At 43.9% G+C, this 72,089-nt stretch overlaps 1 long non-coding RNA gene across 2 annotated transcripts; it reads left to right on the plus strand.

The window, feature by feature from the left end:
• Positions 1-3,056: 3,056 nt before the first annotated feature.
• LOC126546308 (uncharacterized) lies at positions 3,057-55,575 on the plus strand. Of its 2 annotated transcripts, none has more exons than XR_008608544.2 (3): positions 3,057-3,488; positions 54,691-54,797; positions 55,374-55,575. It is a non-coding gene; the product is annotated as an uncharacterized lncRNA (long non-coding RNA). The 2 variants fall into 2 exon arrangements; XR_008608545.2 differs by lacking the exon at positions 3,057-3,488 and adding an exon at positions 46,603-46,950.
• Positions 55,576-72,089: the final 16,514 nt, after the last annotated feature.

Below are 72,089 nucleotides of genomic sequence, written 5' to 3' on the forward strand. Positions count from 1 at the left end.
TCGGGGGAGCGTCATGGAACGAGACAGAGAGAGATATGTTATTGATAGGAAAGACAAAGTCGTCGACATGAGCTAGTGCGCTCTAGTTTGCTACGCTGCACTAGTTACTGTACGTATATGCTAACTATGCAGTAACTCTAGGATGAGAGAGGAGGACCGATGTTCTTTCACAAGAGTCCCGGCGGCTACGGTGTCCTGTTGATCGGCGACGTCCGCTCCCCGATTGGAGACACCGGATGTAACTCCAGCGCGGCTCACAATAAAACGTACGGTTCACAAACCCCATTCTCATCCCGAACTCGCCAAGGAAGACATTGTCTTTCATCGACTTGGAACTAGAGGTGGAATCGCCTTCAAACTTTCCTTTTTTTTTTTTTCCTCGCAACTTTAACCAGGTAAGAACTGCAGCAGTGAGCCACAGATTTTCTACAGCGCAAGCCTATATACTAGGGATTTCGATGCGGCGCGGGAACTTCGCTCAAAGGTGGGTATGCGTTACCGGCGTACACCTCTGCGCTGTGCCGACGCTCGTGCAACGTTTGTGAACCCGCTGCGATGGCTCAGTGCCTGTGTGGAGCGCTGCTGCGGTTGAGCACAACGTCGCGGGATTCCTGACCGCGGTGACCGCTTTCCGCATACTGTTCTTTGTGTTGCCCATCAATAAAACTGAAGTGTGTAAACGATGTTGCATTATTCGTTGCAAATTAGCATGCTATCGGCCATTCTACCTAAATGCCATGGCAAGGACCACGCTTCTTGGCCTAGCTACAGTGAAGTGACGTCGTATGAGTGCACACCTCGGAAAGTTGCCTGGCGTGGGCAACGACATTTGTATGGGAAGGGCTGCCTACATGTGAGCTGATTTGGCAACGAAAACGAGGAGCAAAAGAACGCCGTTACTGACTCCGCGTGATCGATCCTACCGATTAAGGTTCCTACCGATACCTGATCGTTGTTATAATTAGTTGGCGGATGCCCGACAGGTATTTGTGGAAGTATCGGCATTAATAATCATGTCTCGATCTCGCACAAAGCTCTCGGTAGTGACCATTGCACAGACTAGGTTTTTGCTGTGACTTCGTCATGGGGCTGTCATCTTGTAAAGTCCTGCTATCCGACGATCCAACATTGACTAGTGACACACAGATTTCCATTTTTATTTCATACATATATAGCATACAGAAATCGGCAGTTTATTCCAAGCTGTCGCAAAATTATTAGTAACCTGGAATTGTTGTCGAAACAGGTGGGTGGGGGGGGGGGGGGGGTGCAGAAGTGCAACGCGTATACGGAGCTTTGTATGTCAACCAGAAAGCACAGAAACAAAACGGCTGCTCATTCTCAGCAGCAAGGAAGCCATCTAAAACAATAAAATTCTAACAAAAGTTGATGAACATTGCCGTTACAACAATCGAGACGTATTATTCAGCTTGGTAAACGCGTACGAACGCATCCTTTGCCTTTCTACAACTAAAGACAACCACGAAGCTAACACGTAGCAACGAATAATTCGGCCTGGCTGGGCAGCTGCCATTGCGATCTAGGCAATGGAAAAGCGTCGCAGACTGCGTTCGCACCCCACCGTGGTTCGCACGGAAGCAAGAGGAGCCCCACTGAGCATGCAGCGCAGTATGCTCGCAAACAACAAAGAGCAAATTATGACACGAGCAAATGTAGTCTAGTCGCATCCATCGCACCATTCTGTTCTATGAAGGAGCTTGACTGTGTTCCGCCACAAGTAAACACCACTCTCTCTGCACATTTCCATTGGGAATGCCACATGCTCACCAAATCAACAGGCCACTAAAATTTAAACGTTTCTGAAAGCGCCGTCTGCAAATCCCCGTATAAGTAACTAAAACATTTAAGCCATTTTTTAGCGCTACCGCTACATAAACAAAACTGATGCGATATAGTAATCACCCAAGTCATCCTTTATTGGTTTGAACAAAACGCTGCAACTTCATCCGCGTAAGCAAGAATATGGACTTCAGAACAGTGTGCGCAAACTGTGCGCGAACAGAAATGCGCAAACTGTGCTACGTCTTTGGGCACTTGGACACATTTAAAGGGGCAGTATAAACGCTCAAAAAGACTGGCGATATCGCGACACATTTCTGCGTCCTCTAAGGCTACTAAATGCTCTTCAAGCAACAGATTTGCGAAAACGGGCTCGTGATGACCGTGGCGTCTGCTGCGTCGTCTGCTACAGCGTCACATGATGCACATATTAAATAAGAGAAGGAACGTTTGGTAACACGCACAGGTACATAACTTGCTTTCTAAATATTTTAGCCAACGCTTTATAGCGCATATAACTGAGTTAGTCATGAAAATGTAAGGTGACATGACATGATATAAATGTCATACATGGCTTGGATTTCAGTTTGACAGGAACTTAGATGCGTTCATAAATGTGAACAGACACGCTTTCATTGTTTGCCAAATTATTGAGGATGACTAGTTTATCTGACTGGCTGTTTTTCAAATTGTATGTTGCCTGTATGCTGTAACGTAAGTGAGAAACTGCGGTCAATGAGAATGTTTTCAAAACGGGCCGCTTATTGGTAATGGTCAAGTTTTGCTACATTAATATATCTAACAATCGTATAGAAACGTTTGTTTTTTGTTTCCACAAGGAATAAAGCGCAGAATATGCCGCATTTTATTGAATATATTACCATTGATACCAGAATTTCACAAAAACACATAGTTGCCGTACTTTTGTGCTTACCTACTTTACAATTTTGCACAGCTTCAAATTTTAATAACTGCGAACTAATTAATATTGTTTACCAAGTGATAATAAAATACAATAATTACAAATTAATTTGTTTTAATTTTAAAATACCCAATGTAGCCAGTGTTTTGCATTTACTAATGGTGCATGTTGCTAGACTTTTATGTTTTTTATTACAATTTCTGAATTTTTTGTTAGTGTTATTTTGTGCAGATAACACACTTTTCTGGCCTACAATCTTCTATTTAATTACATTCGCTCACTTTTTTCAACGCAATGACATTGCCAGTTGCAATATCAACCGGCCGGTTTTCAGTGAAGCTACGTGGACTTCAACGTAATCTAAAAACGTTGGTGGACGTGAAGAGGCAGCTTTTTCGCGCAATAATTTAAGAATTACTGGAGATCACGCTGTGTAAGAAAAGAATTATGACGTGTCTAGCTAGCTCAACTGTAATGAATTCATTTCAAATTATAAAGGTGGCGCAGGCGTCGAACAAGGCGGCGAAGCGTTGACGAAGCCAGGAAAACAACATGAAATGTTGTTTCTGTTACATTTCAATCGGCAACGAGTGCTACGACTCCTAGTTAAACTGTTGAACGTTCTTCGGTTCTGCAATCCAGTACAGGAGAAGATCAAACGCCGTTGGTGTGTTCGCAATGTGCGTGTGACGGATCGTATGTGACCATACAAACCGCCTAGCCAAAGTCCGGATCGCAGTGAATGTATACGCGCCCTCGAATCGGGGTAAGCAAACCTAGGACCGATGTTGTTTCACAAATGGCCCAGCGGCTATGGTGTGTCCTGTTGATGGCGAAGTCGCAGCGTCCGCTTTGCGAGTGGAGAGGCGCGACGCAAAAACGCCCGTGCACCGCGAGCTTTTACTTACGCACTAAAGAAGCCGAAGTGGTCATGATTAGGCCAAAGCCCCTCTACTACGACGTCCCTCAACTCAACGTCGTAGTGTTAGGATGTGAAACCCCCCGGCAAGGGTTTCGTATGCGGTTGCATAATAATTTATTCCTTATAATCAGTTTCGCCACAGTACAGCGATGCCATGCGGTGAAGAATACACGATGTACTGCGGTAAAACAAATCGCCCTACAGTAATGCACAAGACCGGAACGGGGGCGATATCACGGTGCTTAGTACGTTTTCCTTAAATATACACGCGGTCACGGTACGAGCACAGAGATGTTCTTGACATGCCTTCAGAGCTATTACCTGCCGTGAGTGTGGCTATTTTGTTTGAACCGCCTTTGCGTTGCCCGTATATGAGATCAAAACAAGGAATATTACGCGTTCCTTGATTAATACATCACCGAAAGCGTTGTTTCAATATTATGAGCTGCCACATTCGGAATGGTAAAAGCTGTTGGCAGGAAATGAAACGCCGTCTAGTGAGAAATGGTCAAAAAGTCCCGGAAGCGAGTCGAAGCTCACGTGTATTCAATACCGCTCGATTAACGGATGTAAACGGTAGCATCGTCCGAACCTGCGACTCCTCTAAACCAATTCACTGTGGAACCTCGTATGAAGACTTCATTTCCGTTAGCTTGCTGTAAATAAGGATGCTGTCTTTAATGATGTCATTTAATGCTTAGACAGTTAGCACGTGCGGAGTTCTATAAGATACATATTTCAACGACGATACATATCTCCACGTCGACTCTCTTGATCTTGGAAGAGAACTACGAACGCCTTTTCTTTTTTTTCTAGTTAGAAAGAGACACCACAGATATAAAATGATGACACACAGTTTGAGAGATTGCTTTATTATCTAGCGTCAGAACACGCATTTCCACGAATCTAAAGTAAGCCGGTGTTCTGAGACCTTTATGTAAAGTTTTGCGGCTATTATAGCAAAATCTTTGTCCTTACGGATTCATAAAATGATTTTCTTCTTCCTTTCTTCTTCTTTATTATTATTATTATTGTTTTCTTGCACTACTGCAAGTTGCTTCTTAGTCAACGCGCATCAAGCATGAGCCCTCCTACCAAGCCACGACACTGATATGCACGAGGCGCAACGGCTTTCTTTTTTTTTTTTTTTTTTTTTTTTGCATTTTAAGAACCTGCGTAGCTCCATGTCATTACCTTTTCATGCTGTCAAGCTTAATTTCATTTGTCTTACTCTAAGGCTTACACGATGGCCGCGGCGGCCGCATTTCAACGGGGGCGAAATGCAAGAAGACGAGCTATAGCGTACCGTACATTGGATGCACGTTCAAGAAACGAAGGTGGTCAAGATTGCTCCGTAGTCCCCCTCTATAGCAAGCCTCAGAACCGTATCGTAGCTTTGGTACTTAATCCCCAGAATAAAATGTTTTAACACGATGCAAGTATAATAGACGATTTTACAACAAGAATCGATTCATTTCCTTAATATTTATAGGTGACTGGTTTACAGAATCGTTTTCATCGCCTCAGAGCAGACTCGCATATTGGGGTGTAAGAAACACCGAAGTAGAAGGCTGTGGACTACGTTACCCTACATCTTTTACTAAACTGAGTACTGAAGTGACTATGCGTTCGCATCCATTCGAATGCGGCCTCCGCGGTAGCGAGTCGAACACGCGAAATCGTGTTCAGCAGGAGTACGCCATGTCCACTGAGCTACAGTAACTATAGTGACGCCTTTGCATGTCTCATAAAAGGCACCTGTGTTCCTTCTGCAGCAACAGAGTATATGGCACAAACCATACGCGTATATACCGAGGGGGGGGGGGAAGGGGCACTTGCCTCCCCCCCCCCATTCAGTGTCGAAAGCGTGGGGCCAAGTTATGTAATCCGCGCCTCCATTTTTGAAAGTATATATAGCCACTTCCGGCGGCATGCTGAAAAGTGCAACAAAAGTACAGCTGAAGCTGAATTTTCTTTTTTAATGTAAATACTTCTCTATAGAGAGAACTAATAAGGGAACGGCACAGTCACCACATAAGTAATGCTTTTCTTTACTACGCATCCTCTGCTTGAACAGCGAGGACGACGGACAGCGGACGACGCGCGGGATTCACCATACACGCTCGCGTTGCGGATAACGCCCGACGCTGGGCAGTTCCCACCGTAACAAATGTCAGCTTGCGCGATTTTCATCATGCCCAGATTTTTGGGACCGCCACATCCGTATGCGAATGAGCTTGCTACATTTAACCTGCGGACCAAGGGGAGGTTCAGATAAAGTATTATAATCGGCCGCACCCAATGATTGTGTGCCTTACGGCATGAAATCATTGGATTATCAAATGCTGGAACTTTTTTATCTCTGTCCAGAGATAGCCTATATAGCGTTGTTGTCTGAGTATCTTATCATCATCAAAAATCTAATCAACTTGCAGGTATAACTGTCGAGTTTCATTGTGTTATCACGACTTATCGTAGATGTACTCGTGAGAATGACCTTGGTCAAACGTGAAGGGTCATTTCAATACCAATAGAACCAGGCACGTACCCAGGATTTTTTTTCGGGGGGGGCACCACCTCCATCATAATCATCATCATCATCATCATCAGCCTGTTTTATGTGCACTGCAGGACGAACGCCTCTCCCTGCGATCTCCAATTACCCCTGTCCTGCGCCAACTGATTCCAACTAGCGCCCGCAAATTTCCTAATTTCATCGCTCGACCTAGTGTTTTGCCGTGCTCGATTGAGTTTCCCTTCTCTTGGAACCCATTCTGTAACCCTAATTGTCCAACGGTTATCTAACCGGCGCATTACATGACCTGCCCAGCTACATTTTTTCCTCTTGATTTCAATTTGAATATCCTCTATACCCGTTCGCTCTCTGATCCAAACCGCTATCTTTCTCTCTCTTAACGTTGTGCCTAGCAATCTTCGTTCGATCGCTCTTTGCGCTGTCCTTAACTTGCTCTCAAGTCACTGCCCCATATGTCAGCACTGGCAAAATGCACTGATTGCACACCTTACTTTTTAATAATAATGGTAAGTTTCCAGTCAGGAGCTGGCAATGTCTGCCGTATGCGATCCAACCTATTTTTATTCTTCTGTGAATTTCCTTCTCATGATCAGGGTTCCCTGTGATTGATTGACCTAGGTAAACGTACTCCTTCACAGTCTCTAGTGGCCGACTGGAGATCCTGATCTCTTGTTCTTTTGCCCGGCTATTTATCATTATCTTCATCTTCTGCATATTAATATTCAACCCCACTCTTACACTCTGTCTGTTAAGGTCTCCAATCATTTGCTGTAACTCGTCTGCATTGTTGTTGAATAGAACAATGTCATCGGCAAACCGAAGGTTGCTGAGATATTTGCCGTCAATCTTTATTCCTAAGCCTTCCCAGTTTAATAGCTTGAATTCTTCTAAGCACGCAGTGAATAGCTTTGGAGAAATTGTGTCTCCCTGTCTGACCCCTTTCTCTATAGGTATCTCCCCTGCTTTTCTTGTATAGAATTAAGGTAGCTGTAGAACCTCTGTAGATATTCTTCCGCGAAGGATGAGTCAGTAAGACGAGAAACTATTTACAGATTATATTTACAACAACGGTTGCAGCGCTGACCGGTTAGATTCACAGCGCGAGCCCAGTTCGTTCTTCCTCCTCTTTTCTGGAGTGATGGCGCCCACGCGCATCGTTCAAACAAACAAATACCACACTCATGTAGCAATACTTTCCAAGCTTTTTACGTAAGCGTTCTGTACTCCTTGATTACGTAGTGCCTCTATCACTGCTGGTATCTCTACTAAATCAAATGCATTTTCGTAATCTATATAAGCCACATAGAGAGGCTTATTGTACTCTGCAGATTTCGCGATAACCTGATTCATGACGTGGATGTGATCCATTGTAAAGTATCTCTTCCTGAAGCCACCCTGTTCCCTTGGTTGATAAAATCCAGTGTTGCCCTTATTTTAGTGGATATTATTTTGGTAAATACTTTATATAATACTGGGAGCAAGCTAATGGTCCTATAATTTTTCAATTCTTTAACGTCTCCTTTTTTGTGGATTAGTATGCCTGCATTCTTCCAGTTTTCTGGGACCCTTGCAGTCGATAGACACTTCGTATAAAGAGCCGCCAGTTCTCAAAGCATTATGTCTCCTCCATCTTTGATTAAATTGACTGTTATTCCACCTTTTCCTCCTGCTCTTCATCATTTCATGTCTTGCAGGGCCCTTCTGACCTCATGGTTAGTTATAGGAGAGTTTCTCTATCCTGGTCATTACTGTTTCTAAGTGAGGTATCGTGACTCCTCTGGGTACTGTATACAGGTCAGCTTAGAATATTTCCGCTGCTTTTACTATATCTTCGAGATTGCTGATGATATTACCCTTCTTATCTTTTAGTGCATACATCATGGTTTGTCCTATGCCAGGTTTCTTTTTTACTGATTTCAGGCTGCGTTCATTTTTTACGGCTTCTTCAGTCTTTCTCATGTTATAGTTTAGAATATCAGTTATTTTCGCCTTGTTGATCAGTTTTGACAGTTCCGCGAATGGCGTAACGCTGTGCGGCCACCAGTCCCATACAACCGCGTAGAGCGCAGGACTCTGCGATTCTAGACGTACTGCGCTCACCGCGATAGGTTAGAAAAACAACCACATAAGCACAGCAGAGAAGTGCCTACGTGAGGCGGTTCGACCAATAACTGTGGAAGCGTCATTCAAAACAAGTAGTTGTTTTCCACTTCTGGCGGCCTTTTCTCTACTTCCTTTTTAAATAAAAAGAAGTTGATGCATAAATATTCTCATAAACAACGGTGAACTTTTTTTATTATTCGCTTTTGCTTGCAGTTTGGTTGTTGCCTTGGCTCTCTCCCTTAGTAGATCGCTTAATTTCTCAACTCCTTGCGATTTTTTGTTTACAGTTGCCAATTTTGCACGAAAAGTGCTATACAATTAGGGAAAAACAGACGAGGTAACGGGCGACAGTCATCTTGCTTATGGGTTTAAGGGTTATTGCAGGGTCTCATGATGGACGCTCTCGCACATTATTTTATTTCCCACCTTATCTAACCCATATCACGTGTATATGGTTCCGGGCATCTGCCAGCGTCGCGGCGAGCCGTAAACTCGAGGAAATAATGAAGCAAATGGAAAAGTCAAACGCAATTGGCATTTTCCCCGGCCGCAACTCGTTCCATGAGAGTACAGACCAGCTGAGTAACAGCCGTATCCCTCTCCTGGTCCCAGGATCTGCCTAAACTGAGAAGGTTGAACTAACAAAAGCAACAGCTATGCGCGTGACGGTTGAATAGATGGTGACAACTGAACGCATCTCGAGTTAATCGCACGGGTGCGGAATCTATGAGAAAACTGTCCTTCACATTACAAGAGATGCCGATAACTACCGCAATCTAAAAGGAGTGAAAAAGGCAGCATAATGCTGACAGATGAACAGCTGCCAAGTATCAACATTGATCTGGCGGCACATTAGGAATGTGTGAGGAGTGGTGGCGTGGATGGGGAGGGGGGGGGGGGGGGGGGGGGGTATGCCACTTGATTTCGGGGGGGGCCCGGGCCCCCCCGGGCCCCCCCCTGGGTACGTGCCTGAATAGAACACTGACTTGAATTTTTTATAATGACACGTAACACTTCTGACTTTTAGCGATTTCATTTTCAAGCTGTTTCTAATTAAGAGCTACACTGTTACGTGTTTCCTGGCAGGAGGAAAAAACGGCACATACTTTGTATTTTGAAAAAAAAAAAATGGCCTCTTTTGGGTGACGTGTACCGAAAATTTCCACTGTGTAGGTTGTTTATGTGCTCTGCAAACATTTACTGAATCGTCGCTTTCAACCAATTTTTATGCGTTACAAATGCCATTTAGTTTTCTCCCCCGGTATCCACGGTAAACTAGCGGGGCACGGTGTCTATATTTATTTGAAGTATATGAAGCAATGTTCCGAGTGGCCAGCGAGCTATGTTTATTTTGTGTAGGTTCATTACAGCCTTTGTTACGTTCTAGGTTGTCATAGAAATGTTTCCCAGACTCCTAAAACAACAGCATGAGAGACGGTTGAATTCCCGTGAAAATAGAAAGTATTTTAAGCACAATGCATTGCGAAACTTTTCCTTTCCTACTTTAAATGCAAGTGTTGCAGATAATTGCTAAACCCCCAGTTTTTCCATGTGCTTTCGTGCATTGTACGAGATACGCAGTTTGTTTATCCAGTGTTCTCGGTCAGCTAAAGAAGGCATATCTTATACATATGTGTGGAAAATCAGGGATAAGGTTCCAAATGGGTAGGTGAAACAAGTTCCAAATAGGTAGGTAGGCAACAAGTTCCAAATGGGTGGGTGAAATGCGCATTTTCTAGCAGAATACGTATGCAAGTGGCCCATAGCGTTATTAGCCTGTTTTACGAGTGGTGTAAAACTTAGACGGCTGCGCTGGCATAATTACAACTACATGTGAGGTCACATTTTGCGAACATGAGGCGAACAATACGCCAAGTTTATGTGCAATGGTAAATATGTTTTGATCAAATACAGCGTTAAAAAGAAACTGTAAGCAAGGGTTAGAAAGTATCACGCTACTGCTGTTAGCTAGGTCTCCCGATATCCCATAAGAAGTCTGCATTTCAGATATTTATACTTGGAAAGAATAGCCAGCATTTTAAATACAATATGTCGCGTAGTATTAGCGTTTCTGACTCATTTATAAGTGACACAAATAAGGATTGAACCTTAATCTTCTTTTTTTTTTTTTTTCCATGCGTGATACATTAGTTTCGTCTGGTGTCCGCACTCGACTAAATGAGGCCGCTTCGTTATGTTTGGTGACTGCAAGGACAAATTAATGGGTGATGTTCAGGTGAGGTTCAAAACAGATGCGTAACTGGGGCTCGCGATAAATTACGCATGCAAACACTCCAGAGTGTTATGAGCGTGTCTAACGAGCCGGGAAGCCCGCTGCCCCGAAATATAAAAATCAACAAGACAAAATTTACCGGAAATTGGTGGTACGCTCTCTTCTGTGCTCTCTGTGCGAAGTTAAACGATGTTGGATCAAACACAGCCGTTGTAAAAAAAAAATCTTATTCAAGTGTTAGAGCGTGTGATATTACCGTGTGATCAGCTACGTTACCGAAAGTGCCGACATAGATATTGGGTACAACATCTTTATTTAAAAAATGGATGGGGGACAGGGTAACTGCAATGTGTGAAAAAAAAATTGTGTTTCTGGTCCTCTAAGAAGCGTTGCAAATAATTACTAAGCCGTCGTTTTTCTTTCGATATATTCAGGCGTCATAATGCGTTCAAACTTGGTTTCAGCGATATCCTCGTTCAACTAAACATAGTATTTTGTTTATATTTGGCGAAAATAAAGGGCGCTTTGTGAGCAATATGGAGGTAAACTTCAAAGACAGGGGACTAATTATGACGTTTGCAATAAATTAAGCATGCAACGATGCGGTGGCGATGAGGTGCAGCGATAGCGTAAAAGTAGAGCATCCGCCGCACGTGCAAAAGGACTGTGGTTCAAATCCCCGTGCTGCGCAATTTTCCACGGGATAAAAAAAAATCCGCGTGTTTTAATATTGCTTAAACAGGCCTGCCATGGCCTGACCCCGGTGACCAGAACCGGTAACGCACTCCCTCACCAGAGCAGGACTGGCCACCTTGGTGCAGTACCTGGCCACAACCTCCTCTATGAATACAGCAATCAAACCCCGGCCCTCAGTCCTCAGCAGCTGCAAAGCAATTGACCTTAACCGTACAGCTAGAATAGGACTGGCAGAACTTTCCAAGTTAATCAACAAGCGTAAGATAGCCGACACAGGGAAGTAGAATATGGATAGAATTGAGCATGTTCTCAGGAACGGAGGAAGCCTAAAAGCTGTGAAGAAGAGAGAAACTAGGAATATGCGAGAATCAGATGTATGTGCTAAGAGACAAATCGCTGTTTCGCCCGAAATCGCTGCTTCGCCTTTCGGGCGAAACCGTGACATTTTGCAATAGCGATTCTATATATATATATATATATATATATATACGAGAGCGAGGCCAGATCGTTTGCGGTTTGCCCCTCGCCCCCTCGAAACAGTTGGTACGCCACTGGCACAAACGGAAGCAATCGATAAACGTGACCCTTGCACGGCACGACATAATAGTCTTTAGAAGGCAGGCCTTGGGGCGCCGAATCCGTAGCCTATACCTCAAAATTGCTTTCTTTTTCACACAGAACAAAATAATGCAGCACGCATTTTGCATATAACAGATTACCAATGAGGAGAGACAATCATGAGGACATTTGTGCGATAAAAAAAGGAGGCCAGGTCAACTTCACGCGCAGAAATGTTTTCGAGGCATTAATAACAAATATCAATAAATGAAATTAATAAGAGAGGCATGTAGGAAAGACAAATACAGATTTCTGCGCGTTTAGCTTGTAGCAAGGAATGAACGGGGAAAAAAAAATTCGAGAGAAACTCGCCATAACAAGGCACGTTAAAAAATTAAAAAAAAGATCCATTTTCTAAGACTTGTTCAAAAACCACGTTTGTCTTTATTTATTTGTGTTGAGGGCTCGCGCATAATTTTGAGTTTATTTTATACGCATTACCAAAGTTCTGTAAAGTAGGTAAAAAAAGCATGAAAATAAATAGCTTTATTAACATTTCTTATTCTCTCAAAGTCGGAACGTCGTGCAGTTGCGTAAGCCGCAGTTTTCCCCTTGTCTCAGTTGGTATTTTTTATGCTGAAACAAAGGCAATAGTGAACTTCGAGCAGCTGTGAAGTAATGTCTGCTTAGCAGAAGTCCTGACACTAGCACCACTAGAGATATCCGCACTTGTGTGCTACGCAGTGCGTTGGCATTTCTTTGTTTCCAAAAATAATTTTTCAAGTAGATTGATTGATTGATTGATTGATTGATTGATTGATTGATTGATTGATTGATAGCAGTGGGATAAGAGCTTAACTTGAACGCCGACGCACTCTTTTAGCTTATTTCGGAGACAGATACATCTGAATGTGGGGCTTAGCAGGCATGACTTCGCTAGTGTTCGGCTTGAATTCCGCAATCGCACCATATACCTAAAAAAACTAATTCAGAAAGTCACTTAGTCAATATATTTCATTGCCAATCTCTGTCGGCCTCGTTCCGCAGCGGAAAACGGGTCTTTTGATGCGATTTGTATCGTCCAGGGCTGCGGTCTAGCGAGGTATACAGGAATACGAAGGTATTCCTTTTGTGTGGGTGTCTGCACGGGCCCAGCTGAACTGGAACATCGCCCACGTGTTCCACGTCGTGCTAGCCAACGGCATTTTATAGGATTGAGAAGTCGTAACCGATCCACCGTGTAGGCCTGCTCTTCCAATGGACACAGAACGAAAGCGGAACTCACCTGCATGTGAAGACAATGCTTGAAGACTCGAGTCGCGGTCTGCGATGGAAAATGAAAGAATTATACGTCAGTATATATATCTATCTCTAATATGTGTATATGCTCAACAACTCTCCAGATGACTTGCAAAAGTCATCTGGAGTGTAAGTCATCAAAAGTGTAAGAGCAGAGTTGAAGGTTCATATGCAGAAGACAAAGGTAATGTTAAATAACATGGCAAGAGAACAAAAATTCATGATACCCAGTCAGCCTCCGGTCTGCGCAAGGAGTACGTTTATCTAGGTCAATTGCTCACAATGGACCCTGATCACGGGAAGGAAATATACAGATGGATAGGAATGTCTGGCAGCGCATTACCCCAGGCATTACCAAATCATTACCGGCAACTTATCGCTATCCGTGAAAAGAAAAGTGTACAATCATTACGTTCTACCGGTACTAACGTATGGGCCAGGAACTTTGAGGTTAACAAAGAGGCTTGAGAAAAAAAGTTAAGGACTGCGCAAGCGTAACGAACGATGGAACGAAAAATTTTAGTGATAATGTTGTTGATTAGAGAGCAAACGGGGGTAGCCGATTTTCTAGTTGACATTAAGAGGAAGAAATGCAGATGGGTGCCAAGAGAAGGCAAGCACAATCGAGGACGGCAGATAATCAGGTGGTCTGATCAGCACATGTCCTGTGTTCTTTCGCAAAGAATATTCAGACCGCTCTAACTACGCCCATTTACTGCTATTATTATTATTATTATTATTATTATTATTATTATTATTATTATTATTATTATTATTATTATTATTGTTGTTGTCGTTGTTGTTGTTGTTGTTGTTGTTGTTGTTGTCGTCGTCGTCGTCGTTGTTGTATTTGGGCGCCAGCATTATTATGACAGCAAAGTCCCTTCACACATCGGAACCGAGCCTATTTTTTCAGCGGATGCCTTTGTTTCAGCACGAAAAAAACGTAAACTCTAACAAATTGTAAACAGCTACTTACGCAGTTGCGCGATTTTCCGACTTTGAGAGAGCTAGTGTACAAAAGTTACTAAATTTCTTATGCTCTCACACGTTTTATAGCTACCAAAGGCAAATTTGTAAAATTCACTCTATCTTTTTTTTTTTTTTTTAACGGGAACGCATAGCACAACGAAAAAATGGCCGACTTGGCTTTTGAATAAGAGACAGAAAAGTCGGCCACTCTTTACATTTTTAATGTTTTCTTGCGAGTTTCTTCCTGTCCACACTTTGGCCACATATTAAACCAGCAGGAAAATGTATTTACTCTGTTTTTCGTACTAGTATATTTAATTTTGGCGGCAAAATATGAAGAATCGCAAAAGGTCGACAATTTGACAGTGCTCGCGCGCGAATTAAGAAAAACACGCTTCCCCATTTCGATCAAATTTTCCTCGGTCATCTACTGTCATTGGTTATCTGTTGTATGCAAAAATACATGCAATCCTTTTAGTCTTAGTACAAAATAAAGCAATGAACGTTGCTGTACAGGCTGATGTGTTCTGCGCCCCCATGACTTGTCCTTTAAAATGTTGCACCGTGAAAACGTCAACTTTAACTATGGCTCCCCTTTGTGCTCCGAATAAATAAGCAATCTAATTACGGTGGCTCAATGGACATGGCGTTTTTCTGATCACGATGTCGCGGGTTCAGCTCCCTGCCGCGCTGGCCGTAGTCTAACGGAAACGAACGCAAGGACAACCCAGTACTTTAATTTATGTAAACGTGAAGAAGGACGAGTGGTATAATATAAGCCACCACCTTCTACTGCGGCGTCTCTCATAGCCGTGCTGATGTGATTGAGGCAAAGAAAACGTCCCATCAACCTAACAATTAACCATAGACATTATATAAATCAATCGTATTTTCCTGAATTTGCAAAAAAGTGTATTATACTTGCATCGTGCATACCGAACCATGATATAACAATAATTAGCCTTTACAGAATGAAAAGAGAAAGGCGGAGGGTGGCGTAGGTCCACAAAAAACGCAAAACGTTGTTGCGTCTCGCGTACAGCGTCGTGTTTTGTGATGGCGCCTGCCTGATGCATTCCCTAAGAAGGGTGCAACTTGCAGCGATGCAACAAAGAAGGAAGGATGTACAAGAATATTCAAATGTAAAATTCAGGCTAATATACGCGCGAAACTTTACCTCAAACGTCTAACAACACCGGCTGACTTCAGACGTTTTACCTCAAACATTTAAAAACAACAGCTGACTTGAGACGCCTGGAAATACGTGTTGATCGTTACACCACCAAATTTGACGCTACATGAAAAAGAAAAACTCCTAAGTATATTTACAGCTCATATTTATAAGCAGGACGCACGCACGCACGCACGCACGCACGCACGCACGCACGCACGCACGCACGCACACACGCACACACGCACACACACACACACACACACACACACACACACACACACACACACACAAACACACACACACACAAACACACACACACACACACACACACAAGAATAGACATGCCAAGTTCGACAAACTCTTGGATCGTCTTCGTCTAGATGTGGCGCAGACACCCAGTTTTTTTACGTCGCATATGGAAAAGACCAACTTCAAAATGTGTACACCACGGAAGCCTCTGTAGAACATATCCTCATAGAATATCCACAATTCGACCAACATTTTTAAGGTTCACTTTAGGGCCAAGTGCGTATCGTTACGTTGTAGAGAGGGTTCAGAAACGGCCGATCCAAGTTTGGTGGCAATGTACAGGCTGCATGGTGATTTTTTCCGGCGTTTAAAGAAAGCCTATGAAATATGATACAAAATCAAATGACTGCGCTCATAAGTAATGACCGCCTCTTCAGGTAGACAAGGTCATGAGAATTGTAATATCTGCCACAGGCAATTTTTAAAACCTTTTGAGAGTGTTCGCTGAAACACCCGGTTAACATACAGACAGACAAATTCACGAGCATACAGGATAAATTAAACGCACAAGTAGAAATACACAACCCCTTCCGTTAGTGCTAAAACAATATAATATTATCGAGACAGGTAACAGTGCCATAGCAAAAGCGGTAACAGGGAAATTGTTCAAACTTCGGCCTTTTTAATAATTTGATTTTCCTTATGCGGAATCAATATTCGTTTTTGTAGAAGAAGAAAAACTTCATCTGTTTTTCTATTTTCTTTGCAAAGGTATACGAACAGCCAGCTCTTTGCTGATGTCAGTTCAGTTTGGCACGGAATGCTTTGGACCATGCAATGCATAACGTTCGCGTGTGTTCGAAGGCCCGACTTTGGCCCTTCAATGAGCGGGCCCGAATCCGACCCGCACCCGTGGCTTTAAGGCTGTGCCCGGCCTAGGCTTTCGGGTAGGCCCGGGCTCGGGCCCGTGGAGTGCTCTACCTGGAAGCACCGGGCTCGCAGCGTTAAGAAAGGAAATGCGGGCAAGGTAGATGACGATTATCGCTGTGGGGAAAAAAAAAAAAACACCCAAGGGGTGCAAAGAGCGTAGGAGTTTCCGTTTCCCCTTAACGACTACGATTAGCAACATCTAGGTGTTGTTGGTATTAGTAGCGGTAGTAGTGGTTTGACCACAACGCTTGAAACGAGATGGCAGACCATTGCGCAACACTACGAAGCATATACAGACGGACTACTGAGGCGGACTTTGCAGTGGCAATTCGTTTCGCTTATGCAGACTACAGGATTTCCCTCTCAAATTAATCCAAACGCGAGCCGATTTATTCCACTCGCCAATTACTTTAATCAAAGCAGAACGTCCTTCAAGAACCTTCGAATTCCGAGGCAACCAAAATTTTGTGAATATGCTAAGAGTTCAAATCCTTTGTTCAAAATAAATGAGCAAGACGCAGCACCAATGGCTTTCTTTCCATGTGACTTGCGACAACGTTAGGAGGTATTTTTTTCTTCGTTTATTTTGCGAGGGTGACACAGACAGAAGATGTCAATTCTAGAAAATTATTGCCAGAAAATGCTAGCATGAGATTGTTAAGAGAGCGAATGACGCACGCCAGATGTCGTCGTTGCCCTTAACCTATACATCTTAGAGTGATTCAATGATCACTAGGCACCGGTAGGCTTCGGTCACTAGCAAACAGAAATACCTTTCTACTAGGCTAACAGTAGCCTCCAATCGAAAACGTAGTCATGAAACCCAATCAGTAACCCCACTGTGAATGAACGAGCAAATAACTAAGCAACTACACCTTACAGGTAGCTAATAGGACTAAGGTCACTAGTGACCACTAGTTACTAAAATAATATGCTAAGTTCTTCCTAGTTTACTCACTATAATGGCGTGGATATCAAATGAAATGTCATAAAACGAGTAATTCAACTATGCTTACTCTGAACTCGTATGATCAAATCAAGAGTGATAATGAATCATTTATTTCACTGGTAGAGTGGTAGCTTTCTTTCGCGCAAATCGTCATTGATATCAATCAAAAAGTCATTAAGTGAGTATCTATTTGGTTACCCCTGCTGACTGATTACGCCCGGTCCTTAGTGATCGCTAATGATAAGCCAAATTCCATGTTCTTCCATTTTCTTGTAGCTTAGCGTCATGAATATTAAATGAAAGGACACACAAACGATGATTAATATAATAGCGAGGATATGGTAATATAGAATCACTATATAGTGACAATAAGGAAAGGCAGGGAAAGGCAGGGAGGTTAACCAGACTGAGTCCAGTTTGCTACCCTACACGCGGGGAGGGGAATGGAGAGAGAGAGATGAGTCTATACCGCACATTCACATGCACTAAGTTAGGTGTAGGATGTCTGTAGTCGGGCACTCGCGTCTGTTTCCTTCAGGTAGTGATAAAGCGCTCGAACTGCTTTCTGGGCTAATTAACTGTGAGGCCAGGCGCCCAAGATCAAGCATCACAGAGGGGATGGCGTTCTTGATGCGGATGAATGCCTCACTGACAAAGAGTGCCGGTTAGCCACAACTGATCTGGAGAACGCTGCCTTGGGTCTTTTCTCAGACTCTGGATATATGGCGAACATGCGCCCGGAGGGCGTCTATAGCTATATAGGTCATGATTGGGTGGTCTCTCGCGGTGGCATTTGTTGCTGCGGTTGAAGCATTTCGAGGTAGCCCCAGACATGTTCAAAGGGCTTGGCCTTGAATGCTCTGTGGGTCATGGATGTTAGTTTTCTCAGCATTGGACAGCACTGGTGCGCTATATCGCAAATATCCTAGGCAGAGCGGTCCTGCATAGCTCAAGCATAGTGCGCTATATCGCAAATATCCTAGGCAGAGCGGTCCTGCATAGCTCAAGCATAGATGCCACGAGTGTGCCCCACGTTTTACCGGCAAGAAACCTTAGTATATAGGCGATAGATATAAGCTTCTTCTTCAAGTATGAGAGATGTGGGGGCTCCATGAAAGGTCTCTGTCGATAATAACGCCTTGAAATCGGTGAGATTTTGCGTAAGAAATGGGTTGGTTGTCAATAGAAATGGGGTACCAGATCATGGGCTTGTGGGTAAAAGCGACTAAGGCGCACTTCTTGGTCGAAATGCTGAGGCCTTGAGCACGCAGGTACGGTGATGTTAGGGTCACTGCTTTTTGAAGCCGCGCACGCACCTGGAGACGTGTAACTGCCGAGGCCCATATGCATATGCCGTCAGCATATACGGAAAGGTTTACTGTATGTGATAGAACGTCGGCAAGTCCAAGGATTGCAAGGTTGAACAAAGTGGGGCTACGAACCCCACCCTGCGGGACGCCTCGGCAAGTGTAATGGTCAGCGGTTCGGCCATCTGCATTGTGCACAAAGAAGGATCTTTTGAATAGATACCTCCGAATCCACCGAAATATGCATCCACCAATTCCATTATTCTCCAGGGAATCAAGGATGGCTTCACACATAAACAGTGATTGAATTATAATTATGAGGTGGTAGGATTGAGTCACTAGCGATCACGAACATCGTTGTTTAGTATCACAGTGGTAGCCTTCATTCGTGCACGTCGTCTTCGTATCAATCATGCAATCATTAAACGAGTTTTCTGGTTGGAATCGCGAATTGATGATGGCGAGTCACTGGCAATCATTAATGGTACGTTCAGTTCTATGTGCTCATACTTTTATACAGCATAACATCATAAATATCAAATCAAAAGCAATAAATATGGTTGTTCAAATATGATAACTAGAAGATGGTAGAATTGATTTACTAAAGATCACGAATCGCTTTGTTTTCATTCACTGATTGTCACTTCTATGATTGAGTGTCATAATAAAGCTTCTTTTTCTGGCTTTATGGCAGACAGGGTCGAAATAATCGCAATCACTATTAATTATGTTCATTTTAGTGTTTCAGACTATTTACAAATCTAAACATTACGGATATCAAGTGAAAGGATTCCTAAATTGTAATTAAGTTATAATAACTAGGAACTGAAAAAACCGAGTCGTTAGTGTTTAAAGATGTGAAGCGTGTAGAATGAGCTTAGCGTGAATAAATGCTCCGTTATTATGAAGATAAGCAACAAGGCATGCCCAAAAATTTTGAACATGGCCCTGACGGCTATCTGTTGAACCTCCCCGCGCTACACCAGCGTAACTCAAAGGGCAGCATTTGTAAACATTCTATTTTGAAATGCCGCCTGAATTCCGAAAGCTTCAGTTAGCAACGCCAAAAGGGTATGCCCTTCTAATAACACATGCGTATATACGGTTCTTATTAGTAACCTTTCTGCTACGTTGAAGCAGTGTTGTAATCCTGACCAAAACGCTGCTATATATCAGCACAGGCCGCAACATGCCCACGTTAGGAAAGGCCTGCAGAGGTGCCGACATGCAAAGTTTTCTCAGCCAGCTGCAGCTGCGAGCGTGGCGAGCTTGCCCGAAGAGACCATGGAAGCCTTCAACACCTGCCGCTGTGACTCGTTTCGTAGGGACCACGATGTGCCGCGTCAACACCCCCACGGCGCCGCTATGACTAAACGCGATCGGCGGACCAAATATTGTTAGTGAAATCGCCAACACCTTTACGGTTCGACTGAAGCAAGGGGATTTCCTTGAAGGAGATGCCTTGCGGTGCCTTCTCATGGGCCTTTGAAGACGCCAGACAATGGACAGCGGCGGCCTCTGTGCGAGGTGCGCTCGGGGATTAAGAGGTGTCTGCTCGGGGCAAGACAGGTGTCAGCGAGAACCCGCTCTCCTTGGCGTAGAAGTGAAAGCTGTGCGAAATGTGTGCGTGCAATCCTCCTCCAAAAAGGCGGGTCGACTACGATGGCGTTGGACGCTACGAATCGGCGGTGAACGGCCGTTTTCCCTGACCTAGGGATCTAGGGAGGACAGAGTGTTTATAAGCAGTGGTTGTGCGGCTGCTGTGTGTGCTCGTGAGCTGGTGCTCGTTTGCTGTATGCTTCGTCATGCGTGCTCCATTTGGGAGTCACGCTAGACTGTCGAATGTATCTCTTCGTTTAATGTAAATATCTGTAAATAAATGCCGTACGCGTAGTTCTTCCCAAGTTCCTCCCTACGACTGCCAACTCCGACAACTGGATGGCAGCGCCGAGATCGACCTCCAAATCCTACACCCAGAAGACTCAATACGGCAATCACCACCGGAACGTTCAGCACTTGGCTCGAAGTCTCGTTCTGCTGTGGTCTGCAGATCACCGTGTCCGCCTGTCCGAGAAATCGTTCTTATGCTACGTCGACTCCGCAAGGTGTTAGGAAAGCTTAGCGATGTTAATTACGAAATCGCCCTCGTCGACACTATATGCCAAGTCGCATTCCTAGTTACAAAGTGATGCCAATCACGGACCTCGTCTGGCAGGGTATTATTCGGCTACTTGATTCACATTGTAACAAGTACTGGGACGGTGCTTCCGCCACCCAAATGGTCACGTTACGGAGCCAGTTGAGGAAGACGCCTGTGCATGGAAAAGCATAAGAGTTGAAGTTCTCGTGAGCTTTCAGCGTACTACCTTGTCTGTCTGCAACTGCGCCTATGTCGAGTGTTTCTACGAATAAGTTTTGTAATATTTAAAAATAACTGTTCTGAAACAAAAGCACGGTTCCTTCAGAGACATGGTGACCACGGTGTGACAGTCGATTCGAGGAAACTAGTCATTGTTTAACAAAACTAACAAATCATTCATAAACATTTAATTTCACCGGGCTCATTGAACTGGAACATTAAGGCCAACTCTACTTTGAAGCAGAGGGTTAATGGCAAGCAGAGGGTTAATGGCAAAAAGGCGTCGAATTAGAAATAATTATTTTTGTTTTGTTCGGCTGAATCATGCATAATCAGTGCGTACTCGTCATTACAGAATGGGAGTTATCCCGGTTTTCGTGACGTGGCATGACAGACGCGAAGTGGGGGTGGTCCGGAAAAGCTTTTGACTAATCGAGGCGGCCTGATTTCAGAGTTAGAATAGAAAATTTTGGAATAGCTTTACGTTATAGCGCCCAAGTTTACAAAGTCGGTGGCAATACGGCAGGAAGACGATAGAACCGACGAATCAACTAATGGATAATTGAAATCACCCAGAAGGCAAACAATATCTGCGTTAGAAAGTTCAATGGCTCAAGCTATATGATCGTGTAGGTCACGGACATATGACGAAGCGGTATCAGGTGGCTGATAGCATGCTTGTAACAACAATCTTACGGAGGAAACATCACATGTGAGCCAAACAATCTCAACGTTAGCGCAAGCATTGATTGAAAAGGAAGGTAAAGAATTGACCGCTAAAAGGACACCGCCCCCTCTGTTTCCTACTCGGTGACTACGCTAAGCATACAGCTACAGTTATCGGAGAGTATTTCTGCGTTCGCGACATCGGAATGAAGCCATGTTTCAGTTAATATCAAAATATGCGGTCTACTATCATCTAGGTACGCGCACAAGTAATCACGTTTCGGCAACACACTTCGAATGTTAGTAGATGATACAGATAACGATGGCGCAGTGAACGCTGGCCGTGTTATCACTGTTGCATGCACGATTATATTCTGCAGCTATGTGGTAGATAGAACGCCATCAGTCACATGATCAAACAAGTAGGTCTTATTAACCATGCGCATTTTATGCAGTGATAACATGAAAGGTTCTTAGGTTAGTCTTAGCAAATTCGATTAGTCTTTGCGTAACTTGCCACGTTGCAGGAGAAATGTCTTCACGTATCGAGAACGCGGTTCCTTTCATATTGTGCGCAGCGGACACAATACCTTGTTTGACTTTGAAAGAACTGAACTTTGCAATAAGTGGTCGACATTTTTCGCTTTGAAATCGGCCCGAACTATGAACACGTTAAAACTGTGGGATCACTGCCGTCACCCCGAGATGCTCAGAACAGAAATTCATCACTTTCTACTCTGACGCGGCCCAATCTTAACCTGGGCTATCGCCTATACCAAAAGCAGGAAGTTTTTTTGTCGGAGACGGTTTTCCCCATCGTCGCATCTCAGCGAAACAGAGAGCAGGCGGTCTCATATTTCACGTAACTGTGTGTTGGGTGCAGCAGATCCGACGGGATTCACTGAAGCGGCAGTTGTTTCCAGTGTTTGAGCTCTTTCAGTGGCTTACGGAAAGCAAGCCTAAGCTTGCTTTCCGTAGCCTCTTGTTCTTTTTAACAAGCTTCAAGAAGTATGGTAGCCTGTCCAACTTCAAGTCTGCGCATTGTTTCTAAACAGACTCAAGATGTAATCGTGACATGTTCACGCCCGGGATTCAAGGTTTTTCACCTAATAGTTCGTTTATTGTCACTTCAGCAGTATCCGTTGGCGACGCGGACGAATTACGGCTATAGCTACCACAGTAGAAATGTGATTTTCCCTGGCAATGACTCTTCGTATGGTATCCTTAAAGTTCTGGGTTACATATACTCAACAACACCAAACTTGCAAAATCCCTATCACTAGTCACTCTCGATATTTGTCATATTGTTCACCTAACTACTTTGTTATTGCACTTTTATCCTACCTAACTAGACACGGAAAATGAAGGCAACCATAGTAAAAAGTTATTGTAATCACTAGTGACTCAGACTTTTCACTTTGTAATTATCACAGGTGATTCACCTTTTAAATTGCCTTCATTTAATACCTGTATACGTAAGATTTCTAAATAGTCGAAAGCACTAAAGCGAACAAAATCACTGGTGATCACCAGTATTCGACTATGTCTGCGGTATATTAAAAGAGAAGTTTACTGAAACTGATTCATAGAAATGAAAGGATTAAATTAAATCAGAACAAAGTGATTCGTGATCACTAGTGACTCAGTCCTACCATTTCCTAGTTATATTTGAATTACCTTTTTTATCATTTTTCATTTGAGAGGTTGTGCTGCTTAAAACTACGCTGTACTGCTTAAAACTACGAGCGCATCGAACGGAACGTATCACTAGCTATAACTAATGACTCGGCATCACCAATTAACAACGGCAACCAAAAATACTCAAATAATCACTTTCTGATTGATAACAACGACCAAGTGCACGAATCAAGGTTATCACAATCATACTAAACAAAGTTATTTGCGATCACTAGTGACTCTTCCCAACCTCCTAACTATAATAGAATGATCGTTTGTATGACTTTTCAATTGATATCCATTATGCTGTAGTGTATAATACACGAGAACATCGAACGGAGTGTATCACCAGTGATCACTAATATCCGGTCATAATCGGTCAGCAGCGGTAGCCAAAGAAACAGTCATTTAATTACTTTCGAATTGCTATCAGTGATGACGTGCATGAATAAAGGCTACCACTGTCATACTAAGCAAAGTGATTCGTGACCACTAGCAACTTAGTCCTTCGACTCCTAGTTATCATAGCTGAGTCACTGTTTGAATGACGCTTCATTTCATATTCATGACACAATGCTGTACGATAGTTAAAGTCGGCGTTATCAATTAGCAATGCTAACCTAAATGCTCATTTAATTATAATGCGAATGACACCGAGGACGACATGCACGAGTCCAAACTACCATTGCACCAGTAAGATGAATGGTTCATTATCGCTACTGACTTCATAATACCAGTTTCCAGTAGGCCTGATTGTTGAATTACTCGTTTTCTGATATTTCATTTGACATTCATGACATTAATGGTGCGCAAAAACCATTATGTAAAACTTAATGTGACCGTGTAATCTTTCCTTATACGTCAGGGCACGAAATTGCATCACAGTAGCACAATCGAGTCCAGGAGTTTTAACATGATCGACGAGCCCTTTCCCGTCAATTCGACGATGGACGAACCTTTTGCCTCTGTAATGCGGCTTCGCCGCATAGTAGGCCAACAAAAGCGCCCCAGGAAAAAAAAAAACATTGCAAGCGGAATAAAACCAAACTGGTTCTCCACATAAAGGGATACCGAAAGCATATGCCACTGTATAGTGCAGTTAGCGGATGAATTCTCACTACGCTGCAGTTAGCATATTAAAATTCACCCCATGCATTTAAACGTGTCTATATTCCGTGTAATACATTAGGTGCAACGCTGTGGAGGCTAGAGATAGTTTTTTCAGTAGATGTGTTCGCGCTTAGAAATTGTTCGGTGTTTCTTGATCCGATTTTTAAGAAAATTTTCTTTATATAAGCCTATAGTTCTGAATGAAAAAAATAATTTACCCTTAGAAACAAACAAACAAACAAACAAACAAACAAACCATGCACTCATGCAGCAGCTAACACACTGTTTTCAATCAATTTGCTTTTCATTGTTTTTAATTGCAGCCCGTCGCGGCAGCCTCACGTGCATGCTCGCGCGAGAAAGCGCTGCTGGCGCGCAGCGAAGCTTAGACGGAAACGCGCGGAGTGATAGATTTGCGTGGCCGGACTTCTTGCGTAGCTTGAACAGCGTTGCACCTCATGTATGAAACGGAGTATAGAAAAATGGCTGTGGCTTAGCTAAGGTTAAGCCCAGGATGCGAAGCATACTAGCCTTTATTTTGGTTGTTGAACCACTGTTTAGCCTTGTGAACTGCTGTTGCTTGGCTATATTTGGTTCGGCTAGACGAAGAAACAACTCATGCGTTACTCTGCTTCGCCTTCAAGAGTGGAACGCGACAGCGTTCCCGTCGACCCGCCAAGGGGTGTAAGACAATGGGCTACGGCGCAGCGACTACGCGCCCCGCATTGGACGCGGTGAGCGTCGAGCAACGCAGCGTTCGGCGCGGCAACGAAATGTGCGCCTGAGCAAGCGACGCACGCCTGAGCCTTAGAAACAGCTCGTTTCTAAGGCAACACCGCATTCACTAGAGGCGCTTTTGTACCGCTTCGAAGCATCGTACTCGTGGCTCAGTGGTAGCGTCTCCGTCTCACACTCCGGAGACCCTGGTTCGATTCCCACCCAGCCCATCTTGCAAGAGTTGAGCCAAAGCCACCTAGAAAAAGCGCAGCTGCTTATATACCGCCGCGACGCCGCGAGCGACGGTGCGAGTTGGAGCCCCGTTTCTCCTCTGTCGTGACGTCACGGTGTCACGTGGTATTGAAGGCGACACCGCCGCGCCTGAGGAGCTGGGTTGAGCTCTAGTAATATGCTTCGCATAAAACTGTCAGTGGACAAAAATCTAACCAGCGGAATCAAACTACAAGGGATATAAAGCGTAAGATCGTTGTGAGGATTCAGTGCCTAGAGTGCAATTTGCGAAAATTTGAAAATTTCGGATGCTCAGCAATCGATATATAAAAATATTACACGAAGAATCTCCTGTGGGAGTTATCTAAACGATGCGCAAGCATTTGCTGCTAATCATATGCTGTTTCGTCGTCGTATGCTGCTGTGTTTGGTATGATTGCGAGAAACATCGCGAAAGAATCATGAAACGGAGAAGCGCGGTTACAGCACTCAAATCTTAACTGAGACCATCATGAGACAACGAATGACGTGTAGTAGCATTGTTCACAGGAAGTGGACGTAGGAGGAAATGACGAGAGATTTGACGAGAGACGCGTGCTGTAGTACGTGATGTAACTGAACAGTGTCACGTTTGGTAGACCTCGTACGTAGGCGTGGTCGATGACGTTGCGTCCTCTTGATGCGAACCATTATCAACCATGATCAACCGTACTCCGTCGGCGACTGGGCATGGCGTCCCTGTCTCACAAGCAATCTGCGATGATACAGAATGCGTCGAGTGCTGGTATAGCTTCGTGTGCGCTGTGTTCTCGGCGCTTAGTTCGCGTTGAAGTGAGAGGCATCACGAATGTCAATTCGCGCGCTGCTGCGCGCCCTATCTTGGAAGCGATCGTCTTACGTGACGGACAGACGGACGGGTTTCCTCGTTGGGTAGGCATTGCTTACGCATCTAAAATGCCTCCCATAGAGTTACGCCGACGGCATAGCCTCAGGGTCGGCTTCGCAAGTACTTGACTGGGGCGGGTAAGGTGAGTGGGGAGGGTGGCTGGCCTGACCGCATAGTAACACAGAAATTTCGGGGGAGGCACGTGCCCGGTGTGCCGCCCCCTGGCTACGCCACATCGATTATCCACTGTAAATTAACCTTTCTGCCGTATCACATTGTAACACCAGAAACACAAGCAACACGGACAGTGATTACTTCAGTTCTTAGAAGAAAGAATAAGACATTCAATACAACTGGAAATAAAAATATCAAATGACTTTCGTTGTCAATAAAAAGGTTCCAATTCTCTATCTTCGTTTTGTTCATAAACTCCCCCTTACCTATAAGAACATGATTGTGGCTTTGTCCTTTATGTACGAACATACTTCCTCTTGTTCAAACAGCATTGCTGCCGTAAAAATTATGTTCTGCGCTTTCTGTTTCCATTATTTCCTTTACATTTATCGCTACATTATATCTGCCTTTTCCGATACCACTTACACAACTTCTCATGGCTGCGTGGTGCACTTACTATGCGTGCAGAATACGTACTTCATTATTTGCGTGAGTGTGTACTCGGGCGTTACAGTACGGCGGTACGGTTACTGCTTTATAAACTATTTACCATTATGATTTGCTCGAGCGACTTTAACTGAAGTGCTGTCCGTACACGTACCTACACCTTCTCTCTCCCTTCTTTCTCTTCCCCTTCTCCCTTCCCCCAGTGTAGGGTAGCCAACCAGACTATTGACTGGTTAACATCCCTGCCTTCCTGTATTCTTTTCTCTCTCTCTCTCTCTACCATGAGAGACTTTAGGCACGTTCGATTCGCCTGCGCCCACTGAACCGGTTCACGAGGTGCTGCAGACTGCCATTCGTTTCAGCGTTGCAGAAACGGCGCGCTCTGAACCCCTCCATTCGTTCCAAAAAGTGCAGGAAATGTGCAGGGCTGTTTCACGATTTTGCTGCACCCTTCCTACTATCGGTGGTAACTTAATGCAGATGTACAGTTGCGAAACAGTAGCACAGCAGGCGACACAGTACACATGACCCCGCTTATGAGCGTCTGCTGTGTCTACGCAAGCGCGGGATTAAAGCCCTATAAGCCGATCATACCGACAGTTCAGGACTTTTCAAGCTTACGCACTCCGCGCACATTAGTAGGAAAAAACAAAACTCCTGCACAACGCCTGCACCTTGACATTCGTTTCGGGAGGCTTGCTGTGCCTGCACCGCATAAACCGAGCTGCACAATTTTTGAACTTGTCGTGAACCGCCGTGAACTGGTTCACAGTGGTGCAGACGAATCGAACGGACTTTTCACGAGCTTTTGATTACTGGCCCGGCAATTACTAAATGGTCCAGTAGTTAGTTAATAAACATTACCAGTTTTCAAGGTAATCGTTTACTACTCATTTACTGTTCGTATACTATTTATTAGTGTATGTTAATTGCGGGATGAGATGAATGTGTGTATAAGGTTTAAGTTTCAGCACTAATGCTTTTGACCATTGCAGTCATTGTATTTGAATAAGTGCTACGATTAATGTGTGTGATTTTATCAGCTCTTTAAAACACGCAGCGCTCCAATAAACGATGTTTTGCACTATCCACTTCTTCCATGTCATTCCATTGTCTCAGTTTATCTACTTAAGCCACGCCTGGTGTCTCTGTGACACCGACATGTGGTTATGTAGGTCACCCTTTCTCACCATTGAAGAACCTTGCACAGCCGCAAAGCTCGCGAGAAATGCTTCTTGTCCACAACCCAGCGTTACTTGGAAGGTCGACATGGTGTGCTTCAGCACACCAACAGAGCCAATCACTCTGCCGAATCTGATGGTCTGCCAAAGGTTTGTTGGTACTCACAATGGGTGTGTCTACAGTCAGTCAACAGTCCGTTTACAGAGTGACCAACACTCTGCATGTGCACAGGTTGTGTAGAACGATCTCAATATTCCCGGACCAGGACAAATTTTTTTTTCTCTGCGAGGCGTCTCTGTCTGAGAAACTCTTACGGGTTTCCTTCGTAGCTTCGTGCTACATTCGGGTCGATAATTTCCCCTTTCATCTCACAATAAAGACAATGCAGATACATATACACTAGTAGTGACAACGTTTCTAGAAGGATGAATCATTGTGTGCTTTGATTCATATTGTTTCCTGCCGATATTAATTGTCTCTCACAGCATTCGCCGAGTGAAGGACATGAATATAGTCAGCGCTTGTGTAGCATATCGTGTTTCAGTCCTTCCAGGCTATTATTTTCAAAAGGAAATACCAAGTCTCGCCTTTGTGCTTCATGGAGGGACCCATCAGCGCCAGCAAGACCAGCCTCCTAAGTCTTCCGCAAACAGCACTTCGCAAGGCTACCAATAGGTAGCCTTGCGATATAAATCGAAAATAGGAACCAACAGTCACTAGATTTTCAGTTTTTTCTTTTAAATGCAACAAACATGGTCAAAGTTAGTGCTGTGGTTGCCGAGGAATACGAATTGTCCTTTCACATGTATTTATATAGGAGCACCAGAGCTAAAGCTTCCTCCGATGTCAGGATGCTTTCTTCGGTGCATGTTCCTTCAGCGCGGTGGCCGTGGGCAAATAGCGGTCGCAGTCCGCTTGCTAATTATCTGAAATTCGTTAATTTACTTATCAGTTAGCAATTTTAGGTCGCATGTTGCAAATAGCAGCAGGGTGCAAAGAAGCAGCTAGAGCAGTTTACAAATTTTTTGAAAACGCCATCCGTTTCTTAGATATTTGTCGACGAAAATTCGAATTTTTTTTTTCGCCCAGATTTCGAGACGGGGCGCACAAACTGCGCCCGAAGAACTGCTTCGGTTGCTCGAACTGTCCTGACACATGTTGCAATTGGCAGATCACTGCGACCCCTTGCGATTAAGCAGTCGATTTTCAGTCGCGCACTTATACCGCGAGAGACGGCAGGTCGCCGAGACACGAACTTCGGGAATTTCACTTACTGTTTTTTTTTTTTTTTTTTTTTTTTTTTTTTTTTTTTTTTTTACAGAATGCTGCAGACATTTTGTTAAGGTCCAAGAAGGGCGTTTTGGGGGATCAAATACTCAAAAAAGACACGTCGATGGTTATATACGAGTAATCAAGAAAAAAGAACGTCGAGCGAACAAGCACTATAACATCAAGCCAGCAAAACACTAATAATGATGATAAATATCGAAGACATATCTAATACAAAGTTACGTTAATTCAGCTTTTTTTTAATTATTGATCTTAGGTGGCTAGAGCAAATGAGTAGCTCGGGGTCCACCCTCGATATCTGGCTGAGCGAGTAAATTTTCATTAGGCAAGCTCCCGGAATACAACTACGTACGCAAACAAATGATTCGCACTAGAAAAGACTCTCTCAAAGCGGAACTGACGCGGAAATAGAGCGCCGCGTCACGCCGGCACCGTCGCACCGTCACAAGTGGCACGGCTTCGTGAGGCGGTGCATTGTTGTTCGCCTTGCTTATGTTCTTTTCCTCGGCGACAGGGCAATGTGTTGATGCCGGCGGCGTGCTAATTCTGCGCCACCCTTCCGTGTGCATCCCTTCTGCGGAACAGCAAGTTGTCGGCGGGAAGCATTCGCCGCTATGACAGCATCTAAAGAGCCTACCATCGAAAAAGAAGTGAATAAAAATTATGGCACGATGGCCGACGATGTCACGATCACCGTCGACCTTACGGTGATTAGCACTGAAGCAATGTAGCGACACTCCATGGCCATTCGTCGAGCGCAGTCAGGTAGAACTCGAAATGGCTGGAGAGCAGCCCACCCTATAGTAGGATACAACTTAAGTCTGCAGTGAAGCCCCGCCAACGCCCTCATTAACCGCCAGCTACTCCGCGAGGCTGCAAATAATTCGAGCTTCAAACTGTCCCTGTTACATAAATAAGCCGGTAACCACAAAAATAAAGTTACTTGCGCGTAATCTTATGTTTTCACTCGTCTACTATAGTGGAACGGTGAAAGCCTAATTCTTTATTGAACTGAAATAAAACGCTTGCTTCGCTACAACTATTTATTGTCAAGTTTCGCTTCAGTTGGCAGTGAAGTTTGATGAGTAAAATGGGGTAAGCAGTGAAATGAACTGTACGGCCGACTTTTGACGAGTGAACTGCTCAGACTCCATTTACTTTGTACATGTCTGTTGCACACCTCACCGCTTCCGCCGATAAAAAGACGCTTCAAGAACATCAGACGTTCTGGAGGTATCAAGTACGACGCCATTTCGAAAATGCTCATGCCTGTAACTGCACGTCATGCATAAGTGCTGCACCTCGAATTGAACTCCAAATTCATATCATGCATCGCGTGACAAGTTATTCATGTTATATATCATGTCATGCCATACATCATGCATGCCGGCCATGACCCACATGTCAGCTCCGGACATGCATGCCATACCATACATCTCATACATGTCATGCCATGTCACGCATGCATATCCTAGAGAACGTCCGTACGTCCAGTTTGTTCCTCTACACCAGCGCTGTATTTTTCCACAAACGGGAGCATTCGGTGAGCGCATGGCCTCCATAATAGGGAGCGCGTGCGCTGTCTAAAGAGCACATCGCCGGGCTTCGGAGGCCATGATATGCGTTTCCACCGGTCCCTAGCGGGATCACATCCGTGCTGTAGGTGGAAGGTTCTTGTTTGCCAGGGCTGCAGCTTTGACGGTGCAGGAAAAAAACACAGTGCATTACTGTTGTGTTGACGACTGTCATTACAGCGATGAAATCACAAATACGCTGACATCGCCGGCGAAATCTACCGCTTCCTGAAGAACAACAGACGAGTTACCAGACTACATTTTACCCCAGCTCTCGCTTTCCCAACGCCACGGTCGCGCTGGAAGGCGAACAGTGCTAGCTTTCAGCGGGGCCGTGCCACAGCGGGGATGACGCCGCAAACGCGCAAGAACGTATCGCAAGCCACACGAACTGAAGCATGCGGCACTCACGGTTCGCCCACAGCAATAAAGCAGAAACGCGCGGTTGTGCTCGTGGCCTACGAGATCCGGCAGCGCGTGCCACCAAATCTCGGAGGCCAAAATGTGCTTAGAGTGTACGAAGGCGAAGCCCGGTGGTGCTTCTGTAATGAGTTCGGAAAGAACCAAACAGCGACGTTTCCGTGACACATTTAAACGGTCTTTAAACAATCGTTAAACAATCAAGAAATCAAAACAAAGTTACGAGTGGTCACTCCCATAGAGCCCAGAAGCCCGATTGACTGTAGCGCGCCAGGCGGCTGGAAAGCGCAATAAGTCAGAACTTCCGATTTCATGTATAGGCGCGCACAGTTTGAACGCTAATGTGCGGAACACCCTGCTAACTCGGTTGCGTTCATCGGCACTCGGCACTCTTACCGCGCGGTAATTTTGTTTTCACTGAATTAGCTCCTATTGCTCAACCGTGTGCAGCTTAGGCGCAGAGACTTTTTCATATATTTTCTAAAATGCCAAAATAACACAATTTCGAGTGCTCTTTGCAAGTCATCATCGAAGCCGTTCCCTGTCCAACGTGTAAATACATAAAATGACGCGAGACACCTTGTGAAATGAAATATTTTGCTCTCAATGCAAATGCAAAAAAAAAAAAAACAAGAGAGAGAGAGAGAGAGAAAGAAACATAGTTGCATATGTGCATTTGGCGCAGTACAAGGCTTTGCCATTTTATTAAAGCAAGAGAAACAGTCAGCAGCAAGTTTTGAGCTAGCACGACAGGCTGTTAATTACCATAACTGCGTTAATTACGCACTTTACTGCACAAATTATTCGTCATCTCGAGGCTGTCAGTCGCCTCCGGTATTTTCTGGCGCTATTGTTACTCGGATGTTGACTTAATTAACGTTAGCCTGATTCATATTTTCTTGGACATAGCAAACAAGACAGATGAAAAAAGAACAGAGACATGGGTTGCTTTTAGTTGTTTTTTAAGTCATTTCTATTTCGACGCACAATTTCCTCTTAAAATCATCCGAACTACTGCGCGCTTTCCGCTGCCCTGTGTCTGTTCAAATTTTGCCGCAAGATCGCATCTATGGGCCGGATTTTTCAATGTTACTGTTACTTGTCTGGTTTGTCAAGTTTGTCCATTTGCTTTCGCCTGCGCCACTCGTTGTGAGTGATGTTCAAAATATGGCGGCAGCGCAACTATCGGTGTTTGCAGAACTTACCTACCATGACCTAGCCACGGCCCGAAGACCAAACAACGACAACAACAAAAGACTGCTGTCTGGGATCAACATAAATAAAATACGTGTACGTGCTTCGAACGCCGCGGCCCGTGGAAACCGACGCGTCACGTCCCCTAAAGCTAACGCCGTTCGGATCAGCCAAGCGGCCCAGAATGCAACTACGGCTGAGACATTCGCTCCCACTGCAGCCTGCCTGACGTGGCAGGCCGCTGTAAGATTCGTCGGACGATCTCGCCGCTGCCACCATTTGTTAGAGTTGTCGGACGATCTACGAGCTGTAGGCCGATCTCACCGCTGCCATTCAGATGTAAGATTTGGCAGTCATTGCTGTAGGAAGGAGCTTGACTCTTCGTCGGGACTTAGGAGAGCAGGATTTATTTACATGTTATTTACAGTTGAACATGAGATACATCGACAGTCTAGCGTGGCTCCAAAATGGCGCCCGCAAGACGACGCATACAGCAATCGAGCACGCAGCTCACGAGTACATTTCGAGCACGACAACGAGCACACCTCTCGTAGCCGACAATCGCTGCTTATAAGCACTCCGCTCGACGTCATAGTTCGACGTCATTGTAGATGACCCGCCCTTTTGGAGGAGGCGGGCTCTTGACTTGGAGGAGGAGGAGGGCTCACACACACGCACACACACACGCACATAGGTGCAATGGTCCGGAGCCGACGTCTGAGGGGCTTCGTAGAACTCCGAGCCGCACCGGGTAGCGCGTCCGGGTAGCACATTGTCTTGCGCCTTGGTCGGCGCGTGGGAAGGAGCCTTCGTCGGCGTTCCCGCGGCAACTCCCCCACTCATAGCAGTAAAACACGTTGTGGGGCTAGTTGGTGCATAGCTTTCAATAGATTAAGCGCCAAAAGTGACGGCACACTTTTGGCGCTTAGCACAACAGGGCGGCGTTGTCGTGTTGCGCACAAAGCCTGCTTCGTTGAACTCGGAGCCGTCCCGGGTGGCGCGCCCGCGTAGCACATTGTCTGGTGTCTCGAAAAGCGCATGGGGAGGTTCCGCCAATTACCTCCCCTTGAGAACTCCCCTGAGCTGACCCCTCGCCACGTGGCTGCCGGTTATCCGCAGTTCTCTGTGGTGCGCCACCATCCCGGTTGGATCGGAACACATGCAGCGGGCTGAAATAGCTGCAGGCCGAGCCTAACACCGCACTATTTTAACGCGCTGTTGTCATACAGCGCGTTAGAAATTGTGCGGCCTGCCACGTTAAGGAGCCTGTGTACAGAAAAACCGGTGTCAGCGTAGGACGTCATTTCGGCAAAAAGATTTTCGAACCACACATGACAAAGGAATTCACTGAAGTAATTGAATTTCTCAAGATAAAATACGCGGAAAAATTGTAAACTACGACTTACGCACAACCTACAGACATGATAATTCTCGGAGTGTAATTTGACTATACGAGAAAACATAATTCTGTTGTGCGAAAACTTAAAGAAACGCCTTTTCCAGCGTTTCTACAATCCACAGACTGGCCGCGGCGTCGGCCATTCGCGCGCGCCGGCATGCGGGTCTTGGGGGCCACGCAGCGGCGCGCCCGGTTCCATGCAATGCCTCCAGCTGGCGCTCGCCTTCGCCGCTTCATAATAGGCAGGCGTTTAGATGATAAATTATCTGTTCTTACTCAGTGTATTGAAATATCAAATGTAGAAAGCAGGCCGATATATGTGGCCTTTTCAGACATTGCAGGAGCCAATGACAACGTAGACCGCAACATTTAGTGCGATATTCTGGAACGGGAAGGCTTAGGCGACGATTGTCTACAGCTTTGGAGAGTATACCTAGAAAATACCATTTGCGTTGAATGGAAAGGGATGAGGAGCGAGGAGAAAGTTCATATCAAAAAGGGACTGAGGCAGAGGTGCCCTTTATCCCCGCTGCTGTTTATGATGTAGATGGTGAGGATGGAGAGGGCGCTAGAAGGAAGTAATATTGGGTTTAATCTCGCATACAAACAGGCGGGAACAGTAGTAGAGCAGCAGCTCCCAGGTTTATTTTACATATATATATATATATATATATATATATATATATATATATATATATATATATATATATATTTATATATATCGTAATACAGGAAAAAACAATAACAGTGAAGTGGAAGCAAAATGCAGCCATAATGAAGCACAGAGCGCTATGGGTATACAATAGGTACGAGGTGATCCGAGGTATGTGGAAAGGTGTAATGGTTCCAGGACTTACTTTTGCAAATGCGGTTGCTTGCATTAAAATAGGGGTACAATCAGGTCTCGACGGGAACCAAAGGTCAGTGGGTCGCCTCGCATTGGGCGCTCACGGGAAGACTACAAATGAAGCTGTGCAGGGTGATAAAAGCTGGACTACTTTTGAAGCGGGGGAAGCTCGTAGTAAAATTGAGTAGGAAGAACGACTGAGCAATATGGAAGACAGTAAATTGCTGGGAGAGTGTTGATGTATTTGTAGAGGAAAAACATTGATTCACAGTGGAAGAAAAAACTAGGAAGCGTACCAGCAAGTATGCGCCCTGTAGTGTGTGCAACACAGCAACAAAGAACGTCAAGCGGAAAGTCAGAGAGGCTGAAATAATCTCATGGGTGGCGGCAATGGAAAAGAAACCTGCCATTAGTCAATACTTAAGAGGAAAAGCGAAATTAGGAAAGAAACAATCTATGATAACTCAAAGGGAAGCTCATTACTTTTCGAAGCGAGATCGGGATGCCTTAGAACACGCACCTATAAAGCGAGATATAAGAAGGAAGAAGCAGCATGCGCTTCCTGCGGTAAAGCTAGGGAAACGATGGAGCTTGTTTTATTAGAATGTGAAGACGTCTACCCAGCGGTCGATTTAGGCACCACTGGCTTCCTTGAAGCCCTTGCGTTCAACGAGAGCAGTGGAAAAGTAAACATGTCCGCAATAGGGATTATTAAGAGGCGATTGGAGGATTGGTGGAAGTAGGGAGACGACAAAAAAAAAAAAAACGGAGACGTACAAAACCACAGTTCCCCATAGGGGATCAGAAAATTTGGTTGTGGGAGTATTCATAGTGTATTTTTATTATTGTTTAACCTAGGTAGGACATTACGCAAGCGCTTGGTGGCGCAACCCACCGCCGCGTTCCAAAGGGGACGCTCATAAAATCCATTCTTCCATTCGCGGCCCAACCAAGAGGCCGCGTTTCTATCACAAAGCCCGCCTTCGTGCATAGCGTTCGCGACCAGCGTTTCCCGGTAAACATTACGGTTACATACGCTCCGGTTGCCGGGAAGCGTGAGAAGCAGTCGGGGATCTTTGAATGCGTTCCACTCTTAAAAGGAAACTTTAGCTCGGGCCCAACTCCGACGCGGCCTATTCAAATAGATGTAAAACGCAAAAACGTTTTTATGAGATAACCTCGGGACCGATTTTAATGAAATTTGTTGCATTTGAGAGAGAAAGCTAAATTCTAGTGACTGTTGGAAGCGGAATTTCAATTTAGGGCTTGAATTTTGTTAAGATTTTCAAATATTCGACCGTTGGAAAAAAAAAGAAGCACGAAGTTTACAAATTCATAGCTCTACATCAAGCACAGAAATCGCGGTTCTGTAAACGTCATCCATTAGATCATTCAAAGCGGACAAATTAGATAAGTTATTTTGCATCTTACATGAATTTGTTACGTTAACTACAAGGGTTCTGCAAAAGCTTTATTTCCATATAACAATTTTTTTTATATTCATATGTAACCTATAAATTTTGTCCGCTTTAGATGTACTATTAGATGCAATCCACAGAATTATAATTTTTCGTTGTCGAGTTACAGTTGTAAACCAGATAGTTTCGTTTTAGAAAATTTTCCATTTTTGGAAGTTTTTAATAAAATATTGACCTAACTAAAAAATTCGAAACCAACAGCTCCTAGATTTTAAGTTTTTCTTTTAAATGCAACAAACCTCGTCAAATTTGGTGAAGTGGTTGTCGAGAAAAACGAATTCTCCTTTTACATGTATTTAGATAGGAGCACCCGAGCTAAAGCTTCCTCTTAAACGCAAAGCTTAAGCGACCTGCAATTTTCTTTTAATCCAGCGGCCGTGCGCTCTTCAAAAAAATTTGCACCTTATGGGGCTTATCGTATCCCATAACGATAATCGTCATCTGCTTTACCCGCGTTTCCTTTCTTTACCGCTGCGAGCGCGGAACTTCCAAGTCACGAACGGCTTGCGCGTTATCAGTGTAACAGAGTATTCTCGACAGGAAAGTAGCGAGCGCCGAGTTTTCAATAAAGGAAACGCAAGCAAGTTATTGTTGTGGGACAAATATACACCCCAAAGGGTGCAACTGTTTTAAGAGTGTAACCTTTCGCAAGTACTCCACTGCACTGTTTCTGGTGCACATGTGATCTTGAATGTCAGTTTTACTTTGGCTTGATGTTATGCCCACCCGGCCGTGCTTAATTGTGAAGCCGTCTGCTTCTCCGAGGAAGATTTCAATTATGACTTTAGAGGTAGTATACCCGCTCGAAATAGCATTTTGTGGATTTTGTTGCAGCTTGTCATGCAGCAAATTAGGTGCAACACTCCTCACGGACAACACTTTCCATAACTCAAAAGATTTCACCAACGAGTTGCTTCATGTAAAACGATTCACATATCGCTGCTGCGTGGCACAGTCTTCAATAAGTTCCCGTCTTCAGAGTAAAGGCAAAATCACGGTCGTGAGGTTGTTCATAAGAGTCGCGCATATTTAGAAGGCAAGCACAAGAATATTCTAAGTACATTTGGTTTGAAACATGCATGAAGAGCATCCTTGCAGGCTTCCGTTGAAGTGCCTGTCAACTCTCGAGCTGCTTCTGTTGGTGAACTTCGCTTTTGCATCGCATTTCTAGCTGCGAGATATGTTCGTGAAGACCGGGAATAACCAAGTCGTGGAATCGCGCCGTAAACAAGCATATATATATATATATAATGTGTGTGTGTGTTTTCTATATCTAGAACTCTCTGCCGGCTACAAGCCGTCATTGCTTAGTGGCTATGACGTTGGGCTGCTAAGCACGAGGTCGCGTGATCAAATCCCGGCCAAGGTGGTCTCATTTCGCAGAGACGAAATGCGAAAACACTCGTGTACTTAGATTTAGGTGCACGTTAAAGAACCCCAGGTCGTCAAAATATCAGTAGTCCCCCCTGCGGCGTGCCTCATAATCAGAAAGGGGTTTTGGCAAGTAAAACCCCATAATTCAATTCTCTGCCATCGTCGTGGTGCGAAAAAAATTGTGGCCACCAGCATCACGTTGCATTTGGTCGCTCATGCAGCCGTGGTCAAAGCAGATCTGCACAGAAAACTTCACCCTGCGATGACACGCCGAAATGCTTCTGCGCGAAACATTTCGCCGGAAAAAACCGCAACACATCACACGACACCAAAAACATGACCACATTATAGTGACAGGCAAAGCAGCACCACCGAAAGGAAAACAGAAATCAAAGTAGAAGAGAAACAAGAAGTGCTACAAGTGACGAAAGACGGGATCGCAGCGCCACTAGTTCGGCCACCTCCAGAGAGGCGCTGTGAAACTGCATGTCTATAAACGTTGACATGGTCCCTACTATAGTACGGCACCGCATGGCCTTCGAAATTGGTTTTCATGCACGGGAGTGAGCATAGACGAAGGCGAATTCACGGCATTTTCTTGACAAATCAAGCAACACTTCCAAGTTTTAAATTCAACAATTCGATCGATTAAATTTTAATTTACTACAAATTTACAGCAATAAGAAAGGAGCGGTAAGCGCAAAATAGTTTTTTTTTTCTACGACTGCACTACGTCCTTGTGGTCACACGGTTATAGTGTCACCAAATCGCATCTCATGACGACTCCCTTGGTATAGTACCTAGAATATAACCATGGAGTGCTGAAAGCCAATATCGGAGGCCATGCTAGTCATGCTTTTGTCAGAAGACACGTACTTGTCGCAACGTTTTGGCACAATTTTTTTTCTGAATTCAAGAATGCAGAAAGTGCGTAATAGTTTACAGAGAAAATTTCTAGGACTATATAGATATGCTTGAAGTTCAATTTCTACATTTATTGAAACTAATGCATTTGGACATTATACGAGGTGGACAGATGAGGTGGACAATTGATGGACAGAACAGCTTACAATCAAGGACGACCCTGGACAGAACACCACACAAACACCAGTCTCGTCATATCTAGCAGCTCTCTTTGGCGATAGCAACGTCTATGGGCTAGGACCGCCCGCTGTTGCGAATTGATGCACACAAAAGCTTACAATCATGGACAACCCTGGACAGAACAGCAGACAAACACCAGCTTCGTCATATCTAAGAGCTCCCTTGGGTAATAGCAGCGTCTATGGGCTGGGACCGCCCGGTGTTGCAACTTGATGGGCAGAACAGCTTACATACACTAGCTTCATCACGTATGTATAGCAGCTCTCTTCGGTGGTAGCAGCGCCATAGGTTAGGGCCATTCGCTGTTACAAATTCATGAGCAGAACAGCTAACAATCAAGACCGCCTACTGTTGCACATTTATGCACAGAAATGTATACAAACACCAGCTTTGTCACATCTACACTCTAAATACAGTTGCACCCTTTGGGGTGTATATTTGCCACACAACAGTAATCGTCATCTGTCTTGACCACATTTTCTTTCTTTAAAGCTGCGAGCCCGGCACTTCTAAGTCACGAACAGCATGCGCGTTATCAGCATGACATAGCATTAACGACAGGAAAGTAACGAGCACAGCCTTTTTGAAAAAGGAAATACGGGCAAGACAGATGACGATTATTGTGTGCCTAATATATGCGCCAAAGGGTGTAAACTTTTCTTAAGAGTGTAGCAGCTTCATCTGGTGATAGCAACCCAACTGGTTGGGACCACCCACTGTTGCAAATTCATGCGCACAACAGCTTACAATCAAGGACGATCCTTGTGAGGCCGAGGGTCTCTCTTTGCTAATAGCAGCGCCCATGGCATGGGTGGGACCGCCCACTGTTGCACATTGAAGGACAGAACAGCACACAAACACCAGCCTCGTCACATCTAAGAGCTCCCTTAGGTAATGGCAGCACCGACGGGCTGGGACCACCCGGTGTGGCAAATTGATGGGCAGAACAGCTTACAATCAAGGGTGACCCTTGTCATGTCGAGCATGTCTTTTTGGTGATAGCAGCACCCACGGAGTGGGACTTGTTGCACATTTATGGACAGAACAGCATACAAACACCAGCTTCGTCATATCTACAGTCTAAAAAAAGCTGCACCATTTCATGTGTGTTTGCCACACAACAGTAACCGCCATCTCTCTTGTTCGCATTTCCTTTCTTTATCGCGGCGAGGCCGTACTTCCCAGTAACGAACAGCATGTGCGTTATCAGCATGACATAGCATTACCGACAGGAAAGTAGCGGGCGCGGCGTTTTCACGAAAGGAAATGCAAGCAAGCAAGATGATTATTGTTGTGTAGCAGAGATACACCCCAAAGGGTGTAAGTTTGTCTAAGAGTGTAGCAGCTCCCTCCGGAGATTGCACCGCCTACGGGCTGGGACCGCCCACTATTGCACATTGATGGACAGAACAGCTTACAATCAAGACCGCCTACTGTTGCACATTTATGCACAGAACAGTGTACAGACCAGCTTTGTCATATCTACACTCTAAAAATAGTTGCACCCTTTGGGGTGTATATTTGCTACACAACAATAATCGTCAACTGTCTTGTACGCATTTTCTCTCTTTATCGCGGCAAGCCCAGTACTTCCCAGTAACGAACAGCATGTGCGTTATCAGCATGACATAGCATTACCGACAGGAAAGTAGCGGGCGCGGCGTTTTCACGAAAGGAAATGCAAGCAAGCAAGATGATTATTGTTGTGTAGCAGAGATACACCCCAAAGGGTGTAAGTTTGTCTAAGAGTGTAGCAGCTCCTTCCGGAGATTGCACCGCCTACGGGCTGGGACCGCCCACTATTGCACATTGATGGACAGAACAGCTTACAATCAAGACCGCCTACTGTTGCACATTTATGCACAGAACAGTGTACAGACCAGCTTTGTCATATCTACACTCTAAAAATAGTTGCACCCTTTGGGGTGTATATTTGCTACACAACAATAATCGTCAACTGTCTTGTACGCATTTTCTCTCTTTATCGCGGCAAGCCCAGTACTTCCCAGTAACGAACAGCATGTGCGTTATCAGCATGACATAGCATTACCGACAGGAAAGTAGCGGGCGCGGCGTTTTCACGAAAGGAAATGCAAGCAAGCAAGATGATTATTGTTGTGTAGCAGAGATACGCCCCAAAGGGTGTAAGTTTGTCTAAGAGTGTAGCAGCTCCCTCCGGAGATTGCACCGCCTACGGGCTGGGACCGCCCACTATTGCACATTGATGGACAGAACAGCTTACAATCAAGACCGCCTACTGTTGCACATTTATGCACAGAACAGTGTACAGACCAGCTTTGTCATATCTACACTCTAAAAATAGTTGCACCCTTTGGGGTGTATATTTGCTACACAACAATAATCGTCAACTGTCTTGTACGCATTTTCTCTCTTTATCGCGGCAAGCCCAGTACTTCCCAGTAACGAACAGCATGTGCGTTATCAGCATGACATAGCATTACCGACAGGAAAGTAGCGGGCGCGGCGTTTTCACGAAAGGAAATGCAAGCAAGCAAGATGATTATTGTTGTGTAGCAGAGATACACCCCAAAGGGTGTAAGTTTGTCTAAGAGTGTAGCAGCTCCCTCCGGAGATTGCACCGCCTACGGGCTGGGACCGCCCACTATTGCACATTGATGGACAGAACAGCTTAGAATCAAGACCGCCTACTGTTGCACATTTATGCACAGAACAGTGTACAGACCAGCTTTGTCATATCTACACTCTAAAAACAGTTGCACCCTTTGGGGTGTATATTTGCGACACAACAATAATCGTCAACTGTCTTGTACGCATTTTCTCTCTTTATCGCGGCAAGCCCAGTACTTCCCAGTACTTCCCAGTAACGAACAGCATGTGCGTTATCAGCATGACATAGCATTCCCGACAGGAAAGTAGCGCGCGCGGCGTTTTCAAGAAAGGAAATGCAAGCAAGGAACATGATTATTGTTGCGTAGCAGAGATACACCCCAAAGTGTGTAAGTTTGTCTAAGAGTGTAGCAGCTCCCTCCGGAGATTGCACTGCCTACGGGCTGGGACCGCCCACTATTGCACATTGATGGACAGAACAGCTTACAATCAAGACCGCCTACTGTTGCACATGTATGCACAGAACAGTATACAAACACCAGCTTTGTCATATCTACACTCTAAAAACAGTTGCACCCTTTGGGGTGTATATTTGCCACACAACAATAATGGTCATCTGTCTTGCCCACATTTCCTTTCTGTAACGCTGCGAGCCCGGCACTTAAGTCACGAACAGCAGGCGCGTTATCAGCATGACATAGCATTAACGACAGGAAAGTAACAAGCGCAGCATTGCACACTGTTGCACATTGATGGACAGAACAGAACACAAACACCAGCCTCGTCATATCTAAGAGCTCCTGTGGGTAATAGCAGCGCCTATGGGCTGGGGCCGCCAGGTGTTGCAACTTGATGGGCAGAACTGCTTACAATCAAGACCGCCCACTGTTTCACATTGATGGACAGAACAGCTTACAATCAAGACAGCGCACTGTCGCGCATTGATGGACAGAACAGCTTAATATCATGACCGTACACTGTCGCACATTGGACAGAACAGCTTACAATCTTGATGGACAGAACAGCTTACAATCATGACAGCCACCTGTTGTACATTGATGGACAGAACAGCTTACAATCAAGGCAGCCCACTGCTGCACCTCGATGGACAGAACAGCTTACAATCTAGACAGCCCACTGCTGCACATTGTTGGACAGAACAGCTTACAATCTAGATCACCCACTTTTGTGCATTGATGGACAGAACAGCTTACAATCTAGACAGCCCGCTGTTGCACATTGATGGACAGAACAGCACACAAACACCAGCCTCGTCATGTCTAAGAGCTCCCTTGGGTAATGGCAGTGCCTACGGGCCGGGACCGCCCGGTGTTACAACTTGATGGGCAGAACAGCTTACAATCAAGGGTGACCCTTGTCATGTCGAGCATCTCTCTTCGGTGATAGCAGCGCGCACAGGGTAAGACCTGTTGCCCATTTATGGACAGAACTGCATACAAACACCAGCTTCGTCATATCTACACTCTAAAAACAGTTGCACCCTTTGGGGTGTGTATTTGCCACACAACAATAATCGTCATCTGTCTTGCCTGTATTTCCTTTGACGCTGTGAGTCCGGCAGTTCTAAGTCACAAACGGTATGCGCGCCATTAGCATGACAGAGCATTCTCGACAGGAAAGTAACGAGTGCAGCCTTGCACACTGTTGCACATTGATGGACAGAACAGCACACAAACACCAGCTCCATCATATCTAAGAGCTCCCTTGAGTAATAGCACCACCTATGGCCTGGGACCACTCGCTGTTGCAAATTGATGGGCAGAACAGCATACAATGAAGGACGACTTGTGAGGTTGAGGATCTCTCTTTGGTAATAGCAGCGCCCATGTGGTGGGACGGCCCACTGTTGCACATTGATGGAAAGAACAGCACACAAACACCGTCATATTTAGCAGCTCTCTTTGGTGATAGCGGCGCCCACGGGGTGGGATAGCCCCCCGTTACAATTTGACGGGCAGAACAGCGTACAAACACCAGCTTCGTCATGTCTATCAGCTCCCTTCGGCGATAGCAGCACCCACGGGCTGGGCATGCCCGCTGTACGTCCAAAGAGCAGCTTCGTCATGTCAAGCAGCTCACTTCGGTGATAGCAGCGGCTACGGGCTGGGACCACTCGCTGTTGCAAATTAATGGGTAGAACAGCTTACAATCAAGGACCACCTTCGTGAGGTCTATCAGCTCCCTTCAGCGATAGCAGCGCCCACGGGCTGGGACCGCCCTCTGTACGTCCAAAGAGCAGCTTCGTCATCCCTAACTTTTCCAAATCTTGTCTCTCTCAACAAATTCTACCCACACTGTCATGCAGATCGTTGCCCTGGCTGTGGCAGCTCGCCCACAATCTTCCACGTCACGATTGAGTGCACCGCAAACCTCTTTCCTCCCTTGCCAACTCTCCTTTACCCCCTACGCAACAGAGAGCTGTGGGACGATGCCCTGCGCAACAGACCTCCCGAGGTCCTCCGAGCTGTGATACAACGGGCTCGAAACATCGCCGGAATCATCTTGGGGACCCTGGACTGTGAGGGTTCCTCCCACACTGCTCTCGCCATTCAAATATTATTAATAAAGATGTTTTACTCCTCCTCTAGCAGCTCACTTCGGTGACGGCACCCAACGGCTGGGACCGCTCGCGGTAGCAAATTGATGTGCAGATGAGCTTAAAGTCAATGATGATATTCTTCATATCTAGCAGCTACCTTTAGTGCTAACAGCCTCCGAGGAGTGGGACCACTCGCTGTCGCACATTGATGGACAAAATTGGTTAGTGAGGGACCACCGTCGATAGGTCAGGCGTTCGTTGCTAGCTGCTACCACAGGCGGAGACCGCCCGGTGTCGCACACTGGCCTTGAGGGAACTGTTGTGAAGCTGTGAATAACGTGGGGTTCGTCAGGATCACTTCCAGGAGGCGTTTCGTAGCGGGCACCTCACCGAGCAGCAGCAGGATGTCGGTAGTGCAGATGACGTTGTGCGCTGTGTTGTCCCACATGCCGTGTAGCCCGTTGCTGCGCTGGATGTTCCGCAGCGAGTTGGTCACTTTGGAGAAAATCAGGTCGCCGCGGCTCGTAGAGCCAACGTCCGCCAGCCAAAGATGGCGTCCCGCTGTGTCGCCGAGCTGAAGCGCCACCCGCCTCGCCATGCTGCTGCCCACATTGTTCAGACGCCTTCTGGTCGTCTTCAAAAGTCTTTTCGGGGAGGGTAATCTGGCAGCTGATACGTTATAGCCCGGTTCGCCGCGGTTGACACTTCTGCTGACGAAGCGTTCCTTCCATGGCAGACTGGAAGTGCTCGACGCTTCTTTACGAGCCACGTCATTCTCTCGCTGCCAATGATAATGATGATGATGACGCCGTATTCAATGGCACACACCTCCCTGCAGAGGATAGGCCACGAACCGGGTGGTAAACTGATATGGAAAAAAAATTGATGAATAATCGAGGATGAGAAAGAACTAGAAATTAAATGAAATTAAGTTGTGTACAATAAGTTTGTACGCCTTGCTCGCTGCTAACACCCCGTAGGTCGCACACAACGTTCGTCGTCTTCGCCTCTTGCCGGTTTCCTTTTTCGGAAAGGTTTCGAAAAATGTTTTTTAAGCAGACATTGTTCCGGGTATTTTATTTTAATGGGCTTAATATATGTGAAGGACGATTCTTAAAGCTTTTGATGGACATGGTATAAATATACTGTCTGTCGCATAGAGTTTCTCACTATAAATGCAATGTAGTGAGAAACTCTATGGTCTATCGGTATCACTCCTTTAGAGTGCGTTCACTGCCCAACAGTCATAGAGTTTCTCACTATAATGTAGTGAGAAACTCTATGCCAACAGTACTTTACTGCAAGTGAATTTTTTATATATATGTGTTCCTGCCATAGACACCTCATAAGCCATAGAGTTTCTCACTACATTACCTAGAGGGAAATCTGGCGCTGCTGCGCTGTGGTATGCATGGGAATGCCGGTATATTGTGGATTCGGATTGGCATCGTTCTCGTAGAGACAGGACACCTTGAAGACGCGCTTGGCAAGTACCGTTCCGTCTGTCACAATGATTCATTTTCTACTAGAACAGCACGTGAAAAGCTGTTTTAGCTTTATTATTACGCGAAAACATGTTTTGTTTAACTATGAGAACTTGTTATTGTGTGCACGACTACATGTTACGTAAAAAGTATCAGCGTGCCGCTAAAGTTGGAGGACAGACGACAAGGTTCGCGCTCGCTTTGAAACAGTTGGTCGTCTGTTCTTGCTTTTCTTCGCTTGGTCATACATCGTGGGTGAGTAAAGATGTAGTATGCGTGATTGGAAACATTCTATGAAGATTTTACTTTGAGAACGCGTTATTTGCGTAGCCATATCCACGTTTTAGACGAAGCCTCTTTCAACATCAGCCAACACGAGCCTCGCAGACACATATACCGTCATTCCCATGACGGCAAGGAAGCTTTAGCTCGGGCCCAACTCCGACGCGGCCTATTCAAATACATGTAAAAACGCAAAAACGTTTTTCTGAGATAACCCCTGGACCGATTTTAATGAAATTTTTTGCATTTGAGAGAGAAAGCTAAATCCTAGTGACTGTTGGAAGCGGAATTTTGATTTAGGGCTTGAATTCTGTTAAAGAGATTTTCAAAAATTCAGAAGTTTGAAAAAAATAGAAGCGCGAAGTTTACTAACTAATAGCTCTGCATCAAAAACAGATATCGCGATTCTGTAAACGGCATCCATTAGACCATTCAAAGCGGACAAATTTGATATGTCATTTTACATCTTACGTGAATTTCTTACGTTATTTATGAGGGTTTTGCAAAAGTTGTAATAACGCATTGACACATTTTTTTAGGTTCATGTATAACATATCAATTTTGTCCGCTTTAGATGTGCTATCAGATACAATTCACAGAATTTCGATATCATTTTTTCTTGCTGGGTTACGGAGTTGTAAACTTGATAGTTTCGTTTTCTGAAAATTTGAGATTTTTGCTAATTTTTTATTAAAAAATGACAACCTAAATCGAAAATTCGAAACCAACAGTCACTAGATTTTAAGTTTTTCTTTTAGATGCAGCAAACCCCGTCAAATTTTGTGCAGTGGTTGCCGAGAAAAACGAATTCTCCTTTTACATGTATTTAGATAGGAGCACCCGAGCTAAAGCTTCCTCTTAAGAAACTCCCATAGATGGTGGCGCCAGATTACCCTCTAGGTCTTATAGTGAGAAACTCTAATGTCATGAGCAAACGCGTAGTGGATGGACGGATGGAAGGTAGAAGCATCCCCTTTGAAACGGGGTGATGGCAGTTACCACCATGCTCAGCTTTTTATTTTGCCTTTTTTTATTTACCTGTGCTGTGTGTTATTAAATTTCTCGATTTTCTTTAATTACGTCTTCCTACCCTTTAACCTTATGTCACCTCTCTGCTTTTGAGCCACCAATCTTCCAATCGCCTTTTGCTAATTTCTACCGCATATTTATTTACATGACTATTATTATCTCTGAACCCTAGGGCCTCAGGAAGCGTGACTGTGGCCACATCGACATCGGGATTGATACCATCACATGTTAGTATGAGGCGTTCTATTGTTTCTAAAGATTTACCACACACAGTACGTCCTCTTTTTCGTTAAATTTCTTTTTATAGCTCCGCGTTCTAAGACATCCTGACATAGCTAGCTTCAAAGAGAAGGGCACTGCCTCTTGAGTCATCATAAAACGCTTCCTTCCTGATCTGCTGTTTCCAGTCTCGATATAGTTCAACACTATGCTTCTTTTCCATTGAATTTATCCAATTTTTACCTTCTGCGTTTTTAATCTGTCGTTTAATGCTCCGTCTTTCTTTGTCCGCGTGTCTGGCATACTTACTGGTTAGCTTCCTAGTTCTTTTCCGCCATTGTGCGTCAACGCTCCTTCTCTAGAGGTATTTAAATACCTTAGCAGCCCACGTACCTGTTATTGTCCAATGTCTTCAGACGTTTTTTGTATAGGATTTTACTCCAAGCTTCCCGTGCTTCGAACAATGCCCAGCCTATATCCCCCTGTACTGCTTCGTTTGTGGTTTTCTCGTGGGCACCTAGTCCTAATCTTCCCACAGCTCTCTGATTTACTTCTAGTCTCGACTGAACCTGTGCCCTTAAACACAGGACCGCATTCCCGAAAGTAATCCCCGGCACCATTACTCCCTTCCAAATACCTCTCAGTACCTCATACCTGTTGTACCCCCACAATGCCCTATGCTTCATTATCCCGGCATCTCTTCGCCCTTTTGCTATGAGAGACTGTTCGTGCTTTTCCATGTACATCTGTCCTTTGTTTATCCATACCCCGAGATATTTGTATTCGGCCACTCTGGGTATTTCATGGCCTTGTATTCTAAGCTCCTGATCAGTTGTATCATTGAAAAACGTCCCACCGGACTTAGCTGCACTAAAACTGAAACCTAAACTGTCTCATTCGCCTCCACAGTAATTAACCAGAGTTTGCAAATCTTAATTCTGGCTCTCGGCTAACAGTACAATATCATCCGCATACATTAAACCCGGTAGACGTTGCTCAACAACCTTTCTGTCTAATCTGTACGACAGATTATACCCTAGATTGCTTCGTTGTAACCTCCTTTCCATACTTGTCATATAAAGCATGAACAGCAACAGTGATAGAGGACAACCTTGCCTTAATCCTTTGTGTACCTCGACAGTTGTCGTACTCTTAATTCCTTCGCATGTTATTTCAACATTATTTTCTCTATATATTTCCTGTAGAAAATCAATTACCTCATGACCGATGCCTTCATCTTTCATGTACGTTCCACAGGAGTTCCCTGTTCACGTTGTCGTATGTACCGCGCTTATGTCCATGAAGTCTAAATACAGAGGTCTTTTTCCGCCTTAGCTATTTCTATGCACTGGGTAAGCACGAACAGGCTATCATCTAAGCACCTACCACTTCTGAACCCGTTCTGAAGTTCTCAGAGTATTCTATGAAATCGTATGGAGTGCCTTTCAAAGCAATGCTTTCCCGTAGCGCTGTTCCGTCGGTTCTGCCTGCATTCTCCGAAACGCAATGTACAAATATGTACAGCCATGACATACAGTTGCCGTCATAGTAGTACGCAACGACGACAGAAGCGCGAGCCCTCAGCAGCAGGTCACGTTCATCAGTGCTTAAATCGCTGAAGTCGAGCCCAGATCGCGAGCCAATGTGTCACTGTCAGGGTCGTCCATTGCAACGTCTATTGCAACGAGCGTCAAAGTTGGCGTCATAAAATAAAGAACCAGCTTATCGTCGCACGCTTTCCCTTCTGCTAGCCACCATAGTTCCGTTTTCGCGCTGCTGTCGGCTGTGTCTTAGCAGCCGACGCAAGGTAACGGCTTAGGTAACGATTGTCTACAGCTTTTGAGAGAGATTTACCATGCAAATACCGTTTGCGTTGAATGGGAAGGGATGAGGAGCGCGGAGAAAGTTCATATCAACAAGGGACTGAGGCAGGGGTGCCCTCTATCCCCGCTGCTGTTTATGATGTGCATGGTGAGGATGGAGAGGGCGCTAGAAGGAAGTAATATCGCGTTTAATCTCTCATACAAACAGGCAGGTACAGTAATAGAGCAGCAACTCCCAGGTTTATTTTATGCGGACGACATTGTGTTTCTCGCTAACAAGCAAAGTGATTTGCCACGTCTGGCTAATATCTGTGGACAGGAAGGCAACAATTTAGGTTTGAAATTTAGTGTTAGAAAATCAGGTGTTATGGTATTCAATGAAAACAGTGAACAGACAGTGGAGATACAGGGCCAAGAAATACCTCGGGTAACAGAATATAAATACCTTGGTATAGGGATAAACGAAGGCAATGGATATATGGAAACACAGGAAAAGACCATAACAGTCAAGGGGAAGAGAAATGCAGCCATAATGAAGCACAGAGCGTTATGGGGATACAATAGGTACGAGGTCCTCCAAGGTATGTGGAAAGGGGTAATGGTTCCAGGACTTACTTTTGGAAATGCGGTTGTTTGCTTTAAATCAAGGGTACAACCAGGACTCGACGGGAACCAAAGGTCAGTTGGTCGCCTCGCATTGGGCGCTCACGGGAAGACTACAAATGAAGCTGTGCAGGGGGATATGGGCTGGACTAGTTTTGAAGTGAGGGAAGCTCGCAGTAAAATTGAGTATGAAGAACGGCTGAGGAATATGGAAGAAAGTTAATGGGCTGGGAGAGTGTTCAGGTATCTGTACAGGCAAAACATTGATTCATAGTGGAGGAAAAGAACTAGGAAGCTTACCAGCAAGTATGCGGCCTGTGGGGTGGGCAACACAGCAACAAAGAAGGTCAAGCGGAAAGTCAGAGAGGCTGAATTATTCTCATGGGTGGCGGCAATGGAAAAGAAACCTGCCATGAGTAACTACTTAAGAGGAAAAAACGAAATCAGGAAAGAAACCATTTACGATAACTCAAAGAGAAGCTCATTACTTTTCGAAGCGAGATCGGGATGCCTTAGAACACACACCTATAAAGCGAGATATAAGAAGAAAGAAGCAGCATGCGCTTCCTGCGGTAAAGCTAGGGAAACGATGGAGCTTGTTTTATTAGAATGTGAAGACGTCTACCCAGTGGTCGATTTAGGCACCACTGGCTTCCTTGAAGCCCTTGGGTTCAGCGGGAGCAGTGGTAAAGCAAACAGGTGCGCAATAGACATTAGTAAGAGGCGATTGGAGGATTGGTGGAAGAAAAGTAGGGGAACGACAAAAGACGGAGACTTACAAAACCACAGTTCACAATAGGGGATCAGAGAATTTGGACGTGGTAGTTCATAGTGTTTTCTTTTTCTTCTTTTTTCATTGGTTAGTCTAGGTAGGATATTAGGCAGCATAGTAGCAAGAGCTTGGTGGCGCAACCCACCGCCCCGTTTCAAAAAGGACGCTCATAACATCCATCCATCCATCCATCCATCCATCTTGGCTCTGTTTCTGGCCGCGCGTTTGAGTTTTGCGCAGAAAAGCCATACTGCCGTCTGCGGGCGCCGTTTTACTCACCGACGGCGCAACGTCACTAGGAGACCATGACGTCACCACTAATCGATCGGAGGGCGGGTGATTTGAACTGCGCTAGAAGTACGCGGACGCTTCAGAACGCATTTTCTCTTAAAATAAGTCTCTTCTTCGCATGAATAGGCATTTCGAGGTTTCTGGGATGGTATTTCAACAGTCCACGTTGGCTTAATAGTAACCTTTAATGTCCCTTTAAGAAGCGTGGGAAGTGGCTACTGTCACGGGACACAGCACGTATTGCATAATTTTACACGCGTGCACGCGCCGTCTCCTGTCACAGTACGAGCACCGATATGCCTAGTAAGTGTACTGGCAGGCCTTCAGAGCTTTTTCGGACGTGCCTGTGAGGATTTGAGCCCTTAAGGGCAGTAAAAGACATGTTTTCATTTTTTCGGACTGCCCGATTTTATTTTTCGGACGTTTTCGTGGCCGCTAGGGAGTACGAAAAATCGCACGCTGACTGTATAACTGACGAAGAGGATGCTTCAATGGTCCCTGGGGCGAAAGCGCGGCGGAACGAGGACAAGAACAGAAATGACCGTTACATTGAGGAATGATCGGGAAGGGAACTGTGCCTCCTCTTCTTTGAAGGAGCTTGAGCTCAAAAAGCAGTGTTTGCTGACGCAAAGATGCAGGTGACCTTCGTCCAAACCAAAATAAACTCTTGAAAGCAGTGAAACACAAAACGGAGGCATTAATTGTGCGTGGGATAAGAGTATGTGAGGACAGTTGAGGTTGACTTTCCAACTTCTGAGAAAATCTCACTTGTGAAAAAGTTTGGGACCAATGATCTTGCTATCACTTGATAGGAATAGCTCATTTTCGAAAATATTTGCTTCTTTATGCATCTTTTTAATTGTATTTTAAAATGTTCCACTCGATTTACATAGGGCTTTATAATTTTTCTTTTTCGAATATATTTTATTTGCTGTGCATTTTACTATTCCCTACTTTCAGTTTTCTGTTTTGAATAAAATAAACACTACTCCTTAATATTCAAGCTGTATTAACTAGTTTATCATATCTTTTTTTTAAATGCTTACTTAAGAGTGATTGAAGGGTTCCTACTTTGCTGGAAATCACTTGCATGATCTGAACGGCACTTAACGTTTCGGATTGTCTGGTTCATGCAGTTGCATGTTGACAGAGACTGTTTCAGATTGCAAGTTTTTTTTAGGTTTGTTAGCAACATTTTTTTCCCCTTTTGACTCTGCCATATTCAAGTACCATATTCAAGTACTTGAATATGGCACTGGTTTTCAGGCTACAATGTGAGGTGTGTAATTCAGTTACCGACTCGATACGCGGTTGCAATAGTATATTCATCACTATATAATTAAACATGATCGTGTAAATAACACTCGCAGGCTGCAACTACAGACGAAAAAATAAGCGAAACCTATACATATATATATATATATATACATATGTATATATACATATGTATATATACATATGTATATATATATATATATATATATATATATATATATATTTGAAGTACCTTACAGGCCCATAGGGCATTGTGTAGGGCGAGGCGAAAAATCCCAACAGTGCATATATACACAACCAGATGAAAAAGAAAAGAAGTACAATACATGGTAAATAATATTTGTGCACATAATAGCAGTAAAGAGGGGACTAGGCAATGCAGAAATAACGAGAAGAAATATGGTACATAGTTTAAAAGTGCATAGCACATGAATAAGTGCACAATTCATCAAGCGTGTTATAGTAAATATAAAAAATAAAACAAGGAAAAAAGGAAGAAAACGAATGCTTAACTTCAAAATATGAACTGAAACATGAATATGAAACATGAATATGAAACGTGCTAAATGATGGCTTCAGTGAAATGTGCAATAGGTTGGTGATGGAATGTACCAGGATTAGACAAAGATGCGATGCTCTCTAGCAGATTATTCCATAATCTGATGGCTCGTGCAAGTGCTGATGAATTAAAAGCTAAAGTGTCACCATAGATTCGTGTAAGACTCAAATGATTGTGCAATCTTTTGGACGTGCGGGATGGAACATCAAGGTGAAAGGAAAGTGTACATATTTGTGAAATACTTTTAGTAGAGTGGTGTCACGGCGTGTGCCTAATTATCGGAGAAAAAGATCAGTTTTAACCTGAGTGACGCTTGAATGGTAGTTATAGTTTCTTGAGATGAATCGTGCAGCCCTATTTTGGATGGATTCTAAAGTGGTGACCATGTTGATATGATAAGGAGACCAAATGGAGGAAGCAAACTCAAGTTGTGGGTGAACAGCAGTAACGTAGGCGAGTTTGCGAATATTAATTAGCAGTGGAACTTCTGAGGTTACGGCGTAGGCACCCTAAAGAGACTTAGAGGCAATGGCGCATATACGGATGTGATATGAAATCACCATGAAAGATCTGATGAAAGGTTAACACTGAGATATTTGTAATGGGAGATGTGAGACAGTAAGTCATCTTGAATATGGTATGTATAACTAGAATTGTTATATTTGCAGCTGAATGAGATGACTTTACATTTCGATACATTAAGGGTCATTAACCATGTTTTGCACCACTCTTTGATAAGATGAAGATTGGATTGGAGTGCCAGGTGGTCATTAGCAGATTTATGGGGCCGGTAGATGATGCAATCATCCGGAAAAATTTGCATACAGGAAGAAATGTTATTAGGTAAATCATTTAGATAAATAAGAAATAGAATGGACCGACTACGCTGCCCTAGCTGTGACACACCAGAGGTAAGTGGGAAAGATTAGAGGACAGATTATTAACAAGTATGAACTGTTGGTGAGGCGAAAGGAAGCTACAAAGTCATGATAAAATTAACGAGTCTAGATGCAGTGATGATAATTTTGAAATCATGCGGCAGTGAGCAACGCGGTTGAAAGCTTTGGCAAAGTCAAGAAATATACAATCAATTTGCAGGTTATCCTTCATAATAAAATGCAAGTCAGTCATTAGTTCCAATAACTGTGTTTCGCAGGAATGAGTCTTTCCAAACCCATGTTGATTAGAGTAAAAAAAGTTATTGTGCTCAAGATGACTGAAAACATTAGATACAATTATATATATATATATATATATATATATATATATATATATATATATATATATATATATATATATGGCATAAAAGTCACCTGAACACCGTTCGTTGACCTTCCAAAATGGGAAAAAACTGATAATGGCCCCACATTTAGCTCATGGAAGTATATCCACTCCACTATTAGACATGAAGGCAATGCAAATAACACCAACGGCAGGCAGCAAACAAGTGCAATCACCGAAGATAATGGCTGCCTGCAGCTGAGGTCTCCTTTGTAGAATGATGACAGTAAAGAGCAGAGGATTGTGATGGTACTTCAAGGGAAGCCACAAGGGAGTAAAACAAAATCAGCCCCCCCCCCCCCCCCCCCCACCCCCAACCCCAGCAGCTCATAAGCATACGTACATCTGCAACATTTCAAGAACCACTTAAAGTGGTTCGAAAATTTGAAGGGCATGCTATTTTGAATACAAAAAATTATCACTTTTACACCTGCAACGATACCTGCAATTTCAATGTTCCTGTGTGAAATCTAAAAAGCCTATCCGCAAGTCATGTAGAACTTTAAATTACTTTTGTGTGTATTATTTTGGTTGAATGAATATAATTTATTTAAAAACATTCCTTAAGTAAGATACCTGAACCATAAGTTGGCCTTTATTTTGTTTTTATGGAATGGTTTCTGTGCGGCAATGCCCCACATGACTGTCAAAGGCAGCTGTGTCGCTTGGAGTGTTGTCACAGAATAGTGTGTAGGATATATTGTCTGCATCATTTTCAATTTTTGTTGTTCCGAGCATATGAATCTTTATTTTTCTTTCGGAGCACCTGTCTTCACTCAGAGGTCATATTTGAAATTGTGTGTAAGCTATCAATGTTCATATAACGTTCTACCTTTCTCACTGCAAGATGAATACCTTAATTGGATGAAGCGATTCATAGCTGTCATGGAATATATGAGCTTGAAGTAATGTATGGTTAATTTGGCTGCAGAGAGAAAGCAATAACAATAAATTTTAGACAAGAAACAAGGCTAAAACAAGGCCCATTTTGTTTGTTGAATAGTGAGCTATCACATTTCAACTGTTTACCTAAGCCAGTGCAGCTTCAGGCTGTTGATGGCCAATGTGCTATTATTTTCCTATTCTAATTTAAGTAGTCGTTTGTGTTACCTGCATCACCTGATCAATGTTTTCTTCATTTCAGAGGCAGCAGGAATGACCAAATGTGAGCTAATATGCTGTCACCCTCCATCAAAACAGTGGTAGAGTGGCTGACAACACTGCCGTTCAAGAATCATCTGTGCCTCAAAGGTAAATGTGATGCATTTTAAAACCTTGATTACACTGAATTCTGTGGTTTCTGGCATACATGAAAATGAGCTATGCTTGCATTTACTGGCGGGGATCCTCTAGCTGCCTTTCTGCATGCTGTTTTATCTTATTTAGTATGCACTCTCCACACACTTGCACTCAGTTCTGCTGCAATTAGTACTGCATGCAATGATTTAGAGTGCAGTTTACCTGAGGTGATAGTGCTATTTATTGGCTGTATTTGGTCGTGGAAATGGTATGTGGTTTTTGTGTATGGATCCATGCATTTTCAAACCAGTGCAAGTCCAGTGGTACATAATTCTATTTTCCTTCTTCCACAAGTCATGAGTAGGTCCTACTGCATGTGTATATTAATATACACATGCAGTAGGACCTACTCATGACCTGTGGAACAAGGAAAATAGAATTGTAAATTTGTTCCACTCTGTCAGACAGACATGCATATTAAGTGCACTGCTATAGCCGGCATGCATGGTATAGTATGCTAATACTGATCCACTAGTATCATAAAACAATGATCCTTTCTGACTCTGAAAATGTATAACTATTTTACAGGCGTGGTGCTCTAACATTGAGAATGGCTGAAGAAAAGGAGTGGACTACAATGCATTATGTGCACTTCGGTGTATGCAGAAGCTGAACTGCTACATGTGTTCAAGCTGTATCCTAAATTCTTAAAAATAAAGGGGCATGATGTAAAGTCGCTTGTTCTGCTGCACATAGGCATAGCGGCAGATGTCATACTTTGTACAAAAACCTCCAATGTTTCATTACCAACTTCGGTACACATTAAAGTTGGTTAGCGCTTACGCCATTTGATTACTAGAAATGCATATACTTTCACGAGCTTAGGCGAAAAGTGTTGTGTTTGTAGTTTACAAGGAGCGGGTGAACAATACATAAAGCGCAGGTACCTTACTTTGTGAACGTTGGGACAACTATTTCGGTACTGGTGCTATGTATTGACAAGATTGTATTTTGTTGCACTCTATTTATTACTTCTTTAAATGATTATCAGATATTACAGTGGCATCAAATCAAGCGCTTGACAACAGCTTATCGGGTAGGGAATTAACTTGGCACAAAACAGACACTGAAAATTTTAGTGAAAGTGAAAATTGTAGTGTGGTCGTTGCCTTTCTTGTGCTTTTGTAGTCACATGTAAAATAAGAATTCAACCTTCAAGGATCTTAAAGATGGTAAGTAGAGCTAACTATAGCACCTGCCTGGATATTGAATGTCCACACTGCAGCTACAGCAGTACTTCCCAAGGTGGGTACTACTAGCTGTAAGTGGGGAGAGCATTAGCTGAGCTGCCAGATGGCTTGTAAAGGTCTAGATCTAGAGTACAGCTTACAATACACGGCTACTATCTCTGGCCTTAGCTAGATAAAGTTGGAAGATAGACGGCTACTAGCTAGCTTCGTGCTTCCTGGGGATTGAAACGAAATGGTAAATTAAGCCGTAATGATGCACAGAACATTTTCACCCTTGACACAGCACGATCAATGTTTCGAACATTCACCCTTGGTAACATGATGTTGGTTGAGCTGGAAGTGCCAAATGCATGCTTGCCTGTGGCGTCGACCTTGTTTAACCGCTGAGAGCCTATCAGCTGAAATTAAAATAGGTGCTACGATGCCCATACTCGGTGACAATCAATTTCATCATGTATTGAATCATCAGTCAAGCACATTGGTTCATAGCTGAATGAAGAGTTAGCAAGCAAACATATTTCATATATTCATAAGCATTTCTGCAAGTCCAGCGACCACACCAAACGACATTCCTTTTAATGATGCACGTGAATTACGACCTGAAAATATGTTGTGTCGAGGTGATTGTGATAAAGAAATAGCAGTCGAAGTCAACTTCCAACTATGCTGTAGTAATGGCCCTTTGTTCCAGGGGCTGCTTGAGCTGTTTCTCGAATAAGGCAACCAGTGTGGAAAAACTATTACTCTTCTTCAATTTAAGCTTCAAGCCCTAGCTTAGCCAGTTTACAAATATTTTATTCCAATTGCGTAGACTTTCGCAACCACATTTTTTTTCTGCATTTTTGGCTGCTTCTTTCGGTTATTGTAAAATCCCTAGATATCTTTTGCTTAGAAAATTCAGGTACTTTAGGTTACTCATGCAAGTGTGTAAAGGCATGGCAGAGTTACAGCCAACAATTTTATTTGCCGTCTTTCATGGATTCATGAACATACTTGTGAGTGTTGCGAGTCTTTAATTATGCCCTTCTTGATACAAGCTGTGAATTTCTCAATTTACAGCCCTGAACACCACCACCCTGATTTAAACCATCCGTCACCGCAAGAGTAGGATGCTGGTGCCTCTAGTGGTCAATGCATGATGCACCTAGCGCAAGCCTAGCACATAAGGTGCGAGGGTGTGAACCTGACGATTTTTCGTTTGAATGTGCGCTGCCATCGGCATGGTTAGAACACTGATAAAATCAGTTATCTTGCTCTGTGGTTAAAACATCACACTAGTAGAGCCACCTAAGGCTTCAATGTGAGAAATGCTATGTCCATACTTGAGCCAATGTAATGGACAACGACTTGAAGACCTGTACTTCTTGGACATTACACCCAGAGGATCGTTTCCCCATGAATCCAGCTTCATCATGAATACACCCTGTTAGCGTGGGCTACAGTGTGCTGCTAATGGAGTGCGTCTTACCTCACGTCTTCACCAAGAGCAATGCTTATCACCATGAATCCAGTCTCGTCATGTACAAACCATGTTATCATGGCATACACTGCGGTGCTAATTAATGGAATGCGTCGCATTGGGTCTTCAACGAGAGCAGTGCTTCACGAATCAAGCCTTGGAATGTATAAACCATGTTACAGTAGACTACTGTCCGGTGCTAATGAAATGCGCCATGCCTCAGGCCTTCACTACGAATCAAGCCTTCGAATCTGTAAACCTTGATACCAATGTGGGCTTCAGCGCGGTGCTAAGGACATAGGTCGTGCCTCGGGTGTTCACCGAGAGCAGCGCTTCACCACGAATTCGACCCCATCTTGCATAAACCAGATATTTTTTTCCTCACTTAAATGAATATGATTATAATCTGTATGATTCAACTGTGCCATCATTCTTTTCCCTTCTATCAAGGGCATGGATCTTGAACATGAAACCCATGAGGCTGCTTAATTCTTTCAGCTCCATCTACTTTACAAATAAGGCTCGAAACCTGACACTTCTATGCACGTTAAAACTGAACATAAGGCTCAATTCTCTCTCTAGTTCAGTTGTCATGTGCTACGCCTCTGGAAAACAGAAGGTATGCTGATATTTTGACAAGCTTATAGTTTACAACACAATAACTACACTAAATGAATGAGTCTGAGGGTTTAAGTCGCACTAAAGGTGTAGGACTGTCCCTGTTTTGCATTTTAACCACTAGCTCAGAACAGCAAGAAACTGAAAGGCTGTTCAAAAGATCTTATAAAAAACACCTTGATTATTAAGTCATTTTACTTGTATACTAAAATGCAAAGTGGGTCAGGGTACAATATGTGTATGACAGAAACAGCTACAGTTCCCAAAATTCAATGTAAATCATTTAGGAAGTAGAATATCGCTTCCCTCAAACCTTTTCACCTAGTTTCCCCTTTTTCAGAACTCCACCTGAGAAAATATCCACTGATGTACTGGAGAAAAAGTTACCATGGTTGTCAAGCCTATCAAACTTGGGCTAGAGCTGACTCAGAACAACATTCATTTGGGCTAGATGGTGCATACTTGAATTAGGAAGAAACAGCACCAACTAAGATGACCACGAGAGGGAGAACGACACAAGACAAGCACCAACTTCATCTATCTTTATTCACCAAAAATCAGCAAATATAAGGAAACTCACAGACACGCGCACGTAAGGACAATAATGTATCATCTGCTAAACCGTTCAAGGTAAGACATTTTGCTTTTAAAGAGGGTCACGGAAATATCACTAACACAGTTTTTTTCTCTCTTTCTCATATGGAATGCCCCCAAAACCTCACGTGCCTTTGTATCTCTGTTTCTGCCAAGAATCTTTATCTCTCGGAACCGTGGTTCACACTTCTTGCAGTAGAGGCATTGTTTCCGTGGCGAATGTTCTGCCGCCCGGTCACACACAGTGCAAGTTGCGCAATGCTGCCAAACATGTGCACCTCCTTCTTTCAGTGACTGCACATGTTCAGCTGCACGGTCATTCATGCACGCATCTACTCATTTGGCCCACATAGGTTTTCCCGCAGGTCGAAGGTATTTCATATACCACACCGGTGCAGCACACTTTACAAACTGCTTGCCATATTTTTTGGTGCAGTTGCTCCTCGTACGCTCGCTCAGGATGCGGGCACAGAGCTGTGCTTGTTTCCGAGGATACGAAAGCATGTCTGGGACGCCATGTCTGTTTGCCACGTCTTTTTCACGTTGTGGGCGATCCTATGTACATACAGAACCACTTCTGACTTCACAGCTTGTTTTTCTTGTACACAGTTTCTTGACCATGGCACCTTTGATTTTCTGCAAGATCACTTCAACCACTGCTGTGATAACCGTGCATGGGAACCCCGCCAAAACCAACCTATCAACTTGCTTGTCATAGCTCGCACGCATTTCATGGAGACATGATTTCGCGAGAGCAGACTCGAGACAAAGTTTTGCAATGGAATGTTTTGAAGCACTTGTCCTGTGTTATTCTCCCTCTCGTGGTCATCTTAGTTGGTGCTGTTCCTTCCTAATTTGAGCTGACTGTTTCTTTCAAACAAAAATGAAAGGTTTACAAGGAGATGGAGAATTCAAGAGGTCACTTTCTACTGACCACTTCATGTGTTTTTCAAGCAGCAGCTAGAGACACTGGTCATCTCATTCAAATGCTCAAATTCGAATGCAGTGTATAAAGAAAATGCTTATTCGCATACAATGTAGACACAGATTACATGCAGCAGAACACCACATGGTAACAATGTTAAATTAATGCCTCTTCAGCTTCGTGCATTGAATTTTCAATTGCCCCTAAAATAAGTTTCATAGGCTGATGTTTCTCGACACATGGGGTAAAACTATGAGAAACTTGCAATACCTTCATCAGAAAGCTGTGGAACTGATGGCACCAGAATTTACTATGATGTCCTCTCGGGGTATGAAAATGAGACAAGGCAGAGCTCTGTTGCATGATGTCAGGGTTACTAGTGAATCTCTCAGCCCTCCTTCTGTTACATTTTCGTCTACTGCTACACTGTGGCAGAGCAAAAGAAATTAAAATAAGACACCAACAGCTAAGCTTGGATTTGTTCATTTCAAAGGTATGCAGCTCATCAAGGCCCTCTTCCCTCCAGATGATCAAAGGGGAGTTTCTGTTTGCTCATGTGGCAAACCAAACAGAGATGACAGCCTTAGAAATAAAGTATGAACAATTAAGTAAAAAAATATCCAGTTTTGTTTGTACAGCTTAATTGCATCTGAGGGTGAAATTAGAATTCCTCATCTATAGCGATTAAAATTTTTGCCTATAGCGCAACAAATATGTGATAAACAAACTATGGCTGTGGTGGCTAGAGGGCTGGGGAAGTTATAACTCAATTGACACACTTGAGTGCGATACGCCACTGCCACATATTCCTTTATGTGTTTATAATTTTGCTTTTTCATGGTTGCAAATAAAAGTGGGTGCTGACAAGGTGTTGATGAAAAAGAAAAACAGCAGATATTACACGAATCCTATACGGGAGCCTTGTTCACAACAAGGGATCACAAAATCAATAGCCCAGATATGCATGCACAGATGCCACACAGATAGTGAGCTTAAATGTAAGAAAGCATTGCTGTTGTGGCAGTTGAGTTTAGCACTTTGGGCAAGCGAAGAGCCAAGATGAAGCCACAACATTCCTTTGAGCAGTCATATGCAACCATACTGGTCAATACAATCCTGCTTTGACACAAGTTGCTCTCTCGCCCTTATCTGCTCCTTTAAACATACTTGGAAAACTTTAAAATATTTTTAAAAAATACCAGTATGATGTTAAAAATGAAATGTGTCCAAGGGTTATTACTAGACATTCTGCATTGGCAAGGCACAAAATTGACTACGGAGGGGCACACACAAGGGCTGCTGAAGCATACTAAACCATTAAGCCATAGTAATAAAAACGAAGCCCCATTGCATGTCAAACCCAGTTAGAACTGTCTACACATGGATTGTTTCAACAGGGTTTCGCCTAGTGTCCCATTGGCATGCCCTTCAAGTGACAGGTCACACACGCACGCACACACACACACACACACACAAAAACACACACAAAAACACACACACACACATACACACCCGAATCTGGATATATATAATCTTAAGGGGATCACAAAAAAGTTTAATAACTACGTAATTCAACATATAAAATACAAATTTTACACAAAAATTTTGAAGGGGATTTTACAGCTGTTCGATGTACATAATAATTTGTTATATCCCGGCTCAAGAGTGTGTGTGTGTGTGTACACACACACACACACACACACACACACACACACACACACACACACACACACACACACACACACACACACACACACACACACACACACACACACACACACATACACACACACGCACACTTGAACCCGAATGGGAGCATCATATGTTATTCGAACAACCTCGTCTCAATATATATTCACAAATGTGCCACGAGCAGACTTAGTGATGGCAAGTGCTAGATGGCAAAGTGTGTCCAGAGGGAAGCATGAGAGAGGAGCCTGGTTGCTGTACACACCTCGATCACACAATGTGTTTTGGTGTTGCCAGTACGACGTGTCACTATTATGCTTCAATGCGAAGTGCAAGTGACATGGGAATTTATCGTTAGATGGGTTCATTATATCAGAATTGTATCTCTCACCTGGAAGACCCCTGTAGCAGATGTGCACATCAGTCAGTACTTTACAGGGCTCACCAAGCCTTGTAACGACCATATTGCAGATAATGCCTAACATTTCTTTAAAGAGCTGTGCTAATTTATCTAGCTTCACTTGACATGGTCTGTGTATTGAATGTTGGCAGTTTCATTTTCCAGTACGCACTCCTCCTGTTTGTGCAAGTTACTAGCTCGCACATGTGATGATGGGAATTGCATGTATGACAAGCAGCTCTGTAAGTATTTTAACCACTGTATTCTGAATGTAATGCGAAGCTTCGTGAATTGTGATTGCAGAACAGCATATATGATCTGATATTTTCCGCCATTCTGCCATATCTTTATGGCGAAAAACTGGATTGTTCGTGCATGCATCGGACATATCTTTACACTTCATAACTGATCAACTAAATGAAGCTAGCTACCTTATCTAGTGTAGACGCTACTAATAATATTTTAAAGCATACTGTAAACTTTTTTATTGTCATCTCATCGGGTATTAGAGAAGTCTGTATCAACAGGTGCGTTACTATGCAAAGGGAAAGTCATTTCAGCATATAAACGTGGTGTAAAAGCAAAATGAACAATTATAGACGAATATCATTAACAAGCCTTCCATGTAGACTCTTCAAACAGGTGATAGCACTTAATATTGTGCAGTACTTGAAGGCAAACATTCTTCTAACCAAAACAAAATTGTTTCTATATAGGAAAGGTCTTTGCTGTTGGACCCAATTGATTGAATTCACCAATGCCCTATTCATAAATGTGACCAAATGTTTTGAGACTGACTGCACATCATTGACTTTGCAAAAGGCATTTACCTCATTCCTCACTTTTAGTCAATAGCAAGACTGTAATCTTTACCTTTAGGTTAACTTACAATATTGTGGATAAGAAACTTCACATTCTGCAAACAGTTCACACTATAACAATAATTCATCTCTTCTGGCCGATGTGACATCTGGTGTCTGTCAAGGTAGCATGCTGGGCTCGCTATTTTTTCTCACTGACATCCATGATTTGCCTTCCAACATCACATCAATTCGACTGTTTGCAGATAATTCCATGATTTATCACAACATTAGGACATCCAATGATCACCGTATCCTTTAAAATGATTGAGATAAAATTACAATAAAGTGGTGCTTGTTATGGAAGCTAGGTGTCATTAAATGCAAAAAAGTGAAAGTTAATTACTTTCATTTAGAAGCAAATGAAGTCTGTTTACACATACCTGCTTAAGCATAGGACTGTCGCCGTCACACTCTCATACAAATATGTCTGTATTTATCTTACACCAAGCTTATTACAGAAGACACACATTAAACAAGTTACTGAAAAAGCATCTTATAGATTTGGCTTAATCTTAAAATCTATAAGGAACTCCCTCAGCCACTCGTAAAATAGCATATAAAAGCTTTCTTTAACCACAGCTCAAATGTACATCTGCCATGTAACTGTAACTACACTAAGAGTATCTAATCCATTGCCTCGAATAGGTTCAAAATTGGACTGATTCAGTTAAGCTAAACTTTCGCAGCCTCCGCTGACACCTGCTATCTACACGAGAAGCAAATGGTTAACAGCCACAGCAGCATCAAAGATGAAGTCGAAAGCAACAGGGCTCACACCAGAAAAAAACAAAAAAAGAATTAAGGATGACCATGAGGTTGCTTTGCAGGTAGATAATTAGTGTGGAGACTGCTTAGGAGTTACACGAAACCAGTGGTGTTAACATGTGATGCAGCTAATTGTGTCCTCAATATTTTGATGCATTTTTTTAACAACATGAGGGCACTGGCGAAGTTCTGAGCAATCTAGTGAAGCGTCGGCATTTGTGACACTGCAGATGTTCGCACAGTGCTGGCATGCAATAATTACTCAAATGCTCAAGTAAGCATGGATAAAGCAATACTATCTGCAACCAAGATCTTTGCAAAATATCTCTTTTCAAAAGGAGACAGCGTGACACTCCAAAAATCGTTAAAATAAGCACATACAAAGTGCTTGTAAGACCAACATTAGAATACAAACACATAATACAAGACCCACACAGGAGCACCCAAATGAAAAGGCCGAGAGAGTTCGGAAACTTCCAGTACGTTTTGACAAACATTATACACAACACTCAAGTGCAACTGTTCTAGTCAAAAGATGAAATCTTCAACCACTTAGAACGCACAACATGATCACAAGACTAAACTTAATATACCTTCTCCACCATGGCCACCTCAAAATGACCCGTTCTCACTACTTGGAGGACCCTTTTAAACACTCAACTATGTCCTACCAGAATAAAACCGTTTGCCAGCCATATAGTCGTGTAAACTTCCATAAATACTTTGTCTCCACAAGCCATTTTTTATTGTTCATGAAATGTATATATGTATGGAAGATTTCAAGTATAGTGTACTTTGTATATATTCTTGTGTTAGCAGTTTGTATCAAATTTTGCTAAAAAATAGTTTTGCAATACTGTTCATGTACTTATTGTGTAACCCACCCTGCCATGGACCCGTAAAGTGTCTGCAGTATCCACAAATAAACAAACAAACAAACAAATAAATAAACAACCTTAGTATCATGCAGATCCAGTAAACGTCTCTTTTTACATCTGCCTTTGCTTTATTATGGATGTTTGGGAATACCAGAAATAGTATATCTTGAATTTTGTGAATGACTTGTGTTAAGAAGAACGGATTTTTACAGTCTGTTCGAGTTCACTTTAATGGCTCTCTACTTTATAGGAAATTTCCTTACAGTTTTCTACAGCAATCTGGTGGTTGTCAAACAACATTAGCTTACCTACTCCTGCAGACTCCAAATAATCAGTCAGCAACACTTCTTCATAAACTAAAAATTCCAGGAGTTTCAAGGGGCCACAAAAATTCACTTCCAAGGCCTTGAATATGCAGTTTTCAAAGGGTTTTAAAGGACCCACGTGAACCCTAAGTCCAGGTCAACATTCTCCTTTACCATCCCCTTAACTTGCAGAATATTACCACCAGAGATGACCACGTACGCAAGGTGCACAGAGTCTCCTCTTAGTAACTGTAACTGCAAGATATTTGCTATGCAGAGAATGGCAAATTTCAAAAGGTCTGTGATTTGCCTAATAACCAGGTTCAACAGATCAGTCCTTGATGGAGGAGGGGCGATACGAGGATAACAGAAGATATTAACAGTTTGGTAGCCTCCACTTGTCCAATGGGCATGTTCACAATAGTTCCATTACACGTCATGAAAACCTAAAGGCAGAGGTCATGACAGCACTGATGTGCAGGTCGGTAAAGTGATGGAAGCTGCATTGTGAGCGTCTAGTGAAAACACTACTGACTGATGCATGTGCCAGCAGTTTGTGGCACTACGACACCACCAAGGCCCTATTTTCCTGTTGTGTAAAGGAACACTTCGAAATATGCCCCAAACCAAGGAGTCGTGCTTCATTTCGTACTCATGTTTTGTTATGCCTTCGCAAAAGTCTGGCATTATACCGTCGTGAGGGAGTCAGCAGCTGTCTATCAAAACACAAAATGCGGGTTACAATATTATTGTCCATACCATGACTGCACTACTGCGCTACAAGTTTAGCAAGATTTAGCAGCATTCTGTGGGTTAACAATGCCTTAGTGCACAGAAACAAACAGTCAATAAGTATTTTTTACAGCATAGTATAACAATGATGGAAACTTCAGGAGGTTTGGCACTGTAGACTTCCAAGATTAAGATACATTTCACCTTGCTGCAATTTTGTGAGTGCTGCTTTCGTTGATTCTTCCAGCAGGAAGCTGGGTAAGGTGGTGGCAGTTTGGAGCAACATAGGAAAACTTCATGTCCCCTGGCCCCGATTGCTTGCATGATACGAAGGAAATGTACACATCTTTCTGGTTTTGTGCATGTTATTTTCACTGTCACTGTAATTTTCTTTGCATTTTATCTTGCTGCCTTGTCTCTCCTTTTTTTTAATCTCTCCATCATTTTCCTTCTTTTTTTTTTCCACCGCAAACTACACAGACACACTGCTTGTATAGCTCCACACACGGCCTAAATACTGTAATGTATTTTTTAGTGTTCTTGTCACGTGTTGTATAAGAGGTTCCGCCCCAGTATTTGACCCTGGGACCTCCTTCTGTATGTACCTTTTATCATGTTTACGTATATATTTGCTATATTAATAAAACCTGACTGATCGAAAGATAGGTAGATGGCAACCATTTCATTTGTGAATTTATCTAGACTTCGTGGATTTAGCCATGAATCTTGTTTAGTTACGGCCAGCTGAGCTTTCAGAAGAAGATTAATCCATTGTCATGCTGCCAAAACAATGCATTTGGTAATGTAGCGACTCTGTTCTGAATATGGTCCTGGGTTCAGTTTCTGTAGTCAGGCAAAATAGCTTTCTTTAAAAAAAACCTTTCTCTCCAAGGTTAGGCACATGAAAAGCTTTCCGTATGGATTTCATCAGTATCTACTTTGAAATGGGGTGGCGACTGCATCATTTCTGCCAGCGGTTCCAATGTTTTCGATGCATTTATAATCAGTCCTTATGATCAATTGTTCATGTTACCAAATTTCTTTATTTAAAACCCATTCTTTCAAAGGTTAGGCCCATGGCAAACTTTCCAGATGGATTTCATGGGTTTCTACTTTGAAATTAGGCGGCGACTACATGGTTTCTGCCACTGGTTCCAACTTTTTTTATCCATTTATAATCAGTCCATGTTACCAAACAATAGACTCTTGAAGAAATTTATTTGCAGAAATTTATTCCTCTAAAGAGAAATAAATGTCTTTTGTTCTGCATGCTCCCTACCATTCTCAATTCCCAGACTCGTATCCACTTTTCATCATTCCTCTCTCAATCCAAAGGCCTCTCAGCCATGGTAACAATGTCCTCATTCACCTCTGGATGGATACTTTGGTATGTCAAGAAAACAAGCTCAACAGTGTATGTGCTAGCACCACAAACTACACACAAACGGTCGTCACAGGCACATTTCATATGTTGCAACAGAACTGCTTGTTGGCCTAGTTGGTTGTCTTTATGTGTCTCCCTTTTGTGTGTGTTCAATTGTGGCAAAAAACATGTCTTTTTACATTTCATATGACCTGGCTTTCTCAGACATTCTGACCTGGCTTCAGGCAGTTTTATGCACCGCCCTTTGAACTATACTTTTTACATTCACTGCTGTTCATTATAGTGCCACAGCTGACTTCTCCATTCCACCTACCTAGTATGCTATTTCTGCATGTCTGACCACCGCTCTTCGCCCCAGTGCTTGCAGGTTAGTTTTCTGGTGTTAGGCACCTATATAACCTGGATACCCAACTTCACCAACCTACTTTCCCCGTATGCATTTCCGCAGAACACCACAATAGTACACATTTGGTCAGCTATTTAGAGGATCGCAACATCATGGAGCACGCAGGCTGGCACGTGGCAGACGCCAGATGCGGTGCAGTAGCCGACGTCTTATGTTCCCTACACAGTGCCGAGACGTCCCTAATCCCAAGCGATGCTGAAGACGCGGAGAAAGCGCAACAGATGGCGCACCGGCGCGTCGTCTGCTATTGAAGCAATCGACGGCACGGCGTAACGAATACTTGCACATGAGTGAAAGCAAAGTTAGGCTCCATAGAAAAAAAGAGTATGATAAAAGCGAAAGAGAGCAATAAAGAACAACCGCTTCGTAACGGTGTTCCTTCCCAAAATCTAGAGGAAAGATGAAGTTGATTTGAATGTTCGCTCTGCGCGCATTGACCCAGTGCCGCCCGACAGTACAGTTTAGCTACTCCAACATAGCCGCAGCTTCCGCAGCATAACGAAAAACGGGCGAGGTGCGCGATGTCCGCCACTTGCGATCGCAGACGCCAATGAATTCTGAGAAAGAAAAAAAAAAATGAACTGATGAAAAAGCCGAAATTTGCGCTCGACGCTTTCGCAGCCTTTCATATTCCGCATCCGAAGACTATGTTGTGTCGCACTATGTTGTGTTGCTTTTTGCCAGCAAAACATTAGACGCTACTACGATTGGTTTTTGCAGTTTCGGCCTGAACATTAGACTTTACTAAAATCGCACCTTGCGGGTTCGGACGACCAAGCCTCACAGACAAACAAGCCTGCGTCTGAATACCGCGCAGTGCCAAGCCGCAAAAATGAAAACAGTGCTGCTATATGTGGCACCAATGTAACAGACCTTTCGGCACGGTCTGTACATGTTGCATATGCAAATTACATCACGGTGGCTCTACGGCTCGACAAGCAAAGCAATGGGTCAAAGTGCGGACAGCCGCACGCACGTCCCCACTGTCAGCACCGTCGACGTCAGTCACTGGCAGTCGATAGGAGGGCTATACACAAGTTCTTCAGGAGTTTCACATAAGATCTACAACAGCAATACCTGCCTTTTCGAGTAAAAGGGTTCAAAACACAACACAGATTGGAGAAACAGCTGCGCTACAAGCCACCCTAGCGCTACGGAAATTATGTAATGTCACTGTTGCCAGATATGTGATGAATATTAAAACGGGCTGTTCTTACGAGAAATCTTTTTTTTAACTGTAAAGACAAAATATATAAAATAATCAACCATATGAAAAAGATAAATGTATTTTATTACTATCTTTTCCTGTAACTAACAAAATAAATGCTGTCATGGTTATTGAACTTTTGATGAAACTGTTGTTGCCAGACTTTTAAGGCTCCTATTACGCAGGATTAATTTAAAAGAAATTAAGTTAGCATACTACATTTGAAGTTTAAATTAAGTAAGCTATCCCATACAATTAAAGAAGCTGTTAGAAATGTAAACAGAAGCATCACATTTTATGTTGCCAAGTTTTAACAACTGCACTACTGGCAGGGTTGCCCAATTTTAATGTAAACTTTTCTTTTACATTTCCAATAATAAAATTGTATTGTTTATTTATTTCGTGCTGCAGCAAAAAGACATGCAATATTTAATGGAATTTGTTGTACTTTTTATTGCTTTAAGGAATATACACTTGATGTTGCCAGATAATTGTGGTAAAGCACTAAATTGCTCGTCACGATGTACGAATTTGCAACACTCAGACCATGGTGACTGAGACACAGGGGACGAACAAAATTTTACGTCAACGACACCTTTGTGACAGCGATCCTTTGACTGCTGTGTTTGTGTTGGACCGCGACAACGGGTGAAAAAAGAGTATGCAGATCTCATGTAAAGCGGGATTACAAGTTATGCGAAGCATTGTGCAGGGCAGCTGGTTTCCCAGCAGCGTTCGGAGCTCTTCAGATTTACCATATGTGCGAACGTGCTTTTGTAAAGTAAGCAAATCTGTGTTGCGCGAGTCTCCGTGTAACGACAGAAGGAACACGACGACATCATGTCATGCGTGTCCGTGGACATCCTAATACGATCACGACGCTGTAAAAGGCAGCTAGATAGACGCAACGTGTCGAATTAGGCAAAGAATGTTTCGTATATAAATGTTTCGCCTTGCGACGGGAGGAAAAGCCAGACTGCATGTGTGCGCTTCAAAACCATTTGGTACACATGCTGCGCATATTGCAAACGGGTACATATCCCACACCGTACACCATTAATAAAATATATATCCAGAGAGGGAGATTAAGATGGACTGCAATGATTGTAATGGCATCATTGGAATCAGACATATGCTGGCGGGGTGTCCCGCGGCTCTCCCCAACCTCGTTGAAGAATAGACACAGTGGGAGAAAAGGATTCAAAGCCCATTGTTTCAGGACCAACTAAGGGCAGTCCAGAGGGCCCATGATGTTGCTGAAAGGCTTGGCCTGACAGTGCCAACGTGGGAGCGTCCCGCCTTGGCTAGAGAAGTCGAGCCTCCGGACCTCATCACAATAAAAGTTTTCACACACACACAGTGCCCGGGCTAAGCGTCGATATACCCGGAAGCATCGCGAAAGTGAAATAGCGGTACAGCGGAATTTCGGCTAATGAAAAATAATTATCGTCTGCTTCTTTCCCGTTCCACTTGCGCGGAACCCTATATGCACACCCGCAGCGCGGAGCTGTTAGTCTTTTTTTTTTTCGGGAAGCAACCGCAGCTCGAACCGATTACGCTGTAACATTTTAAAAGACAGACTCGTAGGAGCCACCCTAAAGAAGGGGAGGAGAAGAAACGGCGCGAGTACGTTAGAACGGATGAATAGAACCATGAAGAATTTCTCACCTTTAAATTCGACTTGAAGGCCCGGTCTTTTGTGCTGGTGAACGTCAACCTAGGAGAAAAGAAAAGAAGGTAAATACAACGACGCTTCCACAGGGCGCACGAAGCTAATGTAATTGAACGACGTGGTGGCTAATAAACAGGAAAGGCAAAGGCAAAATTAGCACAGCGAAAAAAAATTACACTGCGTTCAGGTAAAGCTGATGAACGCTGAACGCATCTCTGAACGCACTTCTGAACGCATCTCTGAACGTAAAATAAGAAGCACGCTGTGGCATCCCGACTCCCTCAAGCCAGGACCCACCCTACAGTATTTGGACACTATTTCGGGCAGCCTGAGGCGACTGATAACTGCGATAACGTTCCAATACGCTGCAGCGTTCCCGTGTGCGGGAGTGCACATGTTCCTCCATGGAAAAAAAGATTGTTCTTAATCGGCCCTGGGGATGGCCGGTGTTGGGAAGAAAAGCAGACGACGCAGTTGGTTTTGGTTTCGGCTTCAGTATTTGACAGTAGCGTCCCTTGCGTTACTAGCCGCAAAAATTTTTTGGTGGCGCCCTCTAGCACGTGAAGTCAGTAACATCCGCTCAAGCCACGGCGTCATAGAATAAAGGACCACCGTGGTCACAGAAACTACCATAAGCGATCTTTCCGTCGATAACGTGGAATGTTTCCCATGGCGAGAGTGTACGATACATATATTACATTACACTCATTGTGGCCTCGTGGATCCGCCCGCTAGTCTCTACGCGCGCGTACAAGGCACATTGTAGCCTTGGCCAGGCCGGGCCAACTTCATTCAGGCTTGATGGCGCGAGGTAGTGGTATTCACGCTGGATAGGCAGCGGGCGCCGCTGTGTTTCTCGTTCGAAGCGCAGGTTAGACGAGCAGAGCTACTAGCTCCGAGCACTCTCTTCCTATCTCTGTCATCTTTCCGTCTCTTCACCTCCTTACCCGATGTGTCAGCCGCGCGGTAGATAGTTACGATTGTAGTGAGCAGGCCTTCCTCTTCTCTGTGAATATCTCTCCTATCATGAGCGAAATATTGAAAGTGGGATTAGAAGCACTGGAAAACGTTATAAGTGTGTTTTGTTTCTTAGAAAAGCCAAATCGTTTTGTAGGGCATTCGGGCGTCAACTCGTCTCATTGGACCTTATCCATCTGTCGTCTGTAACCAAAGTGCAGAGCTAAAGTACGGCGTTCAATCTCTTGCACTTGCGCTTGACGGTGACTCGGGCCTACGCTTTCCTATGCGGCGCGTTAGCATTTTACTACGAAAAAAATTATTACAGCGTTTACTACAGCGCTATTTTCTCTTTATTTTGTCTACATGTCATTAAATGCCATAGGCTTCATCGCAGCAACTGTCACTTCGAATCCGAAAAGGCGTGTTGGATCTTACAGAGGGAACGGGAAGGGGGTTGGGGCGGTCATCTCGTACAAATGTAACAATGTTAAAGAGCTGGCTATATTGAGGGGGCCTTTCACTATAGTCATAACACGTACTATGGTGACGGGGTAACGTCAGCCGACGTCATGGAGGAAAGAAGCAAAACGCTTAATCTTTCTTTCCTCCATGGCCGATGTAGAACCTACGTAATCGTAAACTTTCCCGTCTGATTTCAGTTGTGCTTTCATGTAATAAACAGAAAAATAGTCTCATGGCGCCGCGCAAAAGCGTAAGGCTCACAAATGTGGGTGTCTCGTGGAGGTCCTGGGTACGAACTGCATTTTCGGCATTATTATTATAATTTTTTTCTAGAGCGTAGATCTTAAGCGCCCGTTCCTGCGGCGAGTGTCGGCGTTGTCCTACAGCGCAACCGAGCGAACGAGCACTGCGAGAGATGAGAGCGAACACGGAGCGCAGCGGGGTTGAAAAAATCGGCGAGAGAGAGAGGTCTGTCTGTGGCGGCTGCTATGAATCGCGCCCACGCGTCACCCACGCGCTGCCTGCCGTGATCTCCCGATTAGCGAGGCAATCGCGTCACGCTTCGCTCCGTTTGCAACGTGGCGCACAAGACAAATTGTCCGCGCGAGCCAATATATCGTGGAATGAAAAAACACGCACAGCCATAGAGCTGCGCTCAAATTTCACATAATCGTCGGTTAATTTTTTTTTATTTACCTAAATACCACTACTGCACAATTATTTTCTTCGTTTGAC

This window comes from Dermacentor andersoni, chromosome 1, assembly GCF_023375885.2.
Source record: "Dermacentor andersoni chromosome 1, qqDerAnde1_hic_scaffold, whole genome shotgun sequence".
NCBI classification, from domain to species: domain Eukaryota; kingdom Metazoa; phylum Arthropoda; class Arachnida; order Ixodida; family Ixodidae; genus Dermacentor; species Dermacentor andersoni.